The 70,458-nt window shown below is 27.3% G+C and overlaps 1 protein-coding gene across 1 annotated transcript; it reads left to right on the forward strand.

Annotated features, from left to right (window-relative positions):
* The first annotated feature begins 5,498 nt into the window (after nt 1-5,498).
* Nucleotides 5,499-58,762, forward strand: LOC100205755 (H(+)/Cl(-) exchange transporter 5). The gene is made up of 17 exons (XM_065812945.1): nt 5,499-5,914; nt 11,410-11,778; nt 11,949-12,155; nt 12,265-12,345; nt 25,937-26,119; nt 26,201-26,290; nt 29,350-29,474; nt 40,768-40,921; nt 41,118-41,203; nt 47,139-47,263; nt 47,522-47,636; nt 47,759-47,854; nt 51,303-51,361; nt 56,925-57,032; nt 57,725-57,849; nt 57,924-58,018; nt 58,095-58,762. Exons 1-17 carry the CDS (start codon nt 5,663-5,665, stop codon nt 58,183-58,185), a joined length of 2,361 nt encoding a protein of 786 aa, XP_065669017.1. The 5' UTR covers nt 5,499-5,662; the 3' UTR covers nt 58,186-58,762.
* The last annotated feature ends 11,696 nt before the right edge of the window (nt 58,763-70,458 follow it).

Here is a 70,458-nt window from a genome sequence, read left to right on the forward strand (position 1 = left end):
CATTTTTAATAGATGGGCACAGATCAAAAGATAACTCATCAAGGTTCCAAATTCGATTAGGATCCTCAAACTCAGATAGTAAATCATTTTTATCAATATACTCTGTTATTTTTTGGAACCACATTCTAATATCTTGTCTGAAGCAGTTTCTTTGTGACTGGCATACCAACATTGGCCATACCAATTAGTCAATTTTAACCTCTACAGTTTTATCAAAAATTGTTGGACACCCTATTAGACTCTTTGCTTGACCTTGCGTTCGTTGAACATGAGTTGTCTTAAGTACTTTATGAAATTTAAATGCTGCATATATTGTCATAGTGTTCTTATTTATTTTATTCAATGCTTCATCCATATCTTGTTGTGAATATGGCTTGTAAGGTCTTTTTGGGCCTAAAACAAAAAAGAAATTAATTTTGTAAGGCTAGGACTTTCTTTTGTATACAGTAAAAAAGAGGAATAAAGAAAGTCACATCAAATTTTTCGTAAAAATATTAGTGTTTACGTGTAAATTGATTGTTTTAACATGCAAATTCCAAACTTACCACGTTCATGTGCCATTATTGATCAAAATAGTTTTTTAACAACAAGATTTTGACAATAAAAACCCTAATTCTTCACCTTACAATTTTTGACGCAATGTTCAATATGGCACCAGATTATATTGACTATTTACATCTCAGTAGAAAAAATACTCTAATTTGGCCGAATTCTTCACCAATCCTGCCAATTTTTTTTATGGAAAGTTTCTTAAAAATATTTAGTTAAAATAACAAAAAGTATTTTCTCAAAATATTTATTTTATAATATACAAAATTTATCATTTGTTACATAAGGACTTTCTTACAGTATAGGACTTTGTTAGGTCACACCACGGTATATATGTATTTATCCATTATACTTTTAATGCGATAGTAGTCCCAATACAGAAAACTTGAAAAGCATCAAGCCTTCGCCATCCCCATGTTTAATGATTCCTTTAGTGTATGATCAAGATTATCATCATCACCATCATCATCATCATCATCATCATCTTTTTTCCTCGATTAAACTTGTTTATACCATTTGTAATTTACTCTCTTCAAGTTTTCTAACTTCTACCATTTTCTCCTGAAGCTGCTGATACCCAAAGCACTTAAATCTTCTATGACAAACGTTATTCAATACAATATTTTTTCTTATCTCTAAGATTATGGCTCCTTTTCTTATCTTGTTAAAGTCATATCACATACCACACATCCATCTGATCATCATATTCCCTTTCGGCAAATACTACACCATATAAGTATTAAAGTTTTTACAAGTATGTAAAGATATTGTAAGCTAGCATCTAAATAAGTATTGAATATATGTTTATATCCATATATATCCATATACTGTATATCCATATATGTTTATATCCATATATTGTATGCATCATTGCGCCTCTTACCTAACCTCCTGGATCCAAGCAGGTATGGAAGTTTTTATTCCTTCTCATTGGTTTTAAATCTCATTCTACTCCATGTTTTTCACCTTCTTGTGCAGGTACTATATTAAAACAAGAACATCTCTATTGAGAACAAATGTCTTTTTTATTATTGCAAAAAGTTAATGTAAAAAGGTCCTGCCTGATGCTTAGCTCTGTTATTCTCAGTTTACTAAATCTTGTATCTCATCTCAGATGTTAGGTTCTAGAGACTTTGCAAAATCTTTAAAAGTGTCATTAACTAAAGTAAGTCTAACATTATTTCTCTAAATCGTGGGTCTGATTTATTATTTCTCCCCAGAATAAGACTGAGTTATTTGCAAAGAAGACTTCTTTCTATTATTTGACTCGTGAATCTATTGGTCATACTCTTCCTCTAATTTCAGTTAAACCAATTGTTAAACATTGTTAGACATGGAAATCACTCTCGCTTTTGATGCTAAAGTCAATTCCTAATTTAATTTTCTATGGCTTGTGGTTTAAACTACATTTCCATCATAGTCTTACAATAGTGATAGTGTCTTAGTCATAGTGTTCTCCAGAACTCTCTTCAATCCTCACTAAACTATTATTAAGTGCTAAATAAGTTATATAATTATATATGACCTTTCCAACCATCCTACAATTAGTCTTCTCTCTAGTATTATTTTCTTCATATAAAAGTTTTAAGATTATAAAACCACTTATTGCCAATCAGTATTAAATTTATTATCAAAGGCCTGCACTCTTCTTCATTTTCAGTAACTTTAGGAATACCACAAGGTTCTATATTTGCTCCTGTATTGTCTCTTTATTTTCAATAACAATCTTACTGAGTTTTACATGGCTCTATTTGCTGACAATTTAACTTTATACTCTTGTCTTGACATAAAGTCTTTTTGATTGCTTAGAACAAGCACTCCATCTTAAATCTGATCTCTCCTCTATAACAGCTTGGGGGAAGGTTGTGGCTTGTGGATTTAAACTCTAACAAAACTCCGTTATTTACTGGAGACAACTATCGCAATATTGTTGACATTCCAATATTGACAAATAACAACCCTCTCACTTTTAGATAAAGTCTAAAAACACATTGTAAATGTAGTTGGATCTGGTTTATCTGCCAAGCTTGAGCTGCTCTCCTATTGTTTTAAGGTTGCATCTCTTTCTTTTTTCTACAAATACTATCATGTTGGCTGCTCAAACAAGCTATCATCTTGTTCAAACAAGCTATCATCAAACAAGCTATCATGTAGTTGGACCTGGTTTATCTGCCAAGCTTGCTATCATCTGGTTGATCTGCTTGCTATGACCTGGTTTATCTGCCAAGCTTGCTATCTGCTCAAACAAGCTATCGTCAAACAAGCTATCATCATGTAGTTGGACCTGGTTTATCTGCCAAGCTTGAGCTACTCTCCTATTGTTTTAAGGTTGCATCTCTTTCTTTTTTCTACAAATACTATCATGTTGGCTGCTCAAACAAGCTATCATCTTTAGTTTGATGAACCAAAACTCATTTTTGCATGGCTTGTCATTCATCAAAGTTGCATCTTTTTATTGTATCTGGAAATGCTATAGACATTTTTATTTATCTAATTTATTTCCTTACACATCAACAAAATCTCAAAACTCTAATTTTTGTATTTGTATGACTAATACAACCTAGAACTTTTTAAGTTGTTTCCTTTCTTTTTAACCCAATCCTTTGTTTCTAGTAACTCACATTTGGTGGTGGTTGCTTGCAACCTTGTTAAAAGTGAGTTAGTTTATATATATATATATATATATATATATATATATATATATATATATATATATATATATATATATATATATATATATATATAGCTACGCACAAAAGTTTAATCGAGATAACGTTTTTCATAACTATGTGCCAGTTTTTCCAACATTAAAGTTTAATGGATATAGATTTAAAGTTAGTTTTTTTTGTGTTTTACTATTTATCTTTGTATCGATAATATAGACAAAAAAAAAAAATCACACATACCGCACTACTTCCCTAAAACTATTTAAACAATATACGATGTATTTTACTGATAACATTAAAGTTTAATTGAGTTAATTATACATTTTTCACACTCTAATTATTATACTTAGTTCCGCTATAAATTATAAATATAAAGAGTACTCAAGATTCTTAAATAAAAAAAATAATTTTGAAATTAGAAAAAAGTATTTTAATTGGAAAAAATTATCTAAAGAATAACTGCAATATTTAAAAATTTTAATTTGCTTGCAAATTGATAGAAAAGTCAGAATTCTTTGATGTCAGAGAGCATCAAATGGCATATTATTAAATTGGTCAAATCAAAGAATTGCACCAATGTTGAAATGAGTAAACTTATGGGTGTTTCTGAATTTTGCATCCGAAAAGCAGTGAAAAGCTAGGAGCTAACAGGTAACGTCGTTGACATGCCTCATTCTCGAAGACCACTGAAGCTTAATGAGCGTGACAAAAATAGCATATTCAGAACCAGTAAAATAAATCCAAAGCTCAGCAACAAAAGCTAGCTCAAATATTTAACCAATTCTTTTTTAATCGAAATGTAAGCAAAGAACTTGTTAGAAGAACATTAGCAAAAATAGGTACTGGATCTTAAATTGCAATAAGAAAGTCTATCCTGTCAATCATGGACCAATCCAAAAGAAGAAAATGGTGCAAAGAATGTTTGCATTGGGCAGTTGAAGATTTGGGCAAAAGTGATTTGGAGCAATGAGTCAAGTTTTCAGGTTGTGAACCGCAAAGGAAGAATATACGTTAAAAGATTTGGAACTGAGAAATATTGGGAGCACTATTTACAAGCAAGACCACAAGGTGGTAGAGGCTCAGTAGGCATATGGGGATGTTTTTCCCACAAAGGCCTTGGTTGTATGTGGCCGTATCAATCAATACACCTAAATAGTTGTATCAACTATACACCTCCATATACACCTCCAAAATACACCTCCAAAAACACACTTGAAACACGTTGGATTTCATCAACAAGGCAATTGTATGGCAAAAGCAAGCACTACATCTTCCAGCAAGACGGCTCCAACACATACAGCTCATAATATAACAAACTGGTTTACCACAAAGAAGATCAATTTGTTGCCTTGGTGCCCTAGATCACCAGATATCAACCTAATAAAAAATATTTAGTCATGGATTGACACTCAATTGGTAAACCATCAAGTTCAATCAACTGAGCATTTGAAGCAACTTCTGAATGAGTACTGATTAAAAGTGCCACATGAGATTCTTCTTTGCTATCGAGTCAATGAAGGACACTTTAAACATTAAATTTGTATTTTTTTTTAATTTTTTGTGTTCTAAACCTTAACTCGATTAAACTTTTATGCTCATTTTATGATTATATAATTATATATTTAATTTTTTTGAATTATTTTTTTTAACTATCTTATCTTATTAATATTATTGTATAGCTAATAGATTGTTCTTTTAAAAATAAAAAAAGTAAATAAAATTCCTTTTCCTGATTTTTTTTTAGTTGAAAAAACCCTGAAAAATTTGATTAAAATTTTTTTACAGCTATTCTAAAGTTTAATCTCGATTAAACTTTTGAATAGCTGTATATATATATATATATATATATATATATATATATATATATATATATATATATATATATATATATATATATATATATATATATATATATATATATAATATATAATTATTTAATAAATGTAAGTATACTAGTATTTGATAAATAGTAAATGTATGCATAAATTTATAGTGTATAAAGTATTTAAAATTTTTTCCAAGCCCCAGCTTTCAACCCCTGCTAAATCTTATAATTTTGTCGTAAAAATTTTGCTGGGTTTATAAAAAGTCTTATTTTTAGCCAGGGTTGGGGCTGGGACCCTGGTCACTTACTAACCTAAGATTTTGCGTATTATTGATTTTAATATATTAACAATTTTATAATGTTGAATATTTTACATACAAGCTTTTAGATTTTATTAAGTTATGACACCATTATTTTATTCAATGTTATTTTAAATTGAAAATATTTTTTTAAATTTTAGTAAAAATTCTATTTTGAAAATAATCCATGCTCTGCATTACCATCTGCTTGGTTTTAACTATAAAAAGAACTTTAACTTTTAACTTTAAAAAGAACTGCTAAGGTAACGAGCTCAACATATCAATAATTTTTTTAAGAACATTAATTTACATGTATCAATAAGATGATGGCAAATGCAGACATTAATGGTGATGGTATTACAGAGGTGTGTCAAAATAGTGAAAAAGAGCAGTTAATAGCATTTAAAAGTTTTCTCTATGATGATTTGTGTGAATATAAAGCAGAGGCCGATGATCTCAGTAAGTATGATGATTTTCATACTATCGATTGGTCAAGAGATCGCATGAGAGATAGAATGAGATTACGCAAAGTTTCAAAACTGAAGAATGAAGGAAATACTTTGAACAAAGTTAAGGTCAGTATTTAATATAGTAAAAATGTAAGTGTGTATGTATATTATTATTATTGTTATTGTTATTACTATCCTTATTGCTATTATAAAATATTTAAACTGTTATTAAGTATTTTATCTTTATAATCAGTGGTGTATCCAGTCCTATTTTGAAACCAGATTCAAGAAATGAAATCTTCCTAAACTATAGTTTAACTACTGTTTGGGCAGATAAAGTTGTTGACCAACAAATAGTGCTGAAAATATCTAAGTAAGACAGAGAAAAATATTTTAATATTCCAAGAATAGCAGGCCAGGAGCAAATACAACAACAACATATTGCAAACCATCCTTTCTTGACACCACAAAGCGGAACCTTATCATCAACTTAGCAGAAGCCAAAACAAGGAGAAGAAAGGAGAGTCAAACGTATCATCATACGGCTCAAAGAATCAACAAACAGAAGCTATGAGGTGATCATCAAGGATGTAATTGAAGTGAGCAAAGATGAAATTATACTTGTCTACCAATATAAAAAGAGAGGAAAGAGACTGAAAGCTCTTAAAGTGGTGATCAAAACACATCGGAGCCAGCTGGGGTCCTCCAAGTTGTACTTAAATCTGCAGCCACCCAATGTGAGACGCATAGAAAGGGTAACTACCATTACAAAGAAGAGTTTGCATGAGTCTACACACAAGAAGTCCGAACTCCAGCTGAACAAGATGGATTTTTTTATAGTGCTGAACATCAGCACTATAAAAAAAAAAAGGAAAAAAAAAGAGAGTTTGTAATAGCTAAACTGGAAAGGCCCTTTCGCTGGATCATCAACAAAGGTACTGGATCTGTGTGATTCATCAATGTTGAAAAATACAATAATAACAAGAAGTCTAAGTGGACTTCTTGTTGTTATTTTATTAGTGGTGACCTTTGCCACCACAACTTCTGGAGAAATAATTTGCACTCACTGAATGGTTCCAAATGAGATGAGCTGATAGCAAGAATAGGCACAGAAGAACCAGCAGACAAATAGGACTTGTTCTTCTTTGCAGGGATGTGGTTCACCAACACCTCAGACATTTGAGTACCAAGCTATCAAATGCACAACAAAAACAGAGGAGGTGTGGCAATACATATCAAAGACAATATGCCATATATATAAAAAATTAAACAGACATAAAGTAATTGAACTCATCAGACATAGAGTAAATATGGTGAATTATATAGTTAGGCAGTGAGTGAATCCTCTTCAGTTTCATTTATCGTCCACACAACAATGACAAATAAGTGCTTGAAAAATTAATAAAGATGGAAAAATGAAAAACTCAAAACATGTTAATCTAAAACTCAACCATGTTAATCTATGGCAACTTCAACTTTAGCCACACAAAATGATGATCTCAATTTGGACAGCACATCAGCAATAGTTTCCCATGTCCAAAAAGAGCATCAAAGTGACATGATGCTCAAACAATGTCTAAATGCGAACTTACACAAATAGTACTTTTTCATACTTATCAAAGAAAATGATGCTCCAATAATGTCTAAATGCAAACCTACACAAATGGTAACTTTTCATACTTATCAAAGAAATTGAATCTTTCTTTGATTATCACAAATGAACCAGATTGAGTTATTGAACACAATGCTTCATGGTTCGTTCATTTGTAACAAACAACATCTGGACTATAGCGAGCTTTGTTTTAAATTAAAAAATGCTTAAAGCATTAGCTTTAATGTGAATTTGATGTCATAAAATTCTTTTTGTTTTATGACATAAATACTTTTAAACTCCCAAAATATAATAACTTACTGTGTGTTTTGTCCAAATTTTTGATGCAGCTTTGGAACACATATACAGGAAATTTAATTTTTAGTTAAAAAAAATGTATAGGAGGAAGAAAAACCAAAAAAATAATTGTGATAAAAATGAGCTAATTTAAAAAAAAAAAAAAAAAATTTGACAAAAATTAAACCTAAGCATAAACTTTAATTTATTATCTATATAAACTTAAATACAGTTAATTCTTGATAACTTGAACCTCCAAAGGACCAAGGATAATGGTTTGACTTTTGGCTAATATGAGATATAAGTTCAAGTTAAGGCAATTTTTCTTTATTCAATGCTAAAGTATAAACATTAAATATTCACCGTTATACTAATAAAAGCATGAAAATGTTTCAATTAAAGAAACTACAAATTGTATTCAAAAGTGCAATCAAAAAGTTTGAAAGTTTAATAAAACAATGACTTCCTTATTATTTGGTAATAATATTGCATCTAAAAACTAGTGTTCTTTTATTTAGCAATTTATTAAAACTATACAATAATTGTTTTTTAACAGTTTTTATTATGATTTATCTTTTAATAGTTTTATTATAGAATTTAATTTACATCTGGTAATGATCTATTCTAATCAGATCTAAATTCAACGAAGAAAAAATAAAGAAATTATTAGGCTACAGTTATTTATGTTATATATGGAACGACTTTTTTTTTTTTTTTAAATTTGTGCTTTTCAATTTCTTCCTATACAAAAAGTTTGAGTTATCTGAAGAAGTTTGCTGAAAGGGGACAAAAAAGTGGTTCGACTTAACAATGTTTGAGTTATCTGAGGTTCAAATTAACAGGAGAATTTTAGTAGTAATCAACTAGGAGATTTCAAGGGAACAAATGAAACAGTTTGAGATAATAAAAGTTCAAGTTAACTGGTGTTTAACTAACCGGGAATCAACTGTATATAAATTTTATATCAGTTTGCTTCAAACTTGTAATATTTGCTGTTTTTCAAACAAAAAAAATAAATCATTACAACAAAACAAAATGTATATGTATCAGAAAACAAAACAAAAATATATGTATAAGTATCAGAAAACAAAATAAAATGTATAAAGTATCAGAAATAACGATATGAAATAAAATTTAATTTTTTGTTGTTGTTGTTGTTAATTTATTTTTGTTATTAAATAGAAATTTAATTAAATTTTTTTTTATTGTTATGAAAAATTGTATAAATAAATATTCTAGTGCTTGCAAGATGATAAATAAAAATTTAAAATATTTCTTTTATGGTTTTTTTTTTTTACGTTTTGATTAATAACTTTGCATACAAAAAAATTGTTGACAACTATGAACAAATTTGTTTTCTCTTACTAAATATTTTTATAAAAAATTTAGCTTAATAAAAATTAATTTTCCTTTATTTTTAATTTTGTCTGAATTTATGTTATTTGTAAATAGCGCTTATATCAAACATAGTTGTCATTCAAACCTTTGAAACAAACTTTTTTACATAATCGTCATTAAAAAGTTTATTGGTTTTTTATAAAAGTTAATTACTTCTTTTATCTTACTGTTTATACAGACAAATTTAAAAGTTAAAAGGTAATAAAGCTTAGCTGAAATCATTTTAGCCGTACATAATAGCTTTACGCTTAATGCTTAGGGTAATTGCAAGCTGCCTACTGCTTTAAAACAAGGTCTGCTGGAGACAACAAAGAAAGACGCATTAATGGGTTAGAGCAAATTATGATGCCACCTCAGCAGGAATAAAAGCCTTCAACTGGACAAGCATCTTTGATTCATTCCCAACTAAGCATAACTAGAAAGTATTAGTTGAAAAAGTTAACCAAGCAATCAAAATCCACATATCTGCTACTATGTTACCTTTTTAGAATCATAGAACACCCTACAAGTCTAATTAGCTGTGAAAAAACAAAAACACTATAGCGCAAATACTCAGTAGTTGGTCAATTTACACAAGAAGTGATTCGTTACAAACACAAAACAACATACAAAAGATTCAGTGGTGAAAGCAGCAACTGTCAGCTGTGGGAGTGAGATTGCAGCAAGCTTTAACGCAGATTCAAAATCACTTCATAACCCAGTTAATCATAAGCAAAAGGAAAATGAAAATATGAATTTGCTTGAAAATGAAACTAGAAAAATAACTACAAATGTGTTAGATCACACATTAAACTCACCATCCAAGTTTTCTTCATGTCTGGTGCTGCAACTCTTCATCATTATAAATATTTTATTCTTTAAGGATTGAATTTATTATAATTTATCATAAAATATTGTTGATTTCTGATTTGGTACATTAAATTAAGTATGAGCCTGTAAATTATGTAATTCATTTCTACAAAATCTTTAACAAACAATTTTTTCAATTGATATTTTAAACAACTGAAATGAAAATCTTTTTAAACAAAGATTTTTTGTAAACATTTACGTTTTTTTACCATAAAGTAAAAAAAAAAAAAAAAATAAAGCTAGTGTCTCCAAGTAACTGCTGGATATGTCACTGATGTTTATTTTTTCTTCCCATTTAAAATATTTTTTAACAACAGACTTACATCCAGCTAATGCAAAATCTCTAATAAAAAAGTACCACCAGAAACTTTTCAAAAACAAGTTTTTTACATTTTTTCAAAAATGTTTTTTCTACAATAACCACAGTAGTTAATATGGTTTCATATGTTGGATTTTGCATCATATTCAACTTAATTAGTTTATGTATATGGTGTTTCTAATTAATTTATGCAAATTTAAATTATAAATAAAAAAATTAATTGTTTAAAAACAATTTAAAATAAAAGTATGAATATTAAAATAAAAAGAAAAAAAGTTAGAAATTTGAAAAATGAATTGTGTAAGTAAAAGATTAAAAAATAAAATTGCCAAAATTCAAAACTAATCAAAGATTTTTTCAAAAATTTACTATGAAATTATTGCTTTCATTATGAAGTTTAAAATATTTAAAACATAACAGATGTTGACCACTTGATTTGATACTTTCAAAAAAGAGAGAGAGAGTTGCGTTACTGAGTAATAACACTATTAGTATTAAGTTTGCTTGTATTATTGTTTATTAAAAAAATTAAATTAAATCATTAAAAAAAATAACTGCAATAAAAACAACAATATAAAAAGATAATCTTCATAATATTTTGACTTAAATATCCATTATACTAGCTGCAAACTCCATAATATCTTGATTTATTATACTAGTTGCAATAATATGTAATTTAGAACTTTGAAATACAACTTGTTTTAATAAAAGTTTCAAAAAGTTCAACTATTCAATCATTACAAACGTTCATGTTCAAGCATAAGGAAATATTTTAAAAGTAAAAAAATAACTTTCCTTAAATATGTGTCTTTTACAACCTGGTTTACTTTTGAGACTGAGTTTTTATGTCGACTTGATTAAAAAAAAAAAAAAGTTATGAAAAAGTGGACTTTTTTTTTTTTTTTAATCAAGTTGATTTTTTTATGCAGTAACACCTAAAGCAATAGTTTTTATATAAATGATTATTATATAAAATTATTATTACTTTTTGCAATTTTTATGTAATCTCATGACTGTTTGAAATACCGTTGAGAAAATTTTAATTTAATAATCATAAAATTTATATAAAATTAATATATATAACATTAACATTATATAACATTAATATTTTTTGGTTTTAACTCTATTATGTGTATGTAATGATGTTGATTATTTTATTGTATTTAGGGTTTCTATGATGCATTATCTGGATGGTTAATAGTATTCATTGTTGGTATAACAACAGGTTTATTTGGAGGCATTATTGTGATTACATCTGAATGGGTGACAGATTTGAAGGAAGGTGTATGTAAAAGCCAAATTTTATTTAACAAACAAACTTGCTGTTGGAATGCTGAAGTTGGTAAATTATCTATTGATGGTTGTAAGGAATGGGTGCCATGGTCTGATATATTCAATTTGAATACTTTTTCGCAGCGTGAATCCTATATATTCAATTTTTTTTGTTATGTATTTTCTGCACTTTTATTTTCTGGCATTTCTGTTTCTCTTGTGCGATTTTTTGCTCCCTATGCAAGTGGTTCAGGCATAGCTGAGGTTTTTTTATTATTATTGACATCTGTTAGTTATAAAGTTATTTTTTTATCATTTGTTTTTTAAAGCTTTAATTTATGAAGTATAAAATTTTATATATAAATAAGTTAATTCAAAAAAGATTTATGAAATGATGTGGTTTGCTACTTTTAACTAATTATTTTCTTTTATAGGTAAAAACGATTTTAGGAGGATTTGTGATCAAAGGATTTTTAGGGTGGTGGACACTTTTAATAAAGAGTGTGGCATTAATTTTTTCAGTTTCCACTGGATTAAAATTAGGAATGGAAGGTCCAATGGTGCACATTGGTACATGTGTTGGAAATGTTATTGTAAGGTTATTCCCAAAATATCACGGAAATGAAGCAAAGCGAAGAGAGGTCACTAAAATTACTCAAAATTGTCATAAAAATTTTTGTTTTCAATTTATTTATTTTTTTGTTTCAAAATTATTTAACTTATTTTGATCAGAGTTTCTTTTATTTTTAGGTTTTGTCTGCAGCTGCAGCATCTGGTGTATCTGTAGCTTTTGGTGCACCTATTGGTGGAGTACTATTTAGCTTAGAAGAGGTTTACAAATTTATATAGTTAAAAGAATAAAGAGGCCTGTACAATGTCAAATATTTTGTTTATGACTAATTTTTATTTCTGTGATTTTTATGTTTCTTTGCTATCTACTGAATCTACTTGTATGTCTCATTTAGTCCTGCCATAGCAGGACTAAACGAGTGTGCAAGCTAGAAAAGCTCATGTAAAAAGGACTTAATGAGCCAATCAAGCTTTTTAGCTTTTTGTTAGCTAGTTAGCTTTTTGTGCCATCTGCTTTTACAAAACCTATCAGCTTAAATTAGTTTGGTGTCATAATAAATTAATTTAATGCGTTTTGATAAAAATAATTTATATAATTTTTGGGGTAAAATTTACATAATAAATTTATAATAGAATTTATTTAATGGTAAAAGTTAAATGATTAAAATATACAAATAAAAACGTGAGTATGTTTATAAAAATAAACAATTTTAATTATATTAAATAAAATCTTGAAACTTTTTAGATAGTTGTTATTTGATGTTTAAGTTATTTAAAACTTTTTTTTATTTAAAACATCAGTTATTTAAAAGGATGATTTATTTTAAATTTTGTCAAAGCTTTTAAAGTTACAAGGAAAATGTGGAAATCATTTAAAAGTATTATAATATATTTATGAAAATATAGGCAGCCCTGGTTTGCCCACCTAGGCAAACGAAGCAGCCTATGTCCACCAATTTCAGGGGCTGCCAATAAGCATTAAAAAAATTCGATTTAAATAAAAATATATAAACTGTTTAACTCAATTGAAATAAGTTCATTTCAATTGAGTTAAACAGTTGAACTTTTTAACAGTTTCCTTTTAGACAATTATAGACAATTTTATAATTTCAACAATTCCCTTTGGATAATTTTTAATGATTAGTATATTTCTATTTGGATTATCATTAACGATTGCTAAACTATTATTTCCTCGGACATTAATTTCACACAAAGGTATTCTCAAGTGAATGTATATAAAACATGCAGCGCTAAACTAAAGTATATAGTCAAGGCCAAAAAAAACCGGACAAGAAGTTTTGTGCTTTGTTTTTTTACAAACTCTTAAGTAAATTTAAAAAAAATATATATTTAATGAGTGATTTAATTTTAGATATTGATACATAATCATGCTTATACAAGTATCATTATATATACATATATATATATATATATATATATATATATATATATATATATATATACATATATATATATATATATACATATATATATATATACATATATATATATATATATATATATATATATATATATATATATATATATATATATATATATACATATATATATATATATATACATATATATATATATATACATATATATATATATATATATATATATATATATATATATATATATATATATATATATATATATATATATATATAAATTAGTAAAAACACTTATCTAATTTTTGATTTCTTCAACACTGTGTTTCACCATCAGTAGGTTTATCAGGAAGAATGTCTAAACATAAAAAAGTTTTCAAATTATAGAAAAATTATTTCACAGGAAGTTGGGAATTTTTATAAATAATTATGTAATAACTGTATTATTTTGCAACCAGGAAGTTGCATCAACTACATTAGATAATTAAAAAATCATGAAAAGAATTCTTTAGAATTAGGATAAATTTGGACTGGTCATTTGTTTTTATAATTTTTTATAAGGAACTTATTTTCATGTCTGCATTTAGAAATTAGTTCTGATTTTTTATTCAGTAAATTTTCTTGATCTAAATGAGTAATAATTTCAAATTTTTCTTGTAAACATAGTATACATTTTTTGGAAATGTTATTATAGGCAGGTGCAGTTTTTAGGATAGACCAGTTTAATTTAAAATTAATATTTTTTTCTTTTAATTGCCAAATATATTTAGACAGCATAGTCTCTTTTGAGTATTTTTTATGTTTAAAAGATTGTTTGTGATTGGCATAACGTTTTTTCCATTTGCTCTCGGGTAAGCCAATATAATGTTTATCAGGGTTGCTTTGCGAGGAAATAATGCATTTGTAAATAATGTTTTTTGATAAGCATTTGCCATTCATAGGGCAGTCAAGTTTTTGCTTGCAGTTACAATTTTGAGTATTTTTTTCTTTGAGAAATTCATTTTTATTAATCAATGCAAAATTATGGCCTTTTATAATTCTTTCAATATTTTTTGTACAGCTATAGCTTAATTTTAATAGTGTTTCTGTTAAAAATTTTGTGCAATTTATTAGAGGGAGGTAAATGTTTGTTAACTAATTTTAAAAACGCTTTTCCAATGTTTGTTGAAACATTTTTGCTGTACGGAGGGTTGAACCAAATTATATTTCTATTTCGCTTTTTTGCAATTTTTGTTTCAAATTTTAGCTCAAAATTTTAAATCCGCTTTTTTTAAGAGCATCTTCATACACGCGTTTGGAAGAGTTAAAAATATTTTCATTAGAGGAGTTTTGATTAAGTCTATTGTTAATTGAAATGGGAATTTGTTTTAAGATTTGAGAGGGATGATTCGAATATATATTAATATACGATAATTCATCATTAGGTTTTTTATAAGGCTTATATGAATTTTCCGAGAGGTTAAATGTGACGTCAAGAAAATTCACAATTTTTAAATTAATGTTTATTTCAATTTGGAAGCCAATGTTTCTGAAAATTTCTATAATATTTTTTCTGACTTTGTCAAGTTGAGGCCCTGATTTTTTTTGCATTATTATTAAGCCATCATCGCGGTACAAGCCTAATTGATTAAAATGAACTATTTTAGTAAGGGAATTTAAAATATATAAGCCTACAAATTCTCAAATTTTTGCTCCGTTGTAACTTCCCATTGTTACATCAAAGCATTCGTTCTTGGTTTTTTTCTTCCACCTCTCGTTATTAAAGTAGAGTAAAGTTTTTTTGCAATTTTTAAATCATTGAAAGGTTGAAATGTTCATAGTTCTTCGGAAAATAGTTCTAAAGATCTTTCATACCTTTCAAAAACATTTTTTTTGTCATGAGCCAACATTTTTATAAAAAAATACAATTTATAAATATATTAATAAGTAAAAATAAGCCACTTCCTAATATTGTATATACTTACCTACAGTTTTTTTATGTCAAAAACCTTTAAATACCAGCATTCATGCAACTTCGTGCACTCCATAGTCTTTATCAATGTTTGGAATGGTTCTCATTAAGCATTTTACAATAGACTAAAAAAAATTTGCCACTGAGTATGTTCCTCTTGAACTGCCATTTCATTTGCTTATAAATATATACCTATATACTTACAAGCATACATGCATACACACATACATACATGCATACATACATACATACATACATACATACAGACAGACATACATACATACATACATACATACATACATACATACATACATACATACATACATACATACATACATACATACATACATACATACATACATACTAGGGATGTACCGAAATTCGGGCCGGAATTTGTGTCTTTTAGATCAATTCGCTTCAGGCTGGAATTAAAACTTTTTTTTTATGATATGTGACACAGGCTGTGTAAATAAATCAAAAAATTATTATCCTTCAGAGCAATGAAGAACTATAGGTAAACCTAAGTAAAAAATACAAATGTAGTTTTTGCAAATGTATTTGCAGTACTACTATTTCTGCCAAAAAAATTACATTTGTATTTCTTACCTAGGTTTACCTATAGTTCTTTATTACTCTGTAGGATAATGGTTTTTTGATTTATTTATATAGCCTGTGTCACATGTTATAAAAAAATATACATACATACATACACCAGGGCGCTACAAATGGTTTTTTTTTAATAAATGTTAACGTTCATTTCTTTATTTATTGACGAATGTCTAATTTAAGAGGTATGTCAAATAACAGGGCAGACAACGTAGGGTAGGAAGACACCCCTCACTTTCTCACTTTTTCTAAAGACCCTTTTTTTTTAAAAAAGAGAAAATCTAGATATAGAGGACTTGTTTTTTGAAATAGTTGTGCACCTACACCTCAAAACATGTGTCGTCGGCCATGAATATGCCAGTTTTATTTTCCATTCTTTGAACTTTAATTTTTTTTTATTTAAATAATTTTTTTATTAAACTATTAGGGAGTTTTATTTTCAAATAACTTTTATTCTAGTTAGTAAGATATATAATAATTAGATAATATATATATTATCTAATTATTATATATCTTATTAACTAGAATAAGTATCTATAATAATATATCATAGATGCTTATTGAATTTTATCAATTTTTTATTAATTCAAAACAATTTTTTCACGCATTTGCAAAGCGTGTTTAATTTGCACAAATTAATAACTAGTATGCAATAACATTATGACTATAAAAAATTACTTATAAAAAAGCGTATAAACTTGAAGAAATTTAAATAAAAGGAAACTGAAAATAAAATAAAAGTTGTTTTGACATTCCTTTTTTAAAACATTTAAAAATAATAATATTATATTAAGTATTTAATAAGTTATTATATTAAGTTATTATTAAATATGATACTATTATAACTGGTGATTCTTCCTCGTTTTTTAATGTTTTATAAAAGTAAAAAAAGTATTTTATAGAGAATTATTTAATTTATTCAATATAATATTCAATTTGATTCAATCACTCAATTTCGTCTGACACGGTCAATCAAACTCTTGGTGCGACTAACTGTTTCTTGGATAACATTAGGATCAACTTTGGTCCAACAATATTTAATTCTTTCTTTAAGTTGTGAAAGTTTTCTTGCTTGCCAATTATTCTTATACGCAAGACCTTTCAGTATTGACCAAAAATTTTCAAAGGGCTTGCATTCGGGTAAATTTGGCGGATTATCTTTTTTTGGTACAATTTCAATATTTTTAGCCTTTAAATATTCCAATACGCTTTTGGCATAATGAGCTGATACAAGATCTGGCCAGAACACAAAATTATCATTTAAATGACGCTCTTCTATAAACGGGATAAGTCTCTTTTGAACACAATGCTCTAAGTAATTAAACTGGTTGATAGCATTGCTAGATTCCTTAAAATATGGTTTTGAGGTACCTTTGGCCAAAATAGCGATCCAGACCATTACTTTTTCTGGAAACTTCTCTTTTTGACTGTATTTTACATTCGGTGGAGTCAATAAAGTATCACTTTATTGACTCCACCGAATGTAACTAGCATTTCCATTCATTGAACTGTGATTTAAAGTAAAATACAATTCATTGTCAATGATCCATTCAAAGTCTCGGTAATTTTGGTAAAGCCGACTGCAGCATGTTCGAATTCTTAGCATCATTTGCTCATCTCCCTTCGGAATCTTTTGCTTTTTATAACATTTGATAGCAGAATGATTTCTGAGTATTTTATTCCCATACGGTTGCGAAATACTGAATTTACGAGTTATTTGCCTCTGTGAAATACCATCTTGATGGTCAAACATGGTTTTAAGCATAGAAATCTTACTTTTTGGCATTTTTTGGCTGTACGACCACTTCCAGGCTTTCTTTCATGTCCAAATTTGTTTTCAGCGCGTTTTATTATGTCATAAATGGTAGTTCTTGGAATATTTTCAGCCAGAAAATGCTTTACTGTGTATGTTTTGCCGAGATTTATATTTTCCAAATAAAACTCATACACACGTTTTCGCTGCTCAGCTTCATTTTTTTGGTTCACCTTCATTTTTAAATGATTGATTCAAATACTTTTTATGTTTTTCTAAAAAAAGAATATGCGAGCTAAAAAAAATATATTTTAATTATTATGTATACTTATTTTAACACAAAGCAAAATTAACTTTAACTTTGTCCGGGTTTTTAGTTATCACCTGTTATTTATAATAATACTAAGTATTTAATAATAAAATATCATATTATTGGTGCTGTTAAACGCACAGTGAAAACTACAATAAATATAATAGTTCTATATATTCTATTAAATTATATATATTTCTGCAAATCTTACACAATTTTTTAAAACTTTAAAAAAGGCAAATGTTACTTTAATTTAACAATAAGAAAATTAAAAAAAAAACTTTTGAAGAAAATGTTTTAGCATGGTTTCTTTTAAATAATTGCAAATACATTCATTTTAACTAAAATTTCCCATGCTTTTATAAACGCATGTGATTTTAAAAGTTAACATCTTAGATAAGTTTTTATTTAATTTAATTAAGTTGAAACATCTATTATGTAAACTTATACTTATAAATTTCTTTATATTAAAATACAATATTTCTAGGGCTTATATATACCCTCATTATTCAAGTAAGAAATTGCCATGGTGCCTTTGGCTGGAATAAAAACAACATGGTTAAAGTAGAGATGGAATGAAGGATGGGAAAAAAAGTTACGTTAAGGACAGCTGTGTTTTTAATCTACCCCAACTAAAAATATAGGTTTTTATACTAAATATGATGAACTTTTTAAATTAAAATGTGTGCTTTCAACAAAAATTTTATTTTTCTCAATGTTTTTTTAAATAAAAGTGATATCTGATACAATTTATTCAAATAAAAACAAAATGTATCTTCTAAATAAAGCAACTATTGCAAACAATTTTGCTATAAGCCTTGAAACAGAATGGCTACATGATTCACATTGCAGAGAGGTTTTTCTGTCATGAACAAGAGGACACATATAGCATCTTTTTATGTGTTGCTCTTAAATTGGACCTTGATTTAATAGGTTATTTTGTGCAATTATTTGGCAAAGATTATTATTTGCAACTATTTGTGGAAGATTATCATTTGCATCAAATTTTTTAATGACTTTTTGATAATTCTTTTAAAAATTCTCTTCTTCTATGAGAAGCACCATTTTTATAATTTGGGTAAATTAACAAGAATAAAATCAAAGCTTTGTATGCTGCAATATTCAAAATATTACAAAGTATCATAAATGGCCATTGGTTGCTCTTTCAGTGACTTGAGTAGCACCTGATAACCTGGTCTAACGTGTCAACTCCACCTTTATATTTGTTGTAATTTAAAATAATATGTCTTTTTTCATTATGGTACATAACAATGCCATTACTGTGATGGAAGGATGATAATATTATTACTGCTTTGTTTTTCTTAGGTACCTAAAAAACTACAGTAGAGTCATTTTAAAAGCCAAAAATGCTAGATTAAACTAGTCGATGTAAGGCTGTCAATAACTTTTTTGATATTTCTCCTTTATTTTTTTTTAATGGTGCCAGTGTATGTCATAATGGTGCCAGTGTACGTCCTAGCAATGCACGTGCAAGATGAATGTTTGTAAAAATATTATCAGCTGTTATGTGTCTACCACTTCCATTTATGTGATCAGTTGGTTCAAAAACTACTTGTGTACCTTGTCCAACATCACGTACTCCATTTACTCTACTAATATATGGTTGCAAGTTTATGCAGTAAGAGGTTTCAGCATTATATCCATATCTTCATTCCATACTTTCCTGGTTTATTAGGTATAAACATCTTAAATGGACAACATCTCCTAAATGTAACTAGTTGCTCATCAATAGATATTCGCAAGATATGCACTTGCATTGTAGTTGCTCTTACATTTAGTAATAAACATTTCTATTATAAAAAGTGTTCTTAAAAGATTATTATTATAAAAAATGTTCTTAAAAAGTATTCTTAAAAGTGCAAATTTGTCTTTAAACCTTCTTTGATTTCTTGTTTCTTTCTCATTAAATCGAATGCATCGTTGCAAGTTAATAAATTAATTTCTTCGCATTGAAGACGAAAATATTGGTATGCCATCTAATCTACTCCAAAGCTCTTTTATGCTTTGGTTTTTAGAACGGAACACTTCAATTACGAGAAGAACTCCAATAAACTCATAAAGCTCATTTACTGTTGTGTCAACCCATCCATCAAGTCTTGTTCTACGAACTCCAGCATTTGTGTAAATGACAATAATTCTAATCATTTCTGGTGTTATAAAAAGTTTAAAAGCAGTATCCAAACCTGAGCTGCAAACCTTGTTGGGCCAGTTGGTTGTTGAATAATATTGTGTGCACAAGACTGAGCAGTATCTACACAAGGAAGTTTACTCCAAATTTCCTCGCCATTCTTTAAAATCATGTTTGATGTAAAATGATGTCAAATGTGATTTTCCTGAACAACTTCTTCATCACTTTCATCAGAGATGATAGCATCTGATTCATCGTCTGTAAGGTTTTTGTCAGCTGAGTCATCACTTTAAGATAATTCATTTAAACCAAAAATAATATTATAAGCCTCAGCTGCAGCATTTCTTCTTGGGCGACTCATTATATTATATTTATTCTAAAAAAAAGTTTTAGTATTTATCAAACAAAGTACGTAAAAAATACATAACAAATATTTTAGGCATTATTATTTTGTATCAATAGTATAAATATTTTTGACATAAAAACAAAATATATGCAACATAAGCACACTATTGTTGTTACAGTGATTTTATATATATAATGCATATATGGTATAATTTACTCATAAAAAAGATAAGTAATACCCCATACCTATAAAAAAAAACTAAAACACAAGTAAGTCTTTTAAGCTAAACATAGTTCATATAGCTAATTATTGATTTACTAACTAAAAAATGAGAAAATTTGCATGGGGTATATAAATACCCTGTCTTTAACGTAACTAAATTTTCAACTATCAATATTATTGTTAATTTATTAATAAAACAAAAATATTTAACAACTTCCTTAAATGATAATAAAAGATGTTCTAAAGTGGCAGTTTAAATAGGCAAAGTTTGTTGATGTGGCAATTAAAAATAAACTCTTCCGGGTTAGTAAAATACCCCGCCGTCCTTTAAGGGTTAAGAGAAAAGTGAGAGTCCTTGGAAATACAGCATCACTAGCGTTCTCCAAATGAAGGTGGTTTGAATGAAGACGAAGGTGATTACGTCACATTGTTGTTTTGGAAACCTTATTTTTCTTATTTAAGACGCAAGAACACATTACATTAAAGTTTTATTATTTGTTTGTTTTTTAATGGTTTTTTACATTACTTGAATAACGAGGGTATATATAACCCCTAGAAATATTGTATTTTAATATAAAGAAATTTTTAAGGATAAGTTTACATACTATAACAGATGTTTCAAGTTAAATAAATGCATGTAAAAACCATGCTAAAACATCATTATTTTCTTCAGTTGCGTACTTAATTATTAAAAGTAAGGCTACTGAAGGAAGTATTAACATGGTTTATTTTAAAGTCGTTGAAAATGTGTTTTAGATTTTAGTAACTTATTGTTTTTTTATAATAGTTATGTTTTTTTATAATAAATAAAAAACTACCAATCACTTAATTATTTAGAAAAAAAATAGCTAAAGTTATGCGTTTGTTTTTAAAATTTTTAAGGAAACGCCAACGTTTGCTTTAGTAAAAGTGAGGAAATGTGACTTTCGTTTTTCTGTCTTTTTTAACAAACGTTCGCACTTTCGTCGATTTGCCGTGCCCTGTACATGCATACATACATGCATACATACATACATACATACATACTACATACATACATACATACATACATACATACATACATACATACATACATACATACATACATACATACATATGTACAAAATATATAGTTGCAAAAAATAAAATAGCACCACTAAGCCTATTTTCCTTTTTGTTAAGAAAACACCATGCAAAATAAATTTTTTTTATAGCTTTGCTGTTTAAAATATTAGCTAACATGTTTATTTTCTAAAACAAATCATTTTGGGAAAAAAACTGCTTGGTATTGCTTGAATTTAATCAAAAATGCCAATTCTGACTGGAATATAAAATAGCACAACACACTCTTTTGTTGTAAAATAATCTGATAACGGTAAAAATAATTGTGAAAATAGCAAGCGTTGGTTTTTTTTTTTGCTGTTTTATTCGTTTTATGTTAGTTCGTATTAGTAGGAGACATTTACATATAAAAATGGGACGCAGAAAGCATTGTAGTGCAGAAAAACGAGAACTGATCCGAAAGTTGATATCAGCAGGGAAATATTATAGAGAAGTTGGTCGTTTAGTTGAGTGTTCCAATGAAATGATAAGAAATGCCATAAAATTTCAATAAAAGCCTGAAACACATGGTCAAAAACGTTCTATTTCAACATTGCTGGCCAATCGCTTAGTCCGACACGCTAAAACGGAACCTTTTAAAACAGCTACCGAGCTGAAAAAGGACTTTAACATTGATGCAACAGTACAAACAGTTTGGAGTTGTCTGCGAGTTAATGGATTAAAAACCTGTAGCCCCAGAAAAGTTCCACTTCTAAGTGCCAGTCATGTTGTAAAGCGTATTGCGTTTGCTAAAAAACACTCAAATTGGCCACTCGAAAAATGGAGGATGTTTTATGGACAGACAAAAGTAAGATTGTGGTTTATGGTGGAAAAGACTCTCGGGCGTATGTCAGAAGACCGCTGAATGCAGAATACAATCCAAAATATACCATCAAAACTATTAAACATGGAGGTTGTAGTATAATGATATGGGCATGCTTTTCTTATTATGGAGTAGGGCCCATTCATCACATTACTCCTTTTTTGGACCAACACGTTTATGTTGATATATTGGATAAAGTGATGTTGCCGTATGCAGACTATGAAATGCTGTTGTCCTGGATGTTTCAACAGGACAATGACCCAAAGCACACTAGCAAGAAGGCGAAGAATTGGTTTGAGAAGCATAAAATGAACGTTATGGAGTGGCCAGCACAGTCGTCAGATCTTAACCCAATCGAGAATTTGTGGGCTAACGTGGTTGCTGCTGCCAAACCCACCATGAAGGTCACTTTGGAACGTAGTTAAGGAGACATGGAGCAAAATTCTGCTAAAGCGATGTCAGGACTTGGTTAACTTGATGCCAAGACGTTGTGTAGCCATTGCCAATAAAGGTCACGCTACAAAATTCTAATATGTTAAGAAATAACTAATATTTATTGTAAAATGTTTAAAACAGTTGATCTCATAATATTTCCTTATTTTAAAGTACACATTAAAACTGTAGTGCTATTATTTTTTTCGTGTTTTATTTGAATTTTTGTTTAATAAATGAATACTATATATTAAAACTTGTATATTTTGCTTTTTATAAAAATTATAAGCCATTTTACTTTTAAATATGTATTTAAAAGATTTTCAAATTATCAAAAATAGTTAAAAATTCTAATTTCAACCAATTTTTGGTGGTGGTGCTATTTTATTTTTTGCAGCTGTAAATACCTAAATCAATCCAATGTATTTTGTGAAATCTTTCCTCAACATTTCATTAAAAAAATTCAGAAAAGTTGTATTATCTTAAACATAAGCAATCTTGCTCATTACTGTGATATAGTCATTACCTTTTTCCTCTTTCTACTTTTTTAATCCAGGCTTTTGACTAAATCCATTGTTTGACTAAAACTTGACTATTTTTTGTTTAAGTTGAAAATAATTTATTAGACTTGAACTGACTTAGTCCTAGGTATTCACCAAATCTTTTTTCTCTGATCACTTTCTGTTAGTTTCAATTAGTGTTTTCACAGAAGCATGTTTGGTAAAGTTTAAAGTATGTATATATCTATATATGTATGTATATGTATATATATATATATATATATATATATATATATATATATATATATATATATATATATATATATGTATATATATATGTATGTATATATATATACGTATATATATGTATGTATTTATATATATATACATATATATATGTATGTATATATATATATATATATTTATATATATATATATATACATATATATATATATATATGTATGTATGTATGTATGTATGTATATACATATATTTATACTTACATACATACATACATACATACATACATACATACATGCATGCATATATATGTAGCACTGTAGTGCCAAAATCGTTTGGTTAATAAAAATCTAAATAAAATTGTTTGTTTTTTTTTAATTAAAAGGCAAAAAAATTTAGGAAATATAGATTTAAGACAAATTTTATTTTTGTAGGAAATCTATGTAATTAAATACTTAACATAATAGTTTGTATAATATAAAGTGGTGTAACATCAGCGATGTATCCAGGCTGATTTTGATACGGGTATACCAGCGATGTATCCAGGCTGATTTTGATACGGGTATAAAATTTGCACCATTGAAAAATTGTAAAATTGCTATGAAAATGTAATGAAATATTCTTTATTTAAAGATATCAATCACCTTTGGGTCTTCTTGAAGCTTAATTTATGGTTAAAATCCTTTTTTTTAAGATTTTTCTATTAAACTCAGAATTTCTTAGATTTGTCTATTAAACTATACAGAATTAATGACTAATTATCTGACTCTGACAAAATCTCAGTAATTTTTTGCTGATTTCTTTGTGACAGGCTTTTTCGGTGTTAGGTATAATTTCTGAAACAATAAGATAATTTTTTGAGGTATTCTTCAGGTTTTGATGTTTTGTTCTTACCAATATTATGCAACATTATTAGGTGCGGATTTAACTTTGTGCAAGTTTTAGATCTGTTGAAATTTGATGTATTGATACATTTTTTAAAAATTAATTCTTAATTTAAGGTTTGTTTGTTTGATTTTATTTTATGTAATGTTTCATTTCATTTTATATAATCGTGAAATATTCATTAGATATGAGACATCTTGCCAACTTTTTCTTGATTCTTGACACATGGGGTGACTTAAACAATATTCAACAGGCGGTGGGTAAAAATATTTGATCTAATACATGTCAATATAATCTTGATTAAATTAAAAAAAAAAAAAATGAAAATTAGGTAAACAAAATAGAAAAACAAAAACAGTTACAAAATGTTTTAAATTTTTTTTTGCATTTAAATAAATTTTATTGATTGAAAAAAAAAAAAAGTCTATCTATATTTCAAAAGCTTAATTCTGTTTATTGAGATCATTATAAACAGTTACAAAATTAGTAACTACTTATAATTATTAAAATTTGTGTTTAAAATTATTAAAATTTGTAAGTGTTTATGAATTCATAAATAATTTTTTTGTTTGTAAGTTCATAAATAAAAATATTTAAAAAAAAACTATTCTAAAGTTGTGTAGAAAGTAAAATACTGTTTTAGAATAAGTGTTAATAATAATAATAATTTTAGAATCAGTGTAGAATAACTTATTGCTTTGTTTTTATTTAATATTTTTTAATTACATAATTTAATATTGTGTTGGCTATGTTTTTTTAGCAAATAACATTTGTGAATTAAATACGCAGTTTTTAAATTAAAAAAAAAAATTATGTTTATTAGATTTTATTTATTTATTGATTTGCAATTAAAATCTTAAGTTGTAGTACTAAAGTAGCATTTCAGTAAGGTGTTTAAAAGTAATAAGAATGTCCCGTGGTGTTAATTATTAAAAATAACGAATTAATAAAAGAATTTTTTGTCTTACATTATTCTTTTTTACTAGTCTGTTATGTTTGCATTAAACAGAGTGTTTTTAGTTTTACTTGAAGCTATGTTTATGTGACTGAATCTATTTTAGCATGATGTTACTCATGTAGAATGCTAACATATTATTATGTATGACAAGTAGGCATGGGAGTACATGACACTTAAATGTGTAATATTTATTTATTTATAGATAAGTTATTATTTTTCGATGAAAATCTTGTGGCGTACGTTTTTATGCTCAATGATGGCGGCATTGACAATATGGTACTTAAACCCGTATGGAAATGGTCATCTTGTAATTTATAGTATTGACTACAATATTCCATGGAACTTATTTGAGATAATACCTTTTATTCTGCTCGGAATCTATGGTGTAATTGAAAATATTTTCTTATTTTAGGTTAATTATGTCATAGATTTGAATTAAAGTTTAATGACTACTTTTGTATTATAGGGATGTTTTGGTGCTTTTTTTATTAAATGTAACATTTTTTGGTGCAGAATGCGAAAAACTAAAAAGTTTGGAAGTTATCCCATGACTGAGGTTTTATATAAATATTTATATAAAGGTTTCCATTTTACTTGAATTTTGTTATGTATTTAAACACATATATAATATGTGTTTAAACACATATATGTTGTTATGTGTTTATACAGACATATATTGTTATGTGTTTACACAGACATATATTGTTATGTGTTTACACAGACATATATTACTATGTGTTTATGCACATATAAATTGTTATGTGACTATACACATATATTGTTGTGACTGTACAGATATATTGTTATGAATTAATGCACATACAAATTATTATGTGTTTATGTTTTGTTTTATTATGCTTATTATGTGATTTGTGCTTGTGGTTCACGAGATATTGCAATTTAAGTATTTATCAGGCTTCGCATAATGATTCAGTTTTCATGACGTTTAAAAAAAAAAAAGTTTAATAATATAAGAAATAGCAATGGCGAAAAAAAGAAAAAGTAATTGTATAAAGATAAAACTTAACCTTTATCCAACAGAGAAATGGCTAACAATCCTTTTAAATTAAAAAGCTGTCTGGTCATCTTATATTCTGTAACTGTATAGTTTTATTGTACCCCCAATATTGACCATTTTGTTGGAATATTGATCACTTTCTCACAAACTTGTTGCACTTCTCACAGGTTTGTTGGACTATTGTTGAAATTCTCTAAGCTAGTGTGAGAAATTAAACAATAGTCCTTTTGAAGGAACACATAATTTTTTTTCTTATCAAAGCCATCAAAGTTTCATCAAAGCTTTTGATACTATTTGTTTTATTTCATATTTTTGTGAGAGAAGATTAAGATAACTTTCAATTATTCTAGTTACTTTACCATTTCATTGATGCAACCTTTTGCTTTCCTTCTGAGCATATATGTTTTGAAAATTTCTAAAGATGTTTAGAGGAGATATGTTAAAATCTATAAGATCTTTTTATTGATCTCATGTCTTGTTACTTCAAATAATAATACAAATTTCTCATCTTGTTCAGCCTAACTTTGTTCTTTGTCTGTACATTTGTATAAAGCTTTTGTTATGTTTTTGAAAATATATATTAAAAAGTATTATATATAACAATAAAATGATATGTTTAATAAAAAATTTCTCAAACTTTACAGCAGTTACTGGTGATTTTCTTTGTGCATCGAATGCATCAAGACAAGATTTCTGTCATATAGGATATATTTTCAAATATTTTGCAGAATATCTTTCACATAATATTGTTAAGTTTGATAATCCAACGTTACAGCATTAAGATATAATTGTTTTTTATTTGTTGTTTAAAATTTCAACCACAATTTTTTGTCTTTTGCTTGAGATGATTGAGTTTAGTGACATTAGAGCTTGGCTCTAATAGAACTTATCTAAAAAAGATACTTGGCATGTAAAGTAAGAGTAAAACAATACTTCTTTTTTAAATAAATTTCAATAGAAAAAAAAGTTTATAAATAAAAATAATTCTTACATTTTTAAATTCCCTCTTCAGTAAAATGCTCTGTACCGGTAGATATTGCTTTATTCAAGTAAAATTTCACAAGTGAGTTTTGTTTTTTAACTAAAGTTTTTATAAACTTTTTAAATTATTAAAATTAAAAAAAAGTTACTAGAAAATACACTTCAATATTCTATTTAGTTTTTATATAAAATTATATAAAAACAGGACTTCCTAATATATATATATATATATATATATATATATATATATATATATATATATATATATATATATATATATATATATATATAGATCTATAGTTTGTTGGCTTTGGGAAGAGCGGAAGGAAAAAAGTGATTCTTACGCCAACACATACGTCACTTTTAATTACTTTTGACTTTCGTCCAACATTTTCGTGTTGGACGAAAGTCAAAACCATTAATTTAATTACAAATTAATTGTTATATAAAAAAACCACAAAAACGCAAATTTAATTGACCAGAATGTTTTTAAAAACATTCTGAATGTTTTTAAAACATTCTGAATGTTTTTAACAATATAAACAATGTTTTTATTTTTATTTTTTTTAATAAAATGTTTTTATTTTTATTTTTTTTAATAAAATGTTTTTATTTTTATTTTTTTTACTGTAAATCATGCGCGGGGTGTTGCTACATCGACTATCTTATAGCCTGACTCGCAAGGGAGTGCTGCTACATCGACTTACAAATAGCCTGACTCACAAGGGAGTGCTGCTACATCGACTGACAAATAGCCTGACTCGCAAGGGAGTGCTGCTACATCGACTGACAAATAGCCTGACCCGCAAGGGAGTGCTGCTACATCGACTGAGGGTTTGGTTGGGGCAGGCAGTCTATCATTATTAAAAAAAAAAAATTCTGGTCTTGCATTTTAATTTTTACTTTTTGTCAACAAAATATGGAAAAAACTTTCGGACAACATCTAAGGGTTCTATATATATATATATATTTATATATATATATATATATATATATATATATATATATATATATATATATATATATATATATATATATATATTTTTAAAGAGTCTTTCAACCTAATTTAAAACTTAATTAGAATTCTATTTGCATGTTCTTTTATTATTTTTTTGAAATAATAGTTTTACATGTTTCAGTTGTTTTTCTGGTTAATAAGTATTATTAAAAGTAAATAAGATATTGAACTCAAAAGTTAAGTTATATAAATTGATTGTTTTAATTTTTTTAAATTCTGCATCAAAAAAAGCATTCTAAATGTCTGTTTTCATATTTTTGCTATTGATATGAAAAAGTGTCATGAAAACCAGGTCAATATTAAAATTGCAATATCTCAGAAACCAATCAATATTTTGAGCCTAATTTTTCTGTGTGAACTTTGTAAAATGCAATAGCCAAAGAAGTGTAAAGAAAATATGAGAACCCATTGTTCAAAATTTCAAAACACTTTGGCTAATTTGATAAGAAATTAATTATGCTGAATACTTGTCTATAAAAACACAACATAAATCCTGTTTCTAACTAATTTCTTTAACTTTTAATTGATTTTAATTTTCTTTTCTAATAATTTTATTTTTTAATTCTTTTTAATAAGATGATTGATTTTTTTTATTTAGGTGTTTGTTTTGACCATCTTTACTGCATTAATTTCTTATCCAAATGAATTTACAAGAATGTCTATGTCGCAACTTATATATATGCTCTTTCAAAATTGCAGCCCAGATGATACAAGCATTCTCTGGTAAATATTTAATGATAAAATTTAATGTTTTAGAAATTGTAGTTGTATGTGTATATATATATATATATATATATATATATATATATATATATATATATATATATATATACACACAACCACAATGAAACAGTCGGTGATGTCCAGGGTTACATTTAAAAAATCCTGCATTGTCCAAGGTTTTATAGTTCACAAAACCACGTGATTCCTTAATACCGCATATATTGGTTGAATAAAAACCCGCTGAAAAAAGTAAACAAAAAAAAAAGGTAATGATAGTCCGGTGGTTACAGAAAAATCAAGAAAAAGAAAGAATAATTCCAAAAATAGAAAAAAAATACACAATTTATCGAGCCACATTATTGGGGCAGACTGTAATTGTATTCGACTTGCTTTACATTAGTAGTGAGGAAAGGAATGAACTAATTAAGAACTTTAATGAATATTCATCTAAAAATAGTCAGGACGCATACTTATCCACACTAATAAAAATTCAATACATTAATAGAAGAAGACCACAACAGAAAGCAGATAAAACTTACTTACACAACTTTTCATATTCTTATTGTGTTAGAGTGTAAAGAGCACAATCAGCTATCAAAGTACCAATCTGCAATAAAGCTTTGATGTCTTTTTTTGGAATTACAAAAGCTAGAATCGAATCAATAAGAAAATCAGTTGCTACAATTGGTTAGTAAATAGTTAAAGACGCTATTTATAAAATTTTGAGTTATGAACATATATATATATATATATATATATATATATATATATATATATATATATATATATATATATATATATATATATATATGTATATATGTATATATATATAAATATATATATATATGTATATATAGATATATATATGTATATATCTATATATACATATATAGATATATATCTATATATATCTAGATATATATCTATATATATCTAGATATATATCTATATATATCTAGATATATATCTATATATATATATATATTTGTGTATATAAATATTATGTAATTTTGTTCTTTTAGGTTGCCCTCCAATGATGGTAGAGGCAAACATAAAAATGGGCCACAAAAATTAACAGAAAGTGATAGTGAAGCTATCCAAAAATATGTATCTTCTTTCATAGGAAGGTCATCTCATTATGCTATTGAAAAATTTACTTATCTGAAGATCTAAATGTCTCTTAAATGTTTGTTCATTTCTATATGGAATGCGATCGTGACATGGCAAATGTTAACATTAAGGCTAATGTTGAAATTCCTAAAGATTGGTGTCAGGTTCTTAAAATTTGTAGAACAAGACTTTCACCTTTTAATGTAATTTTTTCAGATATTCTGATTACTTGAAATGATATTATTAGTGGGCATGTCCGATAAAAACTCGACCAGTCAGAGAACTTATCAATCAAGATATACACCCTGCACTGCTTCTCTTTCATAACAACTGGAATGGCAATATTAAAAATCTTGTTTTGGTAAAAGGTAGACAAAGTTTTCAAAAAGAAACTGCTCTCAATCTGTTCAATATGTATTCCTCAGTTCCACCAATAAGTACTGCCAAGTATAACCGCTTGCAAGTTCTGAAGCGCCTATGTAAACCTGATAATCACTGTTTTTTTTATAATCTTGTTACTTCTAACAAAGGAACACAAGATTCGGCATCAGATGATTCAGATATTGATTAGAAAAATGTATTTTTATTATTGTTATGTTTCTCATTAATTACATTTTGTGCTAAAATTTGACTTAATTAGATAAAAAAAATCACTCCACAATAGATGTTAACAAAATGTAATAACTTCCCATAGACGTTTCAGCAGGATAACAAAAAGAAACTAGCTAAAGAAACAGTAGGGTCAACTGTCATTTGAGTCCCCTTAAATCATTAAGAGCCCAATTTTTAGATATTGTTTTGTTTTTAAACAAAAAAGAAGGGCTAAAAATAGTATTTACGCCATTTAAAAATTCCAAGGAAAAAGTCAGTGATGTCCTTTTATTGTTAATGAACTTTAGTTTCCAAAAAAAACATTGAAAAAATATTTATTTTTATTTTTTAATAAATAATCTACTTTATATATATTTATATAAAACTAAATTGGATTGTATAAATAAAATTTTAAAAAACATTTTGAACTTTAAAATAAAAATGCGTAACTTAAAAATATACAATATTTTTAGTTAGGCGTTGATTTTCTAAAGAACACGTAGTTCTATTTATACAGTTGCAGTTTCTAACATTATTGGTATTTTTATTGTGCAAAATGTGTTGATTGTATATGACTGGATAATAGTACTGATATTTGGCATGCAGCTGTAAGTTATCTTGTGAAGCTTGTGGTACACTGGAAAAAGTCAGTTAAATTCAAGAAATGGTTTCCTATTTTGGTGACAACGTTCTTACTGAAATTAAACCATATGATGTTTTGTTTGTGTCTATTAGTATCACGATTAGTTTTGAGTAAATTTAAATTAGGAGATATTGGAGTTTTCAAAAATTACTTTGCTGGAGGAGTTTGATGACAATCTTTGTTCAATAGAGATTACCATCTGTTTTAAAATACTTGCTGGCTGATTAGCGCTGACATGAATATAGTTTAACAACCTTTTAGGTTTATGGTTATTATGGTTATTATTACGGTTTTAGGTTTAGGATTGAAGCTGCAATTAAAGCTAAGGTTTAATGTTATATCACTATTTTAATGTTGCATTGAATAGAAATGTTAAGGCTGTTACTTTTGAATATCTAAGTTGTATGTTTTTTAACTTTTTTTATTTGTGGACTGCTAGCATTTTTAATCAAGACCCAAAATCAAACTTGTTATAAAACTAAGAAATTCAGAAAAGCAGAAAAATTTCAACCAACTCACATACCTCAGCGCCATCAAACTCTCCCATGGTGACATCAAATAAATCATCTGATTTTTTTATCCAAGCTTCGATATTATTAAATAATACGGATTTACGTGGGTGAAAAATCAAAGATTTGTGCTCTTTAGCGATGATAATATAATGTTCAGCTAAGCAAATAGAGTTGATAAGAAGCTTCTCATTTATAGGTCTGTTATATGTTATTTCCAAAACTTCTTATCACAAAATGTTAAATACTTTTAAAAATAAGAAAAGTATTTAATATTTTGTGTTGAATACTTTTGAAAATCTTATTTTAATAATTTTTTTAATTTTATTTAAAAACATTTTATTATTTTGATTCAAGACATTATTTGACTACATATAATCATTAGTTAAAATATATCCGTTAAAAAAGGTATAAAATATGGTATATAATTGTGAAAATAAACATCAAAGCCATAAAATTGATAGCAAACTTCCTATATATACAAAAAGAATTATTTTAACAAATGTCAAGTATACCAAAAGAACCAGTAAATTTATTTAAATGGTAGCAGTCATTTTAATATAATTTAACTTGTTTATTCATATCAGGTTTTTTCCACCCCATATGAATATTTTTTTTTAATTTTTAATTTAATTTTATTATTGGCATGATCCAAAGTTTAAAAACATTCATCCTATAATATTTAAGTATCGAATTTAGTGCTGCTACTCCTTCTGCTTTCTTTATTTATTTGTGTGTGTTTGACACAGAACTCAAAGCATTAAAGCCATTTAAAGCTAAGTTAATGAGAAAGAGTTGCAGCACTTTATTTTATAAAAAAATATGAATGAAAGTGTTTGCAAATATCTATCTTATGTAAACTTCAAATTATATAACTTGATATATATGTTGAAACTTATATCAAGTTTTACAGTTTTACTATTATTTTTAAAGATTGTTAAAAAATTCATCAAACAATACGGCTTGTGTGCCGAAGTGGTTAGCTTTCAGCATTCTAAAATGAAATGATGTTGTTTAAAACTTTGCTCTTCCACATTTTTTTAAAATCTTTTTCGATTTTTTAAAATATAAAATAAAACATTTTTGAAGTTCTATAGATATTTTTACTTTTATAAAGTTGTACTTTTGTTTAAAATTTTAAAGGCAGCAATATCTTCTTATTTTTGATTATAGCATTTATATGCTTTTTAATAAAGTTATTCAGTAGTTTGTTTATTAAATATTGTTGAAAATATTGTTGAGTGTCTAGTGGCCAAAGTGGTTAGCTTACTGCACTTCCAAAGTTCAAATCCTGTCACCTGCACTTTTTTTTTTTTTTAAACCTATTTCAGTTTTTTAAAATACAAAATAAAAAAATTTTAAAGTTCTAATGACGTTATATACATTACGAATATATTACAAAGATATTAAACGAAAACATTTATAAAGATATAATATTTTAGATATTAACATTTTATTTATTTTAGATATTAACATTAACATTAGATTTTAGATATTAACATTAACATTTTATTTATTTTAGATATTATTATAGATATTAACACAAAGGTATAACATTTATAAAGATATAATATACTATAACAAACAAAAGGGAGATAAGCTTAAAATTTCTATAAACATCAGGTAGAAAGTTTTTGCTTATATGTCACGTTAGAAATAATGTTATTAATGAAAATATGCTTAAGTAATTAGTTTAGTCTGAACGTTCAACTCGTATTAAATAGACAATTTTTTTCTTATATGAAAAAAGATTTTACATTCAAAATTTTATTTTCTTCAAAGTTAATTTGCTGAAAAAATTTTAAAATAAGAAGGTATAAAGTATTGAACATTAATTTTAACTCAAAACAAAGATTTTACAGATTTTTATTTTCAACCACTTAATAAAAGTTATTGAAATAAAATGACTATATAAAAAAAAAGTATAGAAAAGGTTGGTGTGAAATAAACTTACCATGACTCATATTATACAGGTCATGTTATATGCATTATTTCACATATTTTTAAGTTATTTTATTTTTAACTGTATTTTAAACTTTTTATACCAGTTGTAATTAAATAACACATTTCAAACAGGTATTCTAAATATTATTTAGAATACCTGCTTTGGGTACTAATTAATGTGCAATGACTACCGAAGCATTTAAAATATTTTAAAGTTGATTTTATTATAAATTATTTTTTTATTCATAACATTAAAAGGTAGACAATATGTTTTTCTAATGCTTACTAAAAAATATTGAAGTAAGGAATAAGTATAGAAATGGTGTAGAACAGACTTATGTCATGTATTTTTCAGGTGTGGACATCTAGCCACTATAGTTTTTGAAACATTTTTCTTTTGAGTGAAGATGCTTTTAAATAAGAGAGTTTTTATCCCTTCTATAATGTTCATTCATTCGTGTCTCTACGTGTGTATATATATATATATATATATATATATATATATATATATATATATATATATATATATATATATATATATGTATGTATGTATGTATGTATGTATGTATGTATGTATGTATGCATATATGTATGTATGTATGCATATATGTATGTATGTATGAATATATGTATGTATGTATGCATATATGTATGTATGTATGCATATATGTATGTATGTATGCATATATGTATGTATGTATGCATATATGTATGTATGTATGTATGTATGTATGTATGTATGTATGTATGTATGTATGTATGTATGTATGCATATATGTATGTATGTATGCATATATGTATGTATGTATGCATATATGTATGTATGTATGCATATATGTATGTATGTATGCATATATGTATGTATGTATGCATATATGTATGTATGTATGTATGTATATACACAACTCTTTTAAAATTGTCAGTAAGTTTTTCCGTAATCTGATGGCATCAAAAAAAATTAAAGAACAATACCAGAATAAAATTATATTTTTAATAAAATGATTATTTTCCTAATCCAAATTCTTAAGTCAATGTTTGTACACTCCAGTCTAACATGATGCTCCATCTTGTATGAATATTTTTTTCTGCTTATTTAGAACTTCTTCAATTAATGTACCATTTCTTTTATTAAAGTAAAAGACAAGATTTAATGACTTTTTATATTAGTCCTGTTTAATTAGTCCTTTTACAATCTACAATTGACCAATGCCTTTCCCATTAAAACTGACTAATACATGAATTTAGGAGGTTTTTTTATTGTCTGGATGAAGACTTTTATTGTCTTACAATCTTTACGAAAGCTTTCATCGGCAGCCCTTTTGACATATTTTTTTTGAGTCATACTTTTCATGGTAGAATCATTATTAAAGCACCTTGAGAAAATGTTATCACAAAATATAACGGCTAATTAAGAAAAAAGTTCTTAACCTTGTGTTCAACAACTAACCAAATTCCTGCCATCATCAGTGAAACTGATAATTTTTTGCCCAATCAAGCCATTATTTTTTCTGGTCATGGTTAATTTTGACTTTTTTTGTTGGTCTTTTATTTCTAATTCCCAATCCCTATAAACTTCATCAAACTGTGATTGTTACAATATTTAGTCTTTTAACTTTTATTTATATATATATATATATATATATATATATATATATATATATATATTTATATATATATATATGTAAATAAATAAAATATCTTTATACTATCATATATAGTATTCAGGGGTGTACCCTCATGGTTGTCCGGTGGCTCAGGACAACTCGTTTTCTCCAAAGGCAACTGAAATGTTTTTAAAAATGTCTATCAGTAGCCCAGGACTACCAGAGAGGTTTGTTACATATTTTGATCTTGATAAGTCAAAACCATATTTTGATCTATGAAGGTTTTATTCCTTGCGATTATTTAAAAGAAAACTTTGTTTAATAATAATAATACACTTAGGTGCATTATAAAATTTTACCAAACTTAACCAATAAAAGCTGACACACAATTTAATATTTTGAAGTGTGACCGTTGGTTTTTTTGAATGTTGTTGTTGTGTTTTGAAGCACGTTTCTTGTCAATTTAAAATGAGTTTTGAAATTACATTTTCATTCAACTCCAAATGCAAAATGCGTTTATAAGATTTAAAAAATGATGCGTTTTTTAAACTTTATAGTTGCATTTTGAATAACGCAATTGAGTTATAAATAACACTGAATCTCTTTTGTTTTTTATTAAAATAATAAATTTTTATTTTAACTTTGTCAAACAAATTAACAAAGTAAAAAACATTTGCTTTAAAAAATCATAACTAGAATGCAAGTCTTAATGAAAAATTTTCAAAATATTAAAAAGATAATGCATTAAAAAATCATAACTAGAATGCAAGTCTTAATGAAAAATTTTCAAAATATTAAAAAGATAATGCATTAAAAAATCATAACTAGAATGCAAGTCTTAATGAAAAATTTTCAAAATATTAAAAAGATAATGCATTAAAAAATCATAACTAGAATGCAAATCTTTATGAAAAATTTTCAAAATATTAAAAAGATAATGTTTTTAAAATTCAACTAAATTGAATTTGGTTGAAGATGGAGAGAGAATAGTAGAATATTTTTCTATTTATAAAACATTTCTTTGCAATTTCAAAATTGATATCGACTACAAAAAAAATGACGATCTTTAATCGATTTAATTAAAATATTAGTTTACTTTTAATTAAACCGTTTTTTTTTAGACTTTTATTAGTATGACATTAAAATTCTTTTTCTTCAGTATTTTCACCCAAGAAAAATACCAACAAAAAAAAATATTACACCGGACTACTAAATTACCAATCCTCAAATATATTTAATCAATCTAAAAATGAATATAAACTAGCACTAAAAAATAGCGGATACAAAAACTGCTTCCTTGAATATCAGATCAAACAAAAAACACCCCAAAAAATCGTAAGTACAACATCATATGGTTCAAACAAACTTCATAAAATCTTTAGTTGAAACACTGTAAAGGTAAGCTACAGCTGCACTAAAAATATCGAAAAAATTATTAAAAACTACAACAACAAAATTTTCTTTCCAGAAATTGAAAATAATAACCCAAAATGCAATAGCCAAAATAAAGTAGAATGTCCCCTGAATGGTAAGTGCAAATCTGCAAACATATACAAATGCATCATCGCAGCTAAAAATCAACCCAACAAAGTTTATATTGGGTTAACGAAAGGTGAATAAAAAACCAGATATAACAATCACATGTTAAATACAAAAAGTCCACTGCCCTGTAAATCTACATCTGGATTTTAAAATTTTTTTTAACAAAACTCTTATATTAACATGGTCTATTTGAAAGTCTGTACCCCTCTAATCAAATATTTCCAAAAGGTGCCCACTATGTTTATATGAAAAATTAGCTATTATATCATATTCAAAACCTGAGGAACTGCTAAATAAAAGAATAACTATATTCCTCTACTTCATATATCTCTAGACTAACTAATAAATTACTCACATACACAGCTATTGATATTGATATTTCATAATATTATTTATATTTTTTAATCAATTTTTAATTTTATATTTTTTAATATATAAGTAATGCACATTATCACAAAAATGAATATTTTTAACAAGCATTAAGCAACTAATAACAAATTAATAATTACATTAACTTAACTACTAAACAATTTCCATCCCGCAACAATCTAAAATGCAAACTGTAATGTCTACTAAACAAATCATAGGGAAATTAAATTTTTACTACTTGCCTTAAGATTGTGGTAGCGCATGAAACTCACAGTTGTAATATTATATTATAAACATAACCATTTAGCTAATTCCTGGTACTGCGGTTAACAGTTACATAAATACTGTACATACATACAGTCAGTTTTAGGTTGTTTTTTTTTTAAAAATTGTTTTGAAAACCGGAAAAAATATTTTTAAAAAGTCTTTTTTTTTATTATTTGATAGACTGCCTGCCCTAACAAAACCCTCAGTTGATGTAGCGGCACCTCCTTGTAGCAGCAGGCTACAAGATAGTCTATGTAACAGCACTTTCTTGTAGTAGCAGACTATAAGATAGTCGATGTAGCAACACTACGCACATATTTTACAGTAAAAAAATAAAAATTGAAACATTTTTTTTTTTTTTCTAAACATCTTCCAACAAGGCTGCAAGCAACCACTAATTAGAGTTAAAAGTTACTGGAAGAGAAAAAATGAAGATTGTAGAGCAAAGGTAATGATTGACAGACAACTTAAAAGATTGCAAATTATATGAATCAGGAAAGCAAGATGAAGGAAGCGAATTCCAAACAACTGATATTCGAAGAAAAAAACTAGGGAGTTTTTGGAGCACTCAGGAACAGTCACAGAAGAAGGATGAGAAAATAATGAATTTGATGATTTCACAGTCACAAAAAAATGACTACCTGTGTAGTCATAACCACTCCTCGAGACTAAATACTTTTAGATTTAAATTCACTAACTTCAATTACCTATATTTTGACATACAACTGTCCCATTAATTGAAAATAGACAGAAAAAGATTATTTACATTATTTTGGAGCACTTAGGAACAGTCACAGAAAAAGGATCTTATGACTTAATGAGACTTATTTAATGATTTAATGAGACTTAAGACGAGTAACATGAGAATTTTAGGCATGAGAATAAATTTTAGTAGATGGCACAAGAGACACAGCTCTTTAGAGCAGTGCTCATTATAGTATCTGTAGAAAAGAGAAAGAGAAGCAACATTATGACGATGTGATAATGGTTGGAGGTTGGCTGCAACAGCAGGTCCAACTATGTTTACAATGGGTTTTTGCACCTTGTCAGAAAGGGAAAGGGCATCATTAGAAGATCAGCCCCAGATATGGTAACAGTATTCCATACAAGGCGGGATTTGAGATTTATAGAGATAGAGTATAGAATCCGGAATAAGAAAGTGTAGAACTCGATAAAGAGATGCAACCTTAGCAGATGCTAATTTTGCAATTGATTTGATATATGGTTTCCAAGAAAGATTTGATTAATCCTAGAAGATGAAGGGTAGATGACTCATCGAGTACATTACCGTTCATAAATATAAGAAGATCTATATTATTGCGTCAACGATTGGCTGAAAAAAATTGAGTTTCATCTGAATTAAAGTTCACCAGCCACTGTGAGCCCCATGCTGTAGCAGAAGTGAGATCCTTTTCATGCTCAAATGCTCCCTCCAAGCAATCAGAGAGTGTTGGCTTCTTATCATAACAAGAATAAATGGTAGTATCATCAGGGAACCTTAATGCCACCTTAGATGTGAGAATATCTGGAAGATTAGTAATGTAAATTAAAAAGAGTATAGGGCCATGGATAGAACTTTGAGGAACCCCTGAAGTTACAGAATAAGGAGAAGAGTGCTGTCCATTAAGGATAACTTTTATACAACGATTGGAAAGGAAGGATTCAATAATCTTAAAGATGTTACCAGATACACTGTACGAAGAAAGCTTATGGAGAAGATCAACATGCCAAACTTTATCAAATCATTGCTTTTGAAATGTCAAGAGCAATGGCCTTAATCTCTCCACCTTTATCTAATGCACGATAAAACCTATCGGTTATTACTGTTAGCAAATCAGCTGTAGAACAAGAAGATCGAAATCCATATTGTTGATCATAAGTTATTAGATTCAAGATAAGAGATTAAGTGTTTTTTAATAAAAGATTCAAAAACTTTGCTTGTGAAAGGAAGAAGACTAATGAGACAGTAGTTAGACGAATCAGATCACTCTCCAGAATTTTTGAAAATAGGGATAACAGATGCAGCTTTCCAGCAGGCTGAAAGTATAGACAACAGCTCCGGAGAACACTTCTGCAAGACTATAACAGGTATATTGTCCAGGCCACAAGCTGTAGAAGAGTCTAAGCAGGAAATCACTTTAGATACAGAAGCTGGATACGAATGTCGACAGTGGGTCAACCTGTTTGACGACTATATCAGGTAGAACGCATTTAGTGGAATCAAGAGATATTAATGAAAATAAATACTAAAGACAAGCTTATACTGTTTTTTTTTTACCACAAACTGTATATTTAATGCCTTTACTATAGGCATATATATATATTATATGTATACATATTATGTATATATAATATGTGTATATAATATGTGTATATATAATATGTATGTGTATATGTATATATATATATATATATATATATATATATATATATATATATATATATATATATATATATATATATATATATATATATATATATATATATATATATATATATATATATATATATATATATATATGTATAAGGAGTAATTTAGGGAAAAAAAGGTATAAAGAAGCAGAAATGTATATATGCTTTTGCTTCTTCATGCATATATCTTTTCTTTTACACATTGAGCTAACTAGTCGGTTTGTGCTACTGATGCTAGTGATAACAGAGCTATTGTTATTGACCAAGGCTACTTATCTCATAAAATCTTTATTTCTCTTTAGTGATTACAGTTATATACTTAATCGCAATCAAACTATTAATAATGGGTTTTATCCACATAGAATATTGGGTCCTGGTGTTTATGAGTCTATATGGAAGCTGGTTGTTGCTACTCTTGTAATTTCTATAATGACAGTTTTAACATTTGGTGTTAAGGTGTGCTAACTTTTTGTAAAATTCTTATTTGTATATTATAATTTCTTAAAATTGTTTTAAAGACTAGATTTTTTTGTGAATCATTTTGTTATAGCATGTTTAATACCTTTAAGTACTGATAAGTATTTCTTTTTTAGCATTTATTAAATTAGTTTTATTGAGAAGACATTGTTAAGCAAAAATGTTATTTTTTAAGCTACCTGCTGGTTTGTTTGTTCCTAGTCTAGCTGCTGGAGCATGTGCAGGGCGTGTTATGGGTATTGGCATAGAAGCTCTTGTTGAGTAAGCATTAATATTACTTTGTGTTATCAGGGTTATAGAACCATGTTTATTCTTCTAGGTAATATTAGTAAAAATTTTTATTTAAATTTTATACAATGTTACATATATTTCATTTTATACAATATTTTACACAATGTACAAAATTTTATACAATATACATATATTTCAATTCCTGAATGAAGCTTTGAGTTATGTTTCAATATATAAATTATATATATATATATATGTGTATATATATATATATATATATATATATATATATATATATATATATATATATATATATATATCAGCCCTCGTAGGGTGGAACATGCTTACCTTAAAGTATTCAAAGTTAGCAAAAAGTTGTTGACCTCGTTTCTATGTTTTATGGTTACCTCGTTGTGGCAAAATATTTTTGCTGACCTAATGCCGATGTCTAAAAGTTTGATTTTTCCTGATTCCTAGGGTTGAATTATATATATATATATATATATATATATATATATATATATATAATATATATATATATATATATATATATATATATATATATATATATACACATACATACATTCATACATACATACATAACATACATACATACATACGTACATACATACATACATACATACATACATACATACATACATACATACATACTTACGTATGTATGTATGTATGTATGTATGTATGTATGTATGTATGTATGTATGTACACACATATTTATAAGAGGGTACCACTCAAAATCCAAATTGTTGATCGCTATTAGATTGCTGTTAGTTCAAAATCTATCCATCTATCCAAGAAAAGAAAAATGTCCTTGATGCCTACTTCAACAACAGTAATGGCAACAGCAACAACGTCAGCTTTCCAATCTGAGTCTGAGGTAGAATATCAAGAGTCTGAAGATTCATAAGAGCAGTCCATAAATACAAACAAGAACTAGAGCAAACCAAAACTGCAACCAAACTAGTAATATCTTCAAAGTTATTAACCAGCAAAACAGCAACCATTTGTCAACAGTTATCTCAAGACGGAATCAGTCACCTTCACAATCAGGTATATTCAGATCAACTATTAAAAAAGCTGTTAAACTTAAAAAAGAAGTGAAAAAAAACCTACATTTAGAAAGCTAGTCACTTCACTGTAAGTGAATGGTTTATTAGTCACCAAGAATATCAAGTGTTAGTGTTGAAGAATAAAATTGAGAAGTCAAATGACAAGCATTAGATCTACCAGACAGAAAAGCAGATACTATTGTTAAAGGTATAACAGCTATTCTCAATATTATCTTGGAACTTGTAAAGCACTACGAACACTTCAGGAAGAATTTCAAGAATGGTAAAGCATTGATTACTAAAACAGAAGGATGGCATTGTGATAAGAAGTTTTGATGTTATTCAACATAGATATTCCGCTTTTTTGAAGAATTTAAAGTATTTCCTAAAGTGAAGTTTCAGAAATTACATAAGTTAAATAATGCAAGATGGAATTCTCTAGCTCTTTTGGGGTTTTTTTTTCTACCAGAGAGAACAGACTCACTACTCAACATTTGTAAATTCATCTCATACAGATCGGTGAACCATTGTTTTACTGACCAAATGTACATTGCAGATGGTTATTGGAAACTATGTAGCAACTTACACATTCACAAAAAAGAGTTAAACTCAGAGAAAATTATCAGAACAAATCAATATGCAGAACAAGCAAAAATATATAAAAAATTTATATTGAATTTAACTAATGTCATTAAAAATCTTTTCAATATTCATTTAAACATTAACTTGGGCATCTTTCGTATTTAAAATCGTTGTGCGTGGTCGTATGTTCTACAGCACAAGCATAATCACCTCCCATTATTGTATTCTTTGCTGCAGTAACAATTCTTTTTAAAGACTGCATTCATTGTTCCATAATCCCTGCACTGAATACAGGTGGAATACGAATCGCATTTTTAAAATTACTTTTAAGTTTGGGCCAGATTGTTTCCACTGGGTTTAACATTGAACTGTAGGGTCCAATGTTAAACCCAGTGGAACAATCTTGTCATATATTTTCATATCAGTTAATGATATTAAAGTATATGAATTTCAAATTTGTATATTTTCAAACACCCTATACAAATGAGCGTGACATGGAGCATTGTCTGTTACGACAACCAAATCCTCTAAACATTTCTCAGGTGTAACCTTATGGTGAAACATAGCCGACAATTTTTTTTGATATATCTGCAATCAAATGTATGTTTGCACCTTTTGAAGCAGGTATTTTTATTGCTTTTTTTTCCCTGTTTGGCATATTCCTTGTTTTTTTTTTACAAAATAAGGTAAAAATTAGTTTTATCCAATCAAACTATCTGATGACCATTTGTGGTATATTCATTGATGTTCCTAACATATTAAGCTCTTTTTTCTTTGTTTTCATTACTGCCATTGTAGAAGGCTCTTTGTGCATATTTTTTAATGAAAACAATCTGCCTTTGACGATTTTATTGTACCGATGCTAATATTGGATTTATTAATATTTTAAATTTATCTTAATATTTTTGTTTTGATGGCCACCAATGTTAATTTAAAATCACTTTCAAACCATGTTAGGGTTTATTTGACTTGATCCTCAGTAAATTGTTTTTGTTCAAAACTACCATTTCCGATAAAATTTGAGTTTTTCTGCTGTAAACCTAATTGTAAGCTGTCACCTAAATGTCATTTCACTCAGCACATTCAACAACTCTTTTGTCACTCAGTGAGGATAAAATGTAATGTTTTTTTTTTTCAACTTTTGGTTCTGGTTGTTCCAGAAATGGGCGTAACCAAGTTTTACTTTTTCTTAACAACATATTGCAATTTCTTTTTTACATCTGTTTCTCAATTATATTTTAAGATTTTTTAACTTCATGTTGTGTTTCTTAATTACATATTACAATATCTAAATTAGATGTTGCTTTTCTCAATTATGTATTGTGATTACATAATTACCACTTTCATGTTCCCAATTACGTCTTAAAATGGTGTAGACTAATTATAACTATTTATAACAATAAAATCAATGGTTACCTTTTGTTATGGTTACCTTTTATATACTTGATTAAAGTTCTTATTTTATTTGTATTTTAATAATATTTTTTATCATTAATTTAAAACATTCTTCTTTGATTTTTTTTCTCACAATTTTTTTATTTAACTTTTTTATATTAAATCTTTTTAAAAAACCTCTTCAAATTTTTCTACCTTTTGAGAAATCATTGCAAATAATGAACGTTATTACCCTGTTTAGCAATTTAAATATATTGAAATTGCATTCATTAATTGCAATGATTTCTCAAAAGACAGAAAAGTTTGAAGAGGAAGAAAAACTTCTGAGGTTTGGATCTTTTTGTAACTAGTAACAGTCCAAGTTCAATAAGTTCTTGGTAATCTCCTTTAGTGAAACCTAACACTAGGAATTCACGGAAGCAATTTGTTAAGCTTTCTTGTTCCTTCTCAGTTTTTCTATGAAGTTCACGATAGAAAAAGTTTGGTTTATTAACTGGTGGAAGTTGCAAGTAGTGGTTCTTGAATCTGCAACAATTTATAATCATTTTGTTAGTTAAAGCCACTTGTATCTATTTAAGTCACTTCTAAGTCACTTGAGTCTATTTATTCAATTAAAAAAATATTTTTGTTCAATGATGTTGTAAAAGCATTAGGCTTATCTTGTAAAAATAAAATATTTGGACCGGATGAAGCCTCTATATTTAATGAGTCCCAACAGTAGCTAAACATGACTTCTCCTAAATGCCTGCGGCATGCAATACTTCAGAATACTGGATGCTGCTGTATTCTGTCCTGTAATGTAAAGTGTGAATGAATTAATTCTTTAATAAAACTATACTTAATAGCCTTGCAATTAGTCCATTACCTAAAACCTCTAAAGTATTTATAATCTTAGAGTTTATACAAAAATGATTTGTTGATTTGAAATTTAATACACTATTAGTATATCACAAGGCTAACCTGTATTCAAGGATGTTGTTTCAAAGACCATGTCTATGATGTTTTTGTCCCATTTCCAATCTATCAGTATATTTTTGTTGCAAAAGAGACAATGTTACCATGTTTTAGATCAGCTTTTGTGGTTGAACTTGGAAAGAGTGATACACCAAGAAGTTTAGTTCTATTGACTTTGGACTAAAACAGAAAGATGATCATCAGTGTCTTCGGAGTCCAGGGTAGCCATCAGTTCTCCGTCCCAATGTACCAACTTTTTTCAGAAACGAAATCCATTTGTCTTTTATTTGTTTGCTGATGGGGCAGTACTGATGCTTGATATCGATGGGGTGAACAGGAACTTAGATTTATCTTTAAAACATCTCCTCCATAGACAGATATCATCAAATGTATGAATGAATTCATCTTATTATTACTAATGCAATTCCTCACACTTCTCGCAATAATATTTGGATTCTTGAGAATATCATGTGGAACAAATATGTGTTCACCAGATTTAATTTGACTTTTGTGTCGCCTTTCAATTTCAGAGCAAATGAGTCCAGCAGTCCCCCTCAACCTCCCAACCGATTCATCACAAGAAATATTTGTTAACTCAAACTCAACAGTTTCTTTGAATATTGCCAAATGATCTCTTTTGAACATTACTGAATGATCTCTTTTGAATATTACCGAATGGTCTCTTTTGAACATTACTGAATGATCTCTTTTGAACATTACCAAATAGTCTCTTTTGAACATTACCGAATGATCTCTTTTGGGAAAAACTTCATCATAGGTGCTTTTCTGCCTTTTCTCAACAACTTTTACATGAACTATTCTTATAAAACTTCATGATAGCATCTAATGTTGACATAAATTTCTTGATTCCTGTGTTATTCAAATGCCTTAGATTTTCATTATATTTCATTAACTTCATAAATTCATTTTGTGCTTCGTTGAATATTTTGCCAATGTTGTTTTTTCCACTTGTTGGAGGGATATTTGCCTTCATATAATGCTTCAGAACATTACCAATTTTAAGAGATAATGCATCATTAAAGGTTAAATCCTTAAGGTTTGCAAGCAGACAAAGAATTACCTCATATGTGATCAGAAAAAAAGTAATAGCCATTGTTTTTAGGCCAAAACCTGCTACCAAAAACTTGAACAGCTGCCCACAACCTAATTTTGTTTTTTGGGGGGCAGCTGGGACACCCTAATATATATTTTTTTTTTCATAACTTTCATTATCTTTATTATTCTAAGCACTACATATTTTTGGTTGTAGTAACCATGAACCTTTTTCTAAATAATTTATATCTTGTTCTTGGTGAGATAGAATATTTTAAATATTTTACAAGCAATGTAACACATTCATGGAGCAAACATCTAAATTTTTAAAAGCTCCATTGATCATACCCAAAAGTATGTTTGCATTGTTTTCTACTTTTATCATTTGATTATACTATTTTAGCTTATTTGATATTTAAACACCCAAATCTTTTTCAGTTTTAGTTTGATGTGTTTATTATTGTTAGTTACATTTATCATTAAATTTTTTTAAAGTTTTAAAAAAGTTGTTTAAAATTAAAAAAAATTTCTTTTTTTTTTCCAAATTGCATAATTTTGCATACACCATACATCTTATTTTTGCATAGATATTGTCTCAAAGCTTCTTTCTGAGTCATTGTTAACTTAAGCAATTAAATAACTTTCATCAGAATTTAGTTTTAATGGGGTTTTTCACATCTCGTGATGAAATTTTTACTACTGTGTAAGTCATTAATATATATCACAAATAAAATTGGCTCCAAAGCTAAACTATGATGAACTGTGATTAAAACTTCTATGTGATTTATGTTGACCTAAAACTTCTTCTATCTTCTGTTAAATGAGAAATTGTCAAGCTGTTTGTTTAGTTTAAGCATTAAAACTTTATAGTGACTTTATTTACTTTGAACTTTTTATTTTACTTTGGAAGATCATATCCAACATTCTTTCTATGGTCAAGTGCTTGTTCAAAATCAAAAACTCATTGCATTTTACCAGGTTTGTATTCAATGGCAGGTGCTGCTGCAGCTCTTGGTGGTGTGACAAGAATGACAGGTTTTTATTTATTGTTCATTTTCAGTTCATTTAATGATTCTATTATTTTTGACTTTGTTGTTTTAGTTGTTCTTTTTGTTTTCAGATTTTTATTATTTTTATTGGCTGTTTTTTTTTTTTTTTTTTTTTTTTTTTTTTTTTTAATTTTGTTTATTGTTTACTATTAACAATTGTTTTGTACACTTATTTCAGAATTTTATATTTATTAATTTTTTGTGAAATATACATGTTGCTTCTTTTTCTCTAAAATATTTTTAGTGACATTGGTTGTTATAATGTTCGAAGTTACAGGAGGTTTAACATATGTTGCTCCTATTATGATTGTTGTAATAACATGTAAATGGGTTGGAGAGGCTCTTGCTGCTGACTCTGTGTATCTTTTCATTAATTGTTAATTGTTTTTTGTTTTGTTTTGCTTGTTATTCTGTTTATACTTTTTTGCTTTGCTAGGTTTTATTATTTATAAATTGTAATTGTTTCTTTGACTTTTTAAAGTTATATTGAACACATTCGCTTGAAAGGTTTTCCATATTTAAATACAAAAGAAGAGTATGATGAAGCATTTCTAGCATCTGATATCATGCAACCAAGGTTCAAAAGATAATTATTATTTGTTTGGTTATTAGTTATTATTTATATAATAACATTAATGAGTATTAATATATATATATATATATATATATATATATATATATATATATATATATATATATATATATCAATGAGCGAGTGTAATGAAATAAGTATTATTTAATACAGACAATATCAATAATGCATCAGCAATACAGTAAAGTATAGAAGTAAATAATTATTTATGAGGAATTATATTTATTTGTTTAAATATGAATTTATATACAAGATAAGTTTCTCAGTATTTAAATACTGTTTTACATTGATACTCTATGATTGAAATTAACAGTTAAAAGTAACAGTCAAGTTAAAATAAAATTTAAAGATATAAAGCAATTAAAAAATACAAAGTTTATAAAATGTCAATTTAAAATAACAATGTTCTGAAGTTAAAAGATTTTGCATAAATAAAAAATTAATATAAGTATACAATTTATGGACATAGGTATAAGTTGATTGATAAAATGTTAGTATTAGAGAAATATGTAAATAAGAATTTTGTTAGCTATAAACAGAGTATATTATTTTTTGAAATCTTTTGAACGATTATTTTCAAATTGTTTGGTAATTTTTAAAAGGTTTAGCGCCTGTGTAGAAGAATTTATATAGCGCCTGTGTAGAAGAATTCATTTAGCGCCTGTGTAGAAGAATTTTGAGCCTTTTTTAGTTTCACTTTAAACAGAATTGTTGTTTCATTGATAAAAGCTAAATAGTTGATGTCGTTTAAACACCTTTTTTCTAGCAAGCTTTTTAGACAAAACCATGTACTCACTTTTTAATAAGGAAGTATATTGGTGTCAGTGTGTTTTATATTTTTGTAGTTTTGCTACTGAATTGATTTTTGATGGTAGATTCTTTATGCTCAATTGATTTGAGTTTGTCGTTTTGAATTACCAGGTGTACCAATCAAATTCTTGAAGTAAAATCTAAAGTAAAATTATGGATCTAAAGTAATCCTTAAATATTTGTATACCATAGTAGTAACTGTTGTGCTTTGTAAAACAGGTAAAGTCGATAAGCATTTTATTTTAATTTTTTGTGCAGTTCTTAAAATTAAGTTTTTCCTTTGTTAGAGTTCGCTAACATTTAAATCATAGTTTAATCTTATTTATTTATATTTGATTCTATGACAACAGTTAGAGTGTTCTTAACATACTCAAAAATTTGAGTAAAGATCTTTCTAATTTATTACTATTGGTGAAGTTTGAAAAAAGCAATTTGAAAAAGATGAAATTAAATCTAAAGTAAAAAAAAAATAAATCTAAAGCCCTTGTCTGGGATTATCTTTTTTTAGAGATTTCTGGAATTCCGGAAACTTCTTTGAAGTTTGATTTTTTTCAGATATCCAAATAGTTTTCTGGAAATACAAGTTAAAAATATTTTTTTGACATCAATAATTAAAGTAGTAAATGTATGGTTCATTAAGCATTATTTGTACGCGTGTATAACAAATTTTTACTTATATGTAAGCTTATATTTTTTATTAATTTTTTTGACTAATTCACAAAAAAACCTAGTTTATTTTTTTTTAGTTTTGATATAAATTATATTAATTTATAAATTCTATTCAAATAAGTATTGAAGTACTTTTCTTTTATATAAGAGAATGCTTGCTAAAACCTAAACCCTTAGTCTTAGTATGTACACTTTACTGCGCTTATCCGTATATAAATCAGTCAATGTATGCGCTCCTCGCTATGACTACAGCTACAACAGTTGGTTTATGTAAGCATTGATGCACATATATCCTATGAAACTATGAAGAAAGAAAATGGTAAACAACAACAATAATTAAATAAACATAAAACTACTTCAAAATAAAACTTTAAAAAAATAAAAATAAAAAACAAGTTCTCTACAGAAAATTTGAACTCGTAACCTTACCAGCTGTGTCATAACTTTATCATGGTAATATCCACAGCACTGCACCGCTATTTTACTGATTTGAAAAATTAAAATACTTTAAAAATTTTTGAGTGCAAATAAAGTAAATATTATGTAAATATTCTTAGTTATACAAAATGCATTTTTATTTTCGGAATTCTCTGGATATTTCTTCAAATTATTTTTTGGACTTTTTTAGGAAAAAAGTATTTCTTGGAAAAATTTTACGGGTTTTTAAAATATGTCCAGGATAATCCCTGTTGTGTGAGTATGAAAATATTAATTATAATCTATAACCAATCACTTTATCTTTTAAGATCTTATGACTGATTTGCTTGGTAATTCTGACCAATCAATTTAACTGTCAATTTTCCGTCCAATCAGTTTATCTGTCAAAATTTGTAAACAATAAATTTATTTGATAATCTGATCTATCAAATTATCTGCAAATTTTAAATTATGTTATGATAATATTAAATTAAAATTAAATTTTTTGCATCTAAGAAAAAATCTTAATATTATTAATTTTTTTTTTAACTAATAATATCAAGCTGTACCAAAACATATTGTTAACAAGATTAAAAAGCTTAGTCATTACTCTGAACCTTTTTTTTTCCTAGACCATCCAAGAACACTTTAAAAAGTTATAACAGTATTACTTGGTTTCAAAGTATCAATATCATTTTAAAATAATACTTAAATAGTAGTCACTCCAATCTCCTTGAAACTGATTTATTTAATACATCATTTATTTAATACATCAATTTAAACAAAAAATGATAGTTTTACTGCATAACCACTCAGTCAAAATTTAACATTAAAATTCAAGTTGTTATAAAAGAGCCATGGAATATACAATAAAGAAATCATGAGCCATGGATACAATAAAGATACAATCAAAAGCCATGGATACAATAAGGATACAATCAAGAGCCATGGATGCAATAAAGAAATCTAAAAAAATTAAAGATACATATTAACCTTTACTGGTACAATCTTAAAGTAAAAAAAAAAATTCGATTTTGAACGGAGCGAGAACTAAATAAATTAAAAGTAAAAACTAAACTCAGTCTGTCAGATGGTTTAGCGGATTTTGGAAACAGGCTGTAGAAAATATTTAGATAAATGTTTTTACTAATTTATATATATATACAGTGGCATGTTTATAAGACAGCTATTAGGATAAACATCTCAAGCTTTCAGATTTTCAGGAACATCATTTGAAAATTTAATGAAATTTGAATAATGTTCATAGAAATTTTTGTATAGACTACTTTGAATCCATTTCTAATGTAAACCAAACACAAACATCAAAGTGCTTTGCACAAGCTGCAACAGTAATGTATAATAAATTAATCTTATCTGATAATTTTATATGTTTTTATTTTTATGCTTGTATTTTAGATTATTTGATAAGAAATAAAAACTTTTTGTTTGTTTTAAAACTTTCTTAGTAACAATTAAACTTTATTTAAGTTTTCATGATTTATTTATTTTCAATAATCAATTTTTTTTCTTTTTAAAGTCGGTATGGTGAACCATTGAAATGCATTTTAAAAAATGGATCTACTGTCAAAGATATAGGTAGCTTTTAAATACTTTATCAAACTATTCCACTCCATTGTCACCTGAAGCTAATTCTAAACTTGACTAATACGCTTTATACATCACGATAATACACCTATCCGATCGGAAAAAACGCGTAGAAATATTGAGGTCTGGATCCAAATTGTGTGGGTAAAATAAAAATAAACTTTTACGTACAAAGGATTTTTAAGCAAACATTGAGCTTTCCTTTTGTTTTGATCATTTGATTATGAGTTTATCCTAAGATAAACTCATAATGGATTTAGATTTAATTAATAATTTATGTTTATGAGTTGAAGCAGTATTTAAGACTTAGAAATTTGCGTGTTTCTGGAACAAAGAGGGAATTGGTTGCTCGTGTATTTTCTGCAATGGAAAACTTTATTGAGCCTGTACCAACTGCTACTGAGGCAGTCAAAGAACTTAAAGATGAATATAAAAAAAAACTTTTAATTAACAATGTTAAATGCAGTGATCCGTTTATCTTATTAGATGGTTGGTTACAGTATTAAACAATGACCAATGGTTTTGTATCCAGATATTTTTAACTATTTGATGTTTAACCCATCTGAATTAGGCAGCAATGACTTAAATGGTTATAAAAATTTGAAAGGATTTAGTTTTTATAAAACAGGCTGACTTCAAAAACTCTCATATCACTGTAAAAGTGAGGAAAGTCCATTTTGTGCAATAAAAGGTGAATGCAGACATTTACAACGTATTAATGACACAAGCCATAAACTGTGGTTGATTATAGAAAAAGAAAATGCAAAAATCCGATCTTGTCACTGTGCATATATGGCAGGAATGAGCCAAACATGTCACCATGTTGCTGCAGCAATGTTTAGAATTGAAGCTGCTATAAGAATGGGCTTAACAAATCCGACTTGCACAATGGTTTCAAATCAATGGCTTACAAAAAATTGAAAAGATGTTTTACCGGTTAAAATTAAAAATCTAGATTTTAGCAGAAAAAATTTTTCTCAACATTTTAAAAAAAAAAAGACCATTTGTAGACAGTCTGTATAAAAAATTTAATTCAATTTCTAATTATTCTACTAAACTCAATCTTCAGGATGTTGCAAAAGCGTTAAAGGAAATAGCTCCTAATTCCATCAAATCTAATGAGTGTTAATGATGTACTGGTAATTTCAAAAGATATATTATCACTTGAAAAAAATATAGCACTTATGACACTTAAAAATATTGAAGAAATTAAGCAGTTGACCAAAGGACAAAATAAAAACAAATTCAAAAAGTTAAGAAGTTTGGACAAAAATGAACAAATTAAATAAAATTGATGCCGATATGTCGAAGTTAAATCAACGTATATCTGACATGTCATTTGTTAAATCAAACATACCTGCAATAAAGTATGGCAGGGAAATGGAACAGAATGCTGTTAACTGTTTTTTATGAAATTTTAAAAATCAATTATAAAGGTGTAACAATGCCTGATTGTGGGTTATTTTTAGATAAAGATATTCCCTTCATTGGCAGTAGTCCTGATTGTATTGTTACTTGTTTGTCCACCTGCATGTCTTGAAGTTAAATGCCCATTTTCTATAAATTACTTGTCCCCACTTGATCTGAGCATAAAACTTCCATATTTGATTAAAAATGATGTTGGTATTTCTTTAAACAAAAATCACGCATGTTGTATGCAATGCCTTGTACAAATGGCTATTACAAGGCACCATCACTCATATTTTATGGTGTGGACACCTCATGGAAATTTTATTGAACATATAAAATTTGACAATAAAAAATGGGAAGAAATCAAGTGTAAACTTATAGACTATAACTATAAATATTATTTGAGCACAATATTTATTCAACACTAAGCTTTGTTGAATAATTAGAAATTGGATTAAACTTGTTATGCAAACTGCCTACAAGTGGTTATTCAATTTATAATCAACCACACTTTATGGCTTGTGTCATTAATACATTCGGAATGTCTGAATGCGAGAATGGTTGGGAAAACCATTGGCCATTGTTTAATACTGTCCTCTTCAGGGAACCAACCATCTAATAAGATAACTGATCACTGCATTTAACATTGTTAGTTGAAATATTTTTTGATATTTATCATTAAGTTCTTAGAATGCCTCAGTAGCATTTAGTACAGGCTTAATAAAGATTTCCACTGTGACAATATATGACAGTTTGTTTTTTATTTGATAAAGAAAAATAAATATGGCTACATTTCTAAAAATTCCTGTTTTTTCTATTCAAATTCTGATTCAGACTGTCTTAGCTCTCTTAATTTGCGTTTCAGTCCCCCCCCCCCCAACTATAAAAGTGACAACTATGTCAAAATTATATGGCTGTTCTTTTTTTATATATTATCAAAATCATGGGATTGTCCATTTCGAGAACGAATGTGCGGGGCCCCATTTTTGTAGCAATCGCCCTCTCCTTCTACCATTTGTCCTCTGTATCGAATAAATTTTGTTATAAAGATCAAGCAATATATTTATTTGCTACTATAAAGTGCCTCTTTTTTGAAAAATGATCCTTCTCACCCCCACCCCCACCCCTCCTCCTCCACTAAAATATTTCACGATACGGGCCTCTATGGTTCATGAGTTATAACTGTTTAAAGTGGGAATTATGGCATAATAAAAATATATTTTCCCTATGGATTCGTTAGCATGATATATCGTTAGTAAAGTAATTCAACGCGAAGTAAATTTTTCCTTAGTTCGTTACCTATAATTATTAGTGCTGGATCAGAAAGGGGCTAGGGAAGCGAAACTTGTTGCTCTTAAGCTTAGGCCATGGAGGCCAAGTTTTTAAGTCTTTTTTGTTTCCAGGGTTCAATCATCGCAGTTTTTTGTAAAGTATCTTTAATCACGTTTTTATACACCCTCCTCTCCCCCCACATGGTTTTAATATTATTAAAACTTGAAATATTAGTAAGTTTTATCACTGTTGAAATATTATCAAGTTTGATCACTATTTTTTGTGGTGTTCAACTTTTATAACCTTAGCAGGCCATGAATGTGGGCGGCAATCACCTTTTACTAATTGCAAGTGAACGTGAACTGCCACCTCAATTTTTTGAGTTTGCGTACATACACTTGTTGAACATCACCCATTTACCCCCCACGTACCCAAACTACTCAACTTTGGACACCTCTCCTTACCCCCTTGCCGCATACGTAATATATGTACAACCCCTAAACATGATTGTTCTAAATACCTCTAAAATGGACGCCTAGGAGGTCATCACCACTTGACTAACTTATAAACATTTTAAATTATCAAATAAAATGGTGGTTTATCTAGTAAAAACGCAGACAAGCATAATAAAAATAAACAAAATTTAAGATTTTAGCAACTAAACAAAATCCGTTACAGGCTTAACACTACCAGTGTTAAGCCTGCTCTGAAAAGGCAGAAGAAGGAGAGGGATTTCTGACCCTAGAGTTGCTGGGGGTAAAAAACGCATACCAAACTTATTAGTCTTTTTTTTTCGGAAAATATACAAATACAAGAATGTAATGTTTGTGAAGGTTTGAAAAAAGATCAATGTAATTGTAATCTTATATTCAATTTTTACTGCTTTCTAAGTTCTTTAAAAAAATTCTAGAGAAAGAGAAAAGTGGAAAGTTTTATTAAAAAAGGAAAGGTAAAAATAAGAAAAAATAGAATCCATGTGACAGTGATCGTGTATGTTTGATGGGTTTTGTGGATGGAACACCTACCATTGCTAACATAAAGCCTAGAAGGAGTTAAAATAAACTTTGTACAAAATAGAACTTTTTAGTTTTGAAAGGTGTTAGTGCAGATTCCTGTGCTAACACATTCCTTGTATACTATTATTTAACGACTTTAAGGTTTTATATTTCCATCTCTTAAATTATTGACCAATACAGGTTTCAAGTTACAGAGTACAGCACAAACCCTCACAATATCATCAACATGAGGCAACATTGTTAGAGGAAAAACATTCTATAAAATTCTAGAGTTTTCATTCTCTTAATGACTCGTTCAACGTGTATTCTTAAATTAGCTATTTTTTTAGTTTTTTTACATTCAGATGCAATCATTTGACTTTTGAGACGAGCACCTGGAGGAATTATCAAAGTACAAAATCTTAACAAAAGTTCTTCCTGAATTTGAAATCCACGATCTGCCATGACTTCATCGTCACGCTCTAACAAGTCATAAAAACCACTGTCTTTTGTTATAAAATCTTCCATCATAACAATTCTTAAACACTCTAGGCAAATTTTACCTGATGGGTTCATGTGGAAGCCATACAATAAGAACACTTACTAACACACTGCTTGTAAGTTTAATCCATGTGGTAAATGTGTTAGAAGAAGTAGTAGGAGAAATTCCAAATCGTTCTGCAATGTCTTCATTAAGAATACCAAGACGAAGTCGCACAAGTGTTAAAAAAAATTCGTCACGATAAGAAAGTTTTCTATATTTAGTTGACTGAAATCTGCGCTTTAATTTGCTAGTATTCTGAACATGGTTTGGTCCTCGCCAGTAACTAAGCTTTTGAAGAAATGGTATAAGTAAGAAGATGGCATTAAATAAAGCTATTGTTGATATTCCTGTATAAAAGTTCATCTTTTTGTCTGTTTTAACTTTGTTGCATGAAAAAATCAATAATTTCTTAGTTTGATTAACTTGTTTTTGGTTTAGTTGCTTCAAGGATATATTCAAGAAATTAACTTTTTTAACAAAAGAAGGATGTAATTCTAACACGTCTTTGATTGATTAATCAAAGACGTTTTAGAATTACATCCTTCACACACATTTAGCAATGACTGGCTAGCATATGAATGTTCATAGCTTGGCGGTGGTAAATAAATTGAATTATCATTATTATTACTTTACTCATTGGTATTATCTTCAGTTGTACTATTATTATTGTGCTAATACTTTTCAAAATTAAAAAGATTTGGACAACGTTTATATAAACTCCTTCTTGGCTTAATGTTAGTAGAATTATATCCCATATATTTAAAGTAGGATCTGGATTATCAATGGTAGGTGTTCCATCTACAAAATGCATCAAACAAACACGATCACTATCGCATGGATTCCATTTTTTCTTACTTTTATCTTCTCTTTTTAATAAAATTTTCCACTTTTATCTTTCTCTAGAATTTCTTAAAGAACTTGGTAACAGTAAAGATTAAAAGAACGATTACAACCACATTGTCCTTTTTTCAAACCTTTATGAACATTACATTCTTGTTTTTTCCACTTAAAAAGTTTATAATTGCTATTCGAACACCCTATTACTGCACAGTTACCTTTGTTACCCATCGTGTTGAATTCAAAAGATGAGATAAATACAAATAAATACTAATTCAAATACAGATATTTAGGAAGTTTTTTCGACTTTTACCCACACAATTAGAGTTCAGTCCCCGCCGCGCAAAATAGTAGAATTTAAGTTGGATAGGTCTATTGACAAACTTGAGATGTCTTTAGAAATAATGTAATAAGAGAATATAACTTTCATAAGTTTGTCGATTATCAAAAATTCAAGTTAATAAATATGAAAACATTTTATCGGATTTTATTTAAGAAACGTTGCTGGTTGAAACAAAGTTTAACGGTTTTCCTATTATTGTTGACAATGAATTCTATCGACTGTCAGGTTTTGTCACAAGAAGAGATTTGAAAGTTGCACTTCGTAAGTTTTTAAAACTTAATTATTATTACTTTTATTTGGTTTTTTATAATCAATTTAAAAAATTTAAAGCTGGAATCTTTTTTTGGGCTTTTGTGTTGTAAATTTAAAATTAAAAAATGACTTCAAACAAAACCATTTTAGACTAGAGTGGTTTAAAATGAAATGAATAGAATGCTAACACATTTTTAATATTGCCAGCTGAAAAAAATTGTTATTATTGCCAGCTGGAAAACATTGTTACTATTGCCAGCCGGAAAACATTGTTACTATTGCCAGCTGGAAAACATTGTTACTATTGCCAGCTGGAAAACATTGTTACTATTGCCAGCTGGAAAACATTGTTACTATTGCCAGCTGGAAAACATTGTTACTATTGCCAGCTGGAAAACATTGTTACTATTGCCAGCTGGAAAACATTGTTACTATTGCCAGCTGGAAAACATTGTTACTATTGCCAGCTGGAAAACATTGTTACTGAAAATTGTTAAAAAGCTCTAGCTCACTGCTCCTGTTTTAAAAAAAATGTAAACACAGTAGACTATGCAATCATCCGGCGTTTTTATTTATTATGCCTATGCATTGCCTTTGTCTTTAAAAAATCGGATAAGTTAAAAAAAATTTGTTTTTTAATGCCTAACATTTTATTTTACGACTATCCAGAGTAATTGTTACGAAATTTTTTGTCTGTTTAGACTATGGCAAATTGCGCAATAAAAACTGTGATTCTTCTTCATTGATTTATTTTTCGAAACGTTTTCCGTCAAATGAAATTTCACAAGATGTTTCGACTTTGAGTTTCCGACATATCCTAGATTTAGTAAGAAATTTTCTATTCTTTTTTAATGTAGTTGGAAAAGATTTTATCTACATTTTTGTTGCCTTTTATTTTAGAGTCCATTTACTGTAACAGACTCGACGCCGGTCGTAATAGTTATAGATATGTTTCAAAAACTTGGTCTGCGTCAAGTACTTGTCACTCACGGAGGGTATTTCAAGTTTTTGTTATTTTATTTTTATTTTTATTCGTATCTTATAAGTTACATACTTAATATATGTTTTCAGGAAACTACTTGGTATAATTACGAAGAAAGATGTGTTAAGACATATCGCTCAAGTGAAACATTTTGATCCCGGACACATTCTTTACGATTAAAATTATTCTTACGATTAAAATTATTCTTAGCTCTAATTTAAAACATTGGAAAAATACTTTTAAAATAATAGTAATAACCTTTTTTAAACAAAGTCAATTAAAAATCAAAAATATATTTTAGTTTATAAATTTCACTCAAAATTACTTTAACTTTAGCTTCAATTGTATTAAAAAAGCATAAAAACTATATATTACTAAATTGATATAATATAAATTCACAAGTTGCAATACAGATATATTAATTGTGCAAGTTTTTCACAATTGTAGATAATGGTACATATGTATATGTTTATATTTGATATTTTAAAGATTTGTTGTATACTCAATAATGAGGATTCTTTGAGGCTTTAAGTAACTCTTGCAATTTAATGTAATTATTTATTGGTGTTAATTGTCGTATAACATTTTGATAAAAATGCAATTTAAATTAATAAGAGAAATTGCTTTTTTACTTTTTTAATATTAACATTTTTATATGTTCGTATTTACAATTTTGTATGTTCGTATTTACAATTTTTTTGAAATAATTATGTACGTTCTTAACAAATTTTATTAAACAAATCTCTTAAATATTACTTAATTACTGTGCTTTTTTGTTTCATCTCTAGACAAAAAGCTCTTTAAGTTTTTTGTAGAATTTCTAGCGTAATTGAAATTTGATAAACTTTCTAAAATTAATAACTGAAAACTTTTTGTAATTTAACTTTGAATTTAATGGGTGTCGAATCTGACTTTTTGTTTAAAAACCCTATAGAACTTTTTGACTTAGAGTAGACTGATGCTTTTTATATCAAAAAAGAGGTTTATACAACAATCACACAGATTTGCTTTTCAAGGGCTTTTAATACAACATTTGAAAAAGTTTTTTTGTATTTTTGGCACTTTGATCATAATAAATTAGTTTGTGTAACGTTGAATAACGTACTTTGCTTCAGCCATATAACGTACTTTACTTTGGTCATATTATGCTGTTTATGTACCAACATCATGTTGGTACATAGACAGCATAATTTGGCTGAAGTAAAAATCATTATCCTAAAAAATGTTAAAAGATAATTAAGCTGTGCTATAATACTATTTTAATATTTGACTGACCACATAAAAATAATGATGTCAGTTTATACCAATCTTTTTTTATTATTTAATTTTTTATCCATTAAAATGAATATAAAATTGCTTTTATTGTGCATTGTAAGCTTATTTCTATCTCAAAAACTGGCACAAGTATAGTTTTTTGTAAAACAGCGCTCAAATCTCTAAGAAGTGTTACAGAAATCTTTCAAAATTGCATATTGTTACTTTAAAAAGGGATTATAAATTTTGGATTCAATTTTTTGAAGCGATCACCAATGAATGCTCTGCGTCAAAGTTCTGGAATCTTGACAAAATTGGCTTCAACGGTGAAAAGTAATCAAACACTTCTCTGTAAACGTGGTTCCAGGCGTCGTCTTAAATAACCCAAAATAAATAAATTATACATAGGCACTTCACACGATTTTACTATTATCATTATCTCTGGCTATAATTAATACTAAAGTACGCGGATAATAAAGACGTTTTCAGAATGAGTTCGTTTTTTAAATTTGGATAACTGGTTCCCAAGTTACGACAATTTATGTTGGGCTCAATAACGCTTATTTTGCATCAAGATTTGATGACATTGTAGATACTTAACTCATTTTTTAGCAACTATTTTTACAGGACAATAATCAAACTGCATCCAAGTCTCATCTATACTCTAAATGTTTTGCGGTTTATGAAGTAAGTTGTTTTTCGTTAACACATTTTTAAGAATGGAAAAATATTTGGACACTTTACAAACATTCATACACTGATGTCTAATAGCTGCTATACCTTCTGTTTTGGTTGACATCAAGTTAAATCTTTGTGCTTTTTGCAGATGCCATCATTTTTCTGTAGGAGTTCCATTATTGAATGATTTTTTATGTTTTAAAGCAAAATTTTCAGCAATTTTAGAAATTGCAATCAACCAAATCCGATTCCAAAAGCTGCAAGATTATATGCAAAATCCATTAATTTCTTTTGTCCAGGTTTGGCTTCCATTTCCGTTACTCCAGAAAGTCGAACTTGTAATAAACATCTTGGGATTACAGAAGCTTTACATGCTCCTTGCTGTGAAACTCCGTTTTTAACAGCTTTAATTGCTGATATCATCGATTCATCAATCCTTAAACGGTGTTTTCTGCGTTTGCTTCTCTGTTTTTCATTTTCGTTAAATTTTCTATTTTTTTTAGTTTTATTTTATATTTCCATTTTAAAGTAAAGTGCAAAAAAACATCATGAAAATTTAATTATAAAATGGTTATGACTGTCTAAAAAAAAGTTTCAATGTTTCTATGATTATATCATATACATTAAGCATCGGTGTTACGTTCGTTCAACTACGTTTAACTACGGTCGACGAAGTTGAACGTAGTTGAACGTAAATAAACGTAACGTAGTTTTGTTTCAATTACGTTACGTTTATTTACGGTATTTTTGTATTAATCATCTTAGTTAAACGTAGTTGAACAAAGTTGAACGTAGTTGAACCAAATACATTTTTGAACAACCTAATTAACTTTTAAAAACCACTGATTTGTATTGCTAGTATAAATAACCAAAATTAAATTTAAGAAGATGTTAAAGCCAGAGTTTAGTGTGATTTAGAAAGTCGAGCCTAAGCCTGCGAAAATGTGGAAAATTTTTATTTCAATTTTGTTTATTAAATAGCTTACACGATTGGAAATAACTCTACAATAGTAGTACTAAACTTTTTGTTTTTTACTAAAAATTAGTCAAAATAAATAAAATGTAGGTCCCCAAATGTGGCAATAGCCAGTATTAAGTCCTGATTATCTTTTTTCAGTTTTGATTTAGTACATTTGATATCCTAGTTTTTCATGCATTAAGGTAATTAATTTACATCTTAAATTGACCTAATACCGTTGCTAATCTTAGGTTGAAACTATTAGTTGAGGCAACATTCATATATATTTACTAATTGCAAATTGGTGATGAAGTTTTCAATATTTTAAGTTATCCTGCTCAACTTTGTTCAACTTCGTTCAACTTTGTTCAACTTTGTTCAACTTCGTTGAATTATTATTTCGTTACGTTCAATTTTGGTTTTTGGGAAGATGAAGTCTGACTACGTTACGTTTCGTTACGGTCACAAAAATGAAGCTAACACTGGTGCTTAATATACATGTACTCTTACATTACAATCATATACATGTACTTTTATGCAAATGGTACATACATACATGATTCAGATGGTTTACACATAAAGACCTCTATGGTTTTCTAAAATATCATTTTTGGTAAAATGAAATTATAGAAAATTTGAAGGAAATTTTCAAAACTGGACGCAAAGTTACAAAGCAAAATAAGTAAATAAGGCCAAGATCAGACCATTGGGACTGAGATTGAAAAACTAGTCTGGTTGAAAAACTAATTTAAAAAAATGGTATTAAAACATGTTATTAATATTAAGTCAAATATGTTGCTAAGCAGCATAATGTAGCAACAAGTATTGCAATAAGTGTGAGCTGAGTCCCCAACTACTTTTTTTTTCATCCATTTATTTGACCATAAAATATGAAAATTTACAATAATATTTTATAAACTCACACCTAAAAAAAAAAAAAAAACCATTAAAGTATTACTATAATTGAATCGCTACCACTTTCATTATAAATAATATTAATAAGATTTATAAAACAAAGGTAAATTATTGATAATAGTAATATTAGTAGTAGAGTTAAAAAAGACAATAAAAAATAGTAATAGTTTTAAATACAGTAATATTAAAAAGCAATAATAATAAAAGAAAAAATTGATATTAAATATATACTCAAATAAGAACTTCTTAATTTGGTTTCGATTGAGTAAAAAAATGTTGGTAATAAAAGGGTAATTAGTTAAAATCTTTTTTTTTTATAAATGGTATTATTTGGTTTCAGTGAGAAATACATTGATGTTTTATAGAGAGCTTGCCATATATGTATATATATATATATATATATATATATATATATATATATATATATATATATATATATATATATATATATATATATATATATATATATATATATATATATATATATATATATACATATACTTTTGATTATAAATTATAAGTTAATGTCTTCACAAGGGCTCTGTGCTGCAGCACAACTATAGTTGCTATATGATAAAAAGTGCATAAAATATACAAACCATCAGAAATTATGTAGTGTATCAAGTAACTTAAGTTGGTGATTTTCTTTCTCAAGAAAAAGAAAAATATCGAAAAAATAATGAAAAGTATTTTTTTTTTAATTCTTAAAATACATAAAAAACAAATTATTATAAAAAACATCAAATATTGTAATTTAATAAGCTAAACAGTCTATTTTGATATGAACCCAAAAAAAACAATATACGTACTTTTGATGTGCTACAACCCAAAAAAAGCAATTTAACACAGTATACGTACTTGTCAAAAAAGTGTTAATAAAATAAACTATGGAGAAAACGACTTGAAAAATCATCTAGCTTCTTTTTTAAGATACTTTGAAGAATAACCTTCATAGATCAATACTTTTTTCAAATTTTTGCCAGTGAAATATAACTGGCAGTTGGGTTTTAAATTAGATAGCATTAAAATAATTCCCAAAAAAAATGGCCGAAAAATTCGCCAATATTTATATTCTGAACTTGTCACACGAAAAAAGTCACGTGACTGAAGTGCCTATAATTATAATCATTTAAATTAAAACATGCATGATAATCAATTAAAACAATCTTTAAACATTTAACGCATGCGCAACCTAAACATTCAATATTATATATAAAAATAAAGGTTTTGTTTATATATTTATCTATTTAACATTATAAAAATTTATTTTTATTATTATTATATTAATCTATTCTAATTTAATGAAATTTATTTTAATTTTAAATGAGTTTGTTTTAAATGAATGGAAAACCCGGTATATGTGTTACTTAGAAAATTAGCCTTACTTAGAAAATACACTGAGAGCCAAAAATGGTAAAAGAACTATGATGTTGAGAGATGTCTATTCTATAAAAAAAGAATATGGGTGTCAAAGCAAATATATGAGCAACGAGATATAAAAGAAAAAGAAAAAAAATTTGTTTTTTTTCGATTCGAACTACAATCTTTCCCAGTTCGAAGAAAACGCCTCATCCAAAAATGAGACAAAAATGATATTATATAATGAAAAGGTGATTTAATTGATGTTTTAATTGATCATAGGTCGGGTGAATTAAAAAAAAGCAATTGCCTTTACTCAGCGTTTTTTGAGTAATTGCTCAGCTTTAAGTGAATAAAAATTTTATAAACTGGCTCAAATTTTTAATTGCTCCAAAAACGTTGAGTAATTGTTTAGCTTCACGTGAATTAAAATTTTAGCAAAATTGCTGAAGTTTTTATTTACGTAAAGCTGACCAATTACTGAGTTAAAGCAGTTGCTTTTTTTATTTACCCTGGATGGTTGTTTTAAATAAAAATCATAATTGTTTTAAATGAATGTCGTATTTGTTTTAAATAGATGCAAAACGGATGGTTGTTTCAAAACGGCATGGTTGTTTTTAGGGTTAGGACTATTGTAATTGTAATCGTAAAAATTAAATACAATTACACATTACAGAAACAATAAAAAAATTTTATTTTGGTATTGTATTGCTGTGATGAAAAACAATTACAATAAGTATTGTATTGTTTTTTTTCTAACAATACAATAAAATTCGAAAACTATTATACTGCATTGTTTTAATGAAATAAAATTACAATAACTATTATATTGTTTTGATGAAAACAATTACAATAACTATTGTAGTGTATTACTTTACATTAAATGAGAAAAGCTAACGTATTTTAACGTATTTATATTCATCTGTGACGGCTATTTTTTATTTACGGATTTGCAATATATTGCAAGTTTTATTTTTTACATATTTAGATTTCGCATCACCTATCTTGTTATGTATTTCTAAGCTCTAAATGGCCGCAAAAAATTGCCTGTCTGATGATAGCCTTACTATTATGAAAAATTACATTCATAAATTATTTTATTCAGCCTTTTTATTTTTTCCTCTTGATTTTAATGCTGCAAAGGAACTTAAAAAATATATGAAAATTACCTTTAGTAACACAAACAGTTAAGCATAATAATTCTTCTTAAATAAAAATGTTAATGTCTTTTATTACAATAAAAATATATTGTTATTGTATTACAAAGATGAACTACAATAAAATATTTATTGTTATTGTAGTGGGTCATTACAATACATTTTTTTTCCAGATATTGTTATTATTTTATAAAGATGAGTTGCAATACAATATTTATTTTTATTGTATTACAGAATTACAATAGTTGTAAATCACAAGTATTGTTATTGTTTCTAAATTAAGTTAATACAATAACAATAATTATTGTTACTGTTATTGTTTTCATTACAATTACAATTGTCCTAACCCTAGTTGTTTTAAATAAAAATCATATTTGCTTTAAATAAATATCGTATTTGTTTTAAATAGATGCAAAACAGATGCGGTATCAGATCATTAAAATGGATGCAAAATCAGATCATTTTCCTCCTTTTTTAATAACTTACTATACCGTAAAAACCCCTAATTCCGGATGGTTTAGGACTTAAATTGTCATAACTAGCTCAATATAAAGAATTTTGAAATAATTTTTTTAAATAAATAAACTTCATAACAAGACAAATCAAACGATATAAAAATATTATTTTTGCAATATAAATCTATCTTTTATTTTATTTTTAAAAAATATTGTTTTCATCCGGAATTACGTGTTTATGTCCCTAATTCCGGATGCGTATAAAATACAGAAAAACACATACACAAATAATAATAACATTAAAATATTTATTTTAATCCATTAAAAAAAATGAAATCGTTTAATAAAAAAAGAATATATATTATTTTATACACATTCGTTACAAATAAATTCCATGGTTGTACGATAATCAAAGACACATTCAATGCATGACCAATTTGAACACTGCTCACACGCAAGCCATTGGTTATCTAAGTTATTTCCAAATAATTTCGCAAGAATAACATAGAAGATCATCAGATACTAAAATATTATTTGAAGCTTGAGGAAAATGAGGGTCTTCTAATTGATTCTTTGTCTTAATACCTTTTTTACCTGGTATTTTAGACGACTGACTTTGTCTCAACTTTTTTTTTTCTTCTCTTTTCTGTGCATTTTTCACTTTTTGAGTAGCAGTGGAAATCTTTTTTTGTTCTCTAGTAAATTTCTTTGCAGCTTGTTCATCTAATTTTTTTTTATGCTTGTTCGGCTTCATCGTAAGCTATGGCATCCGCCGAAGTCATATTATAATTAGCTGATCGCTTTATTCTCTCACTTTTTTGAAATCTTTTATTTAGAGTTGGTGTCAATCGAAGCATATTTAACACTGATTTGTTTATATCTTTGCCCACTTGTTGAACAGCATTATTTAAAGTAGCAAAGCTTTTAAGCAAAAATTCACGATTTGACATTCTTGACGGTGTGTTAGGTGTATTGGTAGCATTTCCCATAACTAATGGTCTAGATACTGTTGAAGAATCAAATAAATTTTCAATATTGTTGTTTTCGACAGCTTGAAACACAGCACCAATGGAAGTTTTTTTAGAAGAAATTTGCAAACGATCGAGTGGAAATATACCAGTATTTTTGAAACCACTCCGTGCATTTTCAGGTTTAAACCCACCATTTTGGATGAGATCCTTAAACATGGCCGGAAAATGTCGATTAGTCAGGCTTTGAAAGTGATTTTTAGTCAAATAAGTTTCGACAATTCTCTTCCATGCACCTTTTACTGTTTTAAAAACGCCAACATCTAGTGGCTGTAAAAAATGTCTAGTATGAGCCGGCAAGCGCCAAAGTAAAATAGAATTTTCTAAAGCTTTTTTTTTCAACTCTAAGCTCATATGTGAAGCATGGCCATCAAGTATTAGAACTTTAAATCCTGAAAATTTGTTTGCGTGAGGCAAAAATCTGTTTTAAACCACGACAAAAAATGTTCAGATTCCATCCAGCCTGAACTACTACTGTTATAATAAACATTCTGGGCACCGCCTTTGCACCAGTCTTTCATAACATGTTTGCCTTTATAAATTATTTGATGAGGTAAATTATACCGAATGCGTCACAACAAGTCAAGATTGTCGTCATTTGCTTTTCATTCGATGGTGCTAGCTTTTTAGGGTTTTTTGTTCCTTTTCTACAAATAATTTTGACTTTGCCTTGATCAAATTGCAAACCAGACTCATCACAGTCAAATATTTGAAACGGCTTATCGCCTAAATTATGTTCATTATATGCTACTGCTAATTGCTCAAACCAATTGTCAATTATAGCTGGTTGTGAGGCCACAGCTCTGATAATTTGCATACCGCTTACTTTTCTTGGGCAAATTTTTTTACGATATTTATTCATGAAACCGGAGTACCATTTTCTAGTCGGTTTGCCGTCTTTGAATAGACTACGTTGGTTTGATTCTTTTAAATAGTTTTCAACAACAATAAACACGTCTTTTCTATTCAAGCCGAAGCTTATATCACTCATAAATTTTAATAAATCAACAATAATAGCTTCAGTGATGTTGCTCATCTTTCTTGGCGCTCCTCGATTATTAGATGATCCTTTTGTTCTGTCAAAAAGTGTAGATTTTGCGACATTATAACAATTAGCAGCTTGTACGTATGACATTTTTTTTCAGTAATAGCTTGAATAGCTAGCTGGATTCGATTCTCTCGCTCTTCTTTTTGTTTAAAATTATCCATATTCTTTAATACAATAATACAATTAACACAAATGCGTTAACTTTATGGGTGCTAAAAAAAATAGCTGTATCTGGATTAGTGTCAATTATTTTTTCCCTGGTGACTATTTTATTTTTTATTACTTTCATGAACATAATATATTATATTATGTGCATGGAAGTGATAAAAAATAAAATAGCCAATTGTAATTAACTGTATTCGGGACTCAAAAGTGTATTTGTTTATTGCTGCTGGCTAATTTGTTTATTATTTTTTTTAGGTACATAAAATAATAATTACCTCTATCCGGAATTAGGAGTCTTTTTTTTTTGGCTGGTAGCAAATTTGTTTTTCATTTTTTTCAATTATGAAACTTTTTACTAAAACCATCCGAAATTAAGTTACATCCGGAATTAGGGGTTTTTACGGTATAACAATTAATAATATTTCTTCTAAATATTTAATATACAAATGGTAGAACAAAAAAACTTCTTACAAAAATTTAAGTTTTTTTGTGAGCAATCCCAGCAAACACAGGGACGTATAAAAAACGTACAATGAACGTTCTGACGGGATTATTTTTTGACAAGATTAAATAAAAATTTCTGCTTGTAAGTTATTTTTATTTATTCTCGTCAAAATTTTTAATTATATATATATATATATATATATATATATATATATATATATATATATATATATATATATATATATATATATATATATATATATATATATATATATATATAGATTTAAAAGACATTTTTTTTTTGCATATATATATGCAAAAAAAAAGTGTCTTTTAAATCGATTTTGGAGATCTCTGTAAATCTAAAAGATAGATTACAGCTACGACTATATATATCTAAATCTCTACAGTTTATAGTATAAAATATATAATAAATTTATATTGCATACCGAATTTATATTATAAAATAAAGAAAAGTAGTTTTGCAATGAGTATAAAGAAGTTCAAATTTATTGATTTCAATTTCAAGTTAGAATTAAATCAATCTCACGGTCAAGCTTACAAAATAAACTTTTTGAAGGAAAAACTAATTTACCTATTTGTGAGTTAGATTTATAAATAGTAATAAGCAGATACTATTATATAGCTATATAGTTAAATTATAAGTTAATATTCGATAATTATAACTAAATAGTTGAGTATTTAACTAAAACTAAATAGTTGAGTAGTTGACAACTTTTAAACTATGTTTGTTTTAAACCATTTTAAATATATTTTACAGTCACGCATGCGTAAAAGTAGGACGTCCAATGGACCTCTAAGGATGTACTACTTTGGACTTGGATAAATGGACCTAAACGGTAAGTCCAATGGACGTCCATGGACGTCATGTGCCCTTTGGAAACAAGAAATTTGGCTATAAAAAAATCATTACACTGATAACAATTGGACCTAGTTAGTAACTCATGTAACCAATGCCTTTAATGATGACTGTTTTACATTAGGTATCTTTATTGATCGTCTAAAGTCTTTGACACAGTCAATCATGTCATTTTTTTAAAAAAACTTGAAGATTAGGGAATAAACAACATTAACAAACTATGGTTTAAGGAATACTCAAACAGACAGCAATAAGTTTAATATGGAAATGTTAAAACGACAAAAAGTATAATAACATGTGAAGTTCCTCAAGGCTCAATCTTAGGACCGTTACTGTTTTCTCTTTATATAAATGATCGATCTCTTACCTCAAATTTATTAAATTTTATTTTGTTTGTAGATGATTCCAATCTGTTTTATTCTCATGGGGGTATTAAAACCTTTTTTAATGTAATTAATGAAGAAGTAAACAAAATAAACGAATGGTTTATTTGCAATAAACTTAACGTTAAAAACTAAGCTTATTCCATTTCACAAACCTACCAAAACAGGAAATCTTCCTTTAAAATTACCTAATCTTAAAATTAGTAACATAAGTATTGCTAGACAAACATCTGAAAACATTTTAGGTGATATTTTAGAAAAAAATTTATCACGGAGGAACCATATAAGCACTCTTGAATCAAAAAATTCGAAAGCATTGCAATGATGTATAAACCAAAACCAGTTTTAGATATTAAGTCTTTAAAATTTTCTTATTTTTCCTTTATACATAGCTGTTTAACTTACGGCAATATTGTATGGGGAATGGGCAACCACCAGCTACGCTAAGTTAAAAAAAATTATATTAAACCAAAACATCCATGTAGAATAAGTAACCTATAGGTTTACATGTTTCTTCCTACAAAAGAGATATATATTTTATATCCCTTATACATATAACCAAATTCAGGTTAACTTTGAATAATCAATATTACCCAAAAATGTTCTTCTTGCTAGGTAACATTGCAATAATATATAATAAATAATATATAATAAATAATATGTAATAAATAATATATAATAAATATTATATAATAAATAATATATAATAAATAATATATAATAAATAATATATAATATATAGTATATAATAAATAATATATAATAAATAATATATAATAAACAATAGACAACTTTTTATTGTTGTAGTCTAATTAAAATAACTATTGTTAACTTTGATATTTTAATTTTCAATATTTATGGCTGAACATTAATATTTATGGCTGAACATTAATATTTATGGCTGAACATTAATATTTATGGCTAAACATTAATATTTATGGCTGAACATTAATATTTATGGCTGAGCATTAATATTTATGGCTGAACATTAATATTTATGGCTGAACATTAATATTTATGGCTGAACATTAATATTTATGGCTGTTTTTATAATGTTGGCCAATATGCTGTTAATAAAGTAACTTTTATTAATAATAGTAATTATCTTTATATTTTTGGCATTCAAAACTGTCAAGAAAATGTTTAAGAACTCATTCTAGCACAAGAAAATATTTTATTAAACAAGGCCTACTTAAATGCATGTGTTTAAGTAGACCATGGTACTAAATCCAATTACGTTAATTCTACTCTTCAAGAGGCATTAGCAAAAATCAAATTAGAAAAATGTCGATTGTTGAGGATTCTAATTTTTTAGAAATGCCTAAAACAACATTATTCTATAAATTAAAAAATAAACACTGTAAACAGTTGAGCTCCATATTGCCCTTCGTATTGAGGAGGAATATTGTTTTAAAAATCATTTACTTTATTTAAGTATCAAAGGAATATAAGTTGGTGTTAATAATTGAAAAAGTATTGTTAAAATCTATTTGGATGATAGCGGAAAAAACAATACACCAGTTTAAAGATTGGCTACCAGGTTAAAAATGGTGTTAGCTTTATCTTGGCAGACATCCGTTGTTAAAAAAAAAAAAATCTTATATCATATGCACAATATTGTCAAATAAAATTGTTTAGCAATTATTCAAAAACTAGATAAGGAAATAAATTGAGTAATGCCAGATAAATATACTACGTGGATATAATGTTAAACGTAGATATTTAACTC

This window comes from Hydra vulgaris, chromosome 12, assembly GCF_038396675.1.
Source record: "Hydra vulgaris chromosome 12, alternate assembly HydraT2T_AEP".
Taxonomy (NCBI): domain Eukaryota; kingdom Metazoa; phylum Cnidaria; class Hydrozoa; order Anthoathecata; family Hydridae; genus Hydra; species Hydra vulgaris.

What these genes read in the sequence shown, in the direction of transcription:
- LOC100205755 (XM_065812945.1), top strand. Translation starts at nt 5,663, where the DNA reads ATGATGGCAAATGCAGACATTAATGGTGATGGTATTACAGAGGTGTGT. An exon ending in GCTCTTGCTGCTGACTCTGT is followed by an intron (nt 47,637 to 47,758) that starts GTATCTTTTCAT and finishes GACTTTTTAAAG; the next exon opens with TTATATTGAACACATTCGCT. An exon ending in TCCGACATATCCTAGATTTA is followed by an intron (nt 57,850 to 57,923) that starts GTAAGAAATTTT and finishes CTTTTATTTTAG; the next exon opens with AGTCCATTTACTGTAACAGA.